General features: G+C 45.5%; 1 protein-coding gene across 2 annotated transcripts; it reads left to right on the forward strand.

The window, feature by feature from the left end:
* Window positions 1-9,566: 9,566 nt before the first annotated feature.
* On the forward strand, window positions 9,567-47,694 carry CACUL1 (CDK2 associated cullin domain 1). 2 transcript variants are annotated; one of them, XM_054071618.1, is made up of 9 exons: window positions 9,568-9,959; window positions 16,741-16,867; window positions 21,531-21,633; window positions 29,785-29,880; window positions 33,533-33,635; window positions 40,513-40,602; window positions 42,184-42,322; window positions 43,174-43,217; window positions 44,536-47,694. In XM_054071618.1, the coding sequence occupies exons 1-9, from the start codon at window positions 9,674-9,676 to the stop codon at window positions 44,574-44,576; spliced, it is 1,029 nt and encodes a 342-aa protein (XP_053927593.1). In that variant the 5' UTR covers window positions 9,568-9,673; the 3' UTR covers window positions 44,577-47,694. The 2 variants fall into 2 exon arrangements, with proteins under 2 accessions (XP_053927594.1, XP_053927593.1); XM_054071619.1 differs by lacking the exon at window positions 29,785-29,880 and having other exon boundaries at window positions 9,567-9,959.
* The last annotated feature ends 23,470 nt before the right edge of the window (window positions 47,695-71,164 follow it).

Consider the following 71,164-nt stretch of genomic DNA (forward strand, 5'->3'; position numbering starts at 1 on the left):
TGTCCTTCAGAGCCTGAGATTTTGCTATCGAACAAGAACTAATGAATGGATCCAGACAGGCAGGGAGGCAAAAAGAAATATGAGCCACTGTTAGAGGGTTTCTGCACACCGGCAGCCGAACACTTAAGGATTTTATTGACGTAATGTCACAGGAGAATTTTAAGGATAATGAGGATACTTTCTCAGATACTTAGAGCTGCCTGGGAAAAAAGCACAAAGGTGCCTGAGTGAGTGTTTTAACAAGTGGGAGATAAGGGCTTTTATCCTCAATGGATTGGAGGGCAGAGTTGGTTTCCTGATAGTTAATGAAAGACATTAGATGTCTTTCAAAAGATGTGGATCACAAAGGACCTTGAAAGCGAAGCTTCTGCTTGATCTTCAGCCTGGAGAAGAGAAGGCTCTGAGGACACCTTATAGCAACCTTCCAGTACCTGAAAGGGGCTGCAAGAAAGCTGGGGAGGGATTTTTTACAAAGACTTTTAGTGATAGGATAAGGGGGAATGGCTTTAAATTGGAATATTTAGACTAGACATAAGGAGGAATTTCTTCACAATGAGGGTGGTGGTTCCCTGGCCCAGGTTGCCCAGAGCAGTGGTGGCTGCCCCATCCCTGGAGGGGTTCCAGGCCAGGTTGGATGGGGCTTGGAGCCCCTGAGCCAGTGGGAGGTGTCCCTGCCCATGGCAGGGGGTGGAACTGGATGATCTTTAAGGTTCCTTCCAACACAAACTATTCTATGATTCTATGATACGATGGAGAAGGGGATTCAGAAACTCAAGAGAGACCTGAGGTGTTTTTGTAGCGTGGTTCATTTGATGGTTAAGGGGAAAACATGACTGCACTGAGTGAGAGGAAGGGGAAAAAAAGGTCACTGTAACTGAGGAAAGGAGAGAATCTGCTCGAGAGACTCACACCTTTGGGTAGGAGAGGCTGTGTGCCAAAATGTTACTTGTACCAACTTCTAGGAATGGCACAGCGTAGGACACGGAGGAGCAGCACCCAGGTGGGATGATGGGACTGTGCCTAAGAGAAGAGGAAAGGGAAGGAGATAAGGTACGGAGTCTAGAGGGAAATTAAAAGCTCTCTTTGAAGTTGAGCTTATAGGTTTTGATATGTTGAGATTGTATTACTGCCAGATAGGAAGGGAGGAGGAAAGAAAGTGAAGCCAGAGACAAAAACACAACCTGGGTGGGGGAAGAAAGGCTGAAGGGAAGAGATAACTGAAGAAGTAGGAAGAAAATTGAAGAGTGCTAAGCAAATAAGCCAGGCAAGACAAGATTTTGAGTGATGCCAAAGCTCTGAGTGGATGGAGGAGGATGAGGCTGGAGTGCTGACTGTGAAGTTTAAGATAAGGCCACTTGCGCTGGTAGGAATCACGAGAGCTAGAGGCTGGCGTCTCTTTGGTTTTGGTCCTTGGCTAAGAATACTTAAACATTTCTTGCATTTGTTATTTCTGTGTTTAAATTTACTTGTAAAACCTCTTGTGTTTGTGCAATTCCTTTCACTCTGAAGTATTTTACACAGGGAGCATTAGTTCGGGCAGCTGAGATTTCGGAGCAGATCAGAGCAGGGATCAGCTTCTGAACATGGACAATGCAGAATGGAAAGTGGGAAACGGCACCAGGTCTGACAGAATACATGGGTGGACCTTCCTTCAAGCACCAAATGAAAAGCAGACCAAGAAACCGGCACAATACCTATGATAACCACAGACAGATTGCCATTAGAGCCTTCGCCACCGTGGCAGCTTATTGGCAGAACATGTTTTAATGGACCAGTACTTCCTGTCTTGTAGTTATGGAAAGATAGTTTAAAACTTAGACACGGTGAATTCATGCATTATCTTCCAGCAGGAGGAACCATGGATGCTATTTTTCCATTGTCTGAGGAATATGAGGAAGAAGCTGATATGAGGAAGCTGATAGCCAGTATCTGACAAAAACCAAAGGCTGGGCACCAGTTCTTCTGCCCCGCGTGCTGGTAGCTCTTGCCAGCCTGATACGTGGTGCACAAATGATTTTCTAGAATGTCTTCTGTGTGAAACCAAACAAAAGATGTGATGCAGAAAACTTTCCTACTGATTAAACTGTCCTAGAAAAGCCTATTTTTTGACACAGTGAGAGAAGTGCTGCCTAATGCCTAAAAGCATTGGGCGAGGCAGTAATCATCTCTGTTGGTAGGGCAGCAATTACTCTGTAAGGGAGGTGCTATGTAGAATCATAGAATGGTTTGGGTTGGAAGGGACCTTAAAGCCCATCCAGTCCCATCTCTGCCATGGGCAGAGACGCTTCCGACTGGATCAAGTTGCTCCAAGCCCCATCCAACCTGGCCTGGAACCCCTCCAGGGATTCTCTTCCCCTTTATATATTGTTTTTTCCTTGCACAGTCGTTCTTCTTCCCTCCAGATTTTCCCCTGACAGATTCTCTTGTATCACCCATGGATTCTAAACCTCACAGGAATTACTGCTCACTGATGCACCAATGTATAGCCATAATTCAAGCAAATCTATGACTTACTTTTTCTTTTCCTTTGCTTTTCCTGCATTATTGCTCAGAAACTGTTGTTCCTCTGTGTTCAGCCCTGCAGACGACTGGCTCCACCTCTAGGCGAATTCCAGCTGGCTCTACAGGGTGAGCTGCCCATCGCTCTTCATCCTGGTGCCTTTAATTTTCATTTAGAAAACCAAACCAGAATGTTTGGTTACACTGATGGCTCTCAGTAACCGGCACAATCCTGCCGTTACCTGCGGAACGTCTAGGAGAAAGGAAAATAGTGCCTAAATTTTACACCTAAATGCATTGGTGTTCCTTTTACATTGGTAATGTCCCTGTTAAAAGCAGTCCTCACTACTGAGAAAATCCTGTTGGCATCAGTTAATTCCAAAATCCTTTTCACTTTTCTTATTGAAAAGACTAAAATTATTGTGCTTTTATACCCAACAAATCTCCGTATCCGAATAAGAAGTAGAAAAGGGGAAAATTAATCAAAGATTAAAGCACAAAAGCTTTGGCAGGTTCTCCAAAAGCGTTGCTTAATGTATTCTATTATTTACCCTTATTTTACTGGAACTAAAGTTTTCACGGACTCATGTGTAGTCTTTGAATGCATTGTGAGAAAGAAATTAAATACTTAATGATACAATAAACAAAATCTGCTCTGAGAGGTCTAGAGTTTCCTGTTTGCTTTTAGTCAAGAAGCACTTGTTTGATAAATGGGGCGCTTTTAGAGAGCTTACAAAAGGTTGCACCACTGTGAGGAGGTAGAAGCATGGCAGGAGATTACCGGGAGATAATGGAGCAAGTAAAATGAGAAAAGATGATGAAACAGCTGAAAACTTACGTGCTGTTTTGCTTCTTCCTTTTGCATTAATAAAACTGGGGCCTTTGTGCTTATTGCAAATCCTGCCGTATAAGCACATGTCGCTGGATGTGCTGGTGTGGCTGGTGACCTCAGCTCTGCGGTCCCAGGGGAGAGGGCTGACATCTAATGCCAGGTTGTGAAAACAGCATCAGCGAAACATCCTTTTTACTGTGTTAAATGCATCAGGCTTGGTCACCGGCCCAGGGTGCCCAGGGAAGTGGTGGCTGCCCCATCCCTGGAGATGTTCAAACCAGGTTGGATGGAGCTTGGACGCCCTGATCCAGTGGGAGGCGTCCCTGCCATGGGGTGGAAGTGGATGGGCTTTGAGGTCCCTTCCAACCCAAACCATTCTATGATTCTATGAAGAACCTAAATCCATCGGGGAGCCAGGATGATGCACCTATCCGCTTTGGCCCCAGTGAGAACACACCAGTGCTGGCTCAGCTGCTGAGTGTGCGTGGTGCAGAGCTTGTCATGGTGGGGAACATCAGTGGGGTACTCGCGTGACAAACACTGAGCACAACAATCAGCAGCCATGGATCTGAAGAAAGCTGCGTGAAAGTGGCATCATGTCCCCTTTGAGGACCACAGTGTGTGAGGAGCAGCACAACCAGACCTGGACATATGGTGGTGGCTCAGCCTGCCTGGTGGGAATATTGCCTTCATGTGTCAGCCAAAGAGTCATGACCTACGGCCAAAACCTCACCTTTTGTGTAACTGCACACAAGAGGTGCTTCACACTCCGGGCAAGCGCGTGGTTGGCAAGAGCGTGGTTGGCGCATCCTGGACTATCAGATGCTCGAAGCTTCCCCTGGTGGTTGAGAATTGTTTTCAGCTGTCTTCATTTTGTGATGCACGAGCACTGGTAGATGGCACTCCAGCTTTCTCACTTGTGCTGGAGGCAGGCAGCTGGTTCTCTAAAGGGCTGGTTTTGGAGTCCTTTACACTGCTCACACTGGCCCAGTGTAGTCCAGACACCTTAGACTGGCTGACCAAGAAACAACCAAAACAAGGTTATTAATGAATAGCAGCCAATGCATTTGATTATTTAAACGTGAGTTCCTTTTGATATTGGCTGATGGGACAGACTGGTCTGGTCGTGCCTGTAGTTGGAAGGATTAACCGGTATCACACACCACGAAATTGCTTGGAGTGTAATTTCGCTAAAAGCCTTGTGCTTTGTATTGGTTCTGTAAAACCAAACCCCAAACCATACGAGGGAAATATGTGTGCTGTAAAATTATAGGATGCAGGTGCCACCCGCCCTGCTGTGCTCAGGGCTCGGGTTAGGGCATTGCCTTACGTGCCTGCCCGACACAACGGAGCATCCCGCGAACGTTCAGCTGAGGCTCTGGACCAGGGAACACGGTGGTGTAGGGCTCTCTCCTGCCTGTTGCCATGGGCCAGACACTGATTTATCCTCAAATCCAGGAACCGAGTGACACAGACCTTGAAATAATCCTGTTTAATAATTTATGAGAGGAACGTGCAAGGAACTGGCAGAGGAAGGTACCGACGTACACAGCATCACAGAGGCAAGGAGTGAAACTCGAGCTCTGCGGGAAATGGAGCTCCTGGATAAAAGGGAAGAAGGGTAATGGGTGGAGGTCCAAGGTGAGGCTAATGTGCTAATTGCAGCCAATTAGTGCTCTCACATCAGGCACAGATGATGACCGGAACGTGACCGCTAGTGGGGAGGATCTGGAGAACTACGGGGTGGTTGGTCTCCTCTCTATGGGAAGATCACAGAGCGGATCCTCTTGGAAGTTCTGCTGAGGCACATGGAAAATAAGGAGGTGGTTGGTGGCAGCCAGCATGGCTTCCCTAAGGGCAAATCGTGCCTGACAAGCTTTAATGGTCTTCTGCGATGGGGCTATGGTGGATAAGGGAAGAGCGAGTGACATCATCCACCTGGATGAGGGGGAATGAGCTGCAAGAGGGGAGATTGAGATGAGATCTTAGGGAGAAATGTTTTCTGGTGATGGTGGTGAGGCCCTGGCCCAGGTTGCCCAGAGCGGTGGTGGCTGCCCCATCCCTGGAGGGGTTCCAGGCCAGGTTGGATGGGGCTTGGAGCCCCTGATCCAGTGGGAGGTGTCCCTGCCCATGGCAGGGGTGGGACTGGATGGGCTTTGAGGTACCTTCCGACCCAAACAATTCTATGATTCTAAGTTGGAAAAAATTCTATGGATACACTACTGTAGTCGTGCTCTTGCTATCTTGCTGATGGTATATATTTTTACTACGAACAGCTTTACAGAGCTCAGGGTCCTGGTCTCTCTGTAAGGCTGGAGAGGAGGAACACGGCCCGGTTTGCTAAAGGACAGACGCAGGTATGCACTTGAACCTAATGTAAAACTTTCTCATTAAATGCAAATCGTCTGGCTGAGTTTTTGCATATGCACCCAGGGCGAACAGAACAGACAATAGCATGTTTCTTACAACTCTTTTGTTAGTTTCAGGAGAATACGATGTGATTTGACTATGTATTTTTCTTGTGCCTCGCACTGCAAGAGCAGACTTGAATGTCTGGTGCAGAACAAGAGAAAGGGCAAACATCTGAGGAGCTCTTGTGTTTGGTTTTGAGCAGCAGCTTACATTGACTCTGCTGTGTGACCCTGACTGGGGACTTCAAAGCCCACCCAGTTCCAACTCCACTGCCATGGGCAGGGACACCTCCCACTGGATCAAAGCCCCATCCAACCTGGGCTTGAACACCTCCAGGGATGGGGCAGACATGAATTCTCTGGGCAACCTGGGCCAGGGCCTCGCTATCCTCATGGGAAAACATTTCTTCCCAAGATCTCATCTCAATCTCCACTCTTTCAGCATAAAGCCATTCCCCCTCATCCTATCGCTGCACTCCATGATCAAGTGCCCCTCCTCAGCTTTCCTGGAGCCCCTTTCAGTCCTAGAAAGCTGCTCTAAGGTCTCCTGGGAGTATTGTCAACTAATATTAGAAATAATTATTGTTGTGGTATCACAAAATGCGATTTTGCCAAGACGGTATTTAAAGCCTGACTCAAACTTTCACATGCTGACGAGGAAAAAAGGAAACGATGCAAAGTCTCTGAAGCGCATGCAAAAACAGGCACCGCTTTAATGATGAGGTAGTTGATAGTGCTTTTATCAGTGTGCAGTCATGTGTTTAAATAGCATGAGCCATCGATGACTGTTGCAGCTTGTCATTTGCCTTATGGGAGGCAAGAAAGAGCTTCTTGTTTGATTTGTAAGGTGAGCTTGTTGCACAAGGCAACAGAGGAAGCTCTGTAGAGCTCCACGGTGAAGTATTGCCCAAGCCTTTTTGGATCTCTGCCACAGGGAAGTGCGAGGAGAGCAGTCACAGTGCAAGGAACAATGTGAAAGGGATTAGAATAGAAACATACCTTTAAAGATCATGGCAAAAAATGCCTCTCGAAAGACAATAAATCACAGAGATGGTAACAAAAATTGATGTATGAAAGAAGAGAGTGTGAAACGGAAAATAGAAAATGCTAGAGCTGAAAAATGCTGCGTTCATCTTACTTTTCAACCACTCCTAGATGTTAACACAAGCACTTTCAGAATTAATAAGACCAAGATTAAGCTATACTGATAAGGAGAAGTTCCTGGTTTCTCCTCGGGTCACAGTGTTTTTAAATCCTGGCAAACCACCTGAGACCCGCTCGTGGGATCAATGGAAGCAGAGGAGGAGGAGGAGGAGGGAATGACGGAGTTGCTCTGCAGGTTGAAAACACGAACGTGTCTTCCTTGAAGTAGCAAAGATATGCAAACTTCACTTCTGTTTCTTTGTGATTACCAGAAAATTGCAACACTTACCTAAGCTAACAATGATTTGCAGCTGTAGCTTTCCAACTTTAATACCCAGTATAAGTAATTCTACTAATATTTACATTCTGTTATGCATCCCACTCAGTAAAGGCAAAATGCAGCAGAAGTGAACAAAAATGGCCTTTCTGTCCTTTCTCCCACTGGGATTAAGGTGCAGATAGAAACAAATCAGCAGCCCAAGGAGGGGTGTGACTATGCTGAATCCAGAATCTGAGATCAATACATGATTCCACCAGGTCAGCTTTCGGTCTCCGAGACAAACTGTGACTTGCTGGCGTTGATCGGGACAGAAAATGGGGAGGACTCTGTATTGGTTTGAACAAACCATTGATGTTTGATCTTCATATCTAAGAAAGCCGCTATTAGTTCAAATATATGAGGAAAAAAAAAAAGCAATAGGGACAAGTTTCACCACTTGCCTTTATCAAAGCAATTTGAGACAGAGCTGTTCCCCAGTGCAGTGAGATCAGTAACATCCTCAGTTGGACTCGATGACCTGAAAGGTATTTTCCAAACAAACAATTCAATGATCTTTAAGGCCCCTTTCAAACCAAACCATTCTGTGATTTTATGGTTTTTAAGAATATAAAAGGGGTTTATGTACTGTTTGTGCAGGCTTTGCCTCAGTAACCGGGGAAAGGCATCCCCGTAGAACAGCAAGGCATGGTAAAGATTGCAAACCAACAGTGGGAGGGTGGTGTAACACCTGCAGCCACGCTGAAGCATGTCTCTGCTGGGGCATGTAATGATAGGATGAAAGGGAATGGTTTAGGATGGAAGGGAGAAGATTTAGACTAGACATTAGGAAGAAATTCTTCATGATGAGGGTGGGGAGGCCCTGGCCCAGGTTGTCAAGAAAAGTCCTGGCTGCCCCATCCTTGGAGGGGTTCCAGGCCAGGTTGGATGGGGCTTGGAGCCCCTGAGCCAGCGGGAGGTGTCCCTGCCCATGGCAGGGCTGGAACTGGATGGGCTTTAAGGACCCTTTCAACAGAAAACCATTCCATGATTCAATTATCCTAAATAATTACATGCAAATGCAGACATTGGATTTCTTGGTTTGGAGGAAAGACTCAGGACAGGAGGGACCTATCTGGATGTCAGCGGTGCTCCAATTTATCACACATTGTGGGAAACCACACGTCACCCACAGTATAAAGTCACCTCCACAATAACCTCTCTAAGCCTGAGCCTCTGCAGCACGAAGCGAGGAAGGCACAAGCCCTTCCTCATCCAACTGCAGGAAGCTCCTGCAGCAGAGAGCAGAGCTTTCCTGCCAAGCTCAGGACTGACAATCAGCTCCTGCACGTTCTGCCAGCGCTCAGGCAAAGCACGCAGGAGAGGATCCAGCACACACCAGCTCCGTTTTCATTGTGCGTTTACACCAAAAGCGACCTTTCCCCCTTGTTCCAGATGTGAAAATTGAACAGAGGAGGAGCCAGGATTAGAAGAGGGTCCCAACTCAGCTCCTGGACTTCCTCGGACCACACTGCTTCACTGGACTTGTTCTGTTCATAAACACACAGCACCCACAGCACAAAGGTACAGGACAGTTCTAACGCACTGAACTCTGAGAGTTTTGTGCTGTACAGGAACTTTAATATTCTGTAAAACAACACTGAACATCGGTGAGACGGATATTGTGCTGGGACACCAACGCTGGAGAAGTGAAAACGAGAACTCAAAAACCTAAGCAAAATCACGTGCAGCAACTTCTTCTCCCCCTTAGACCCAAACCGTCCATCAGCTGGAAAGTCTCCTTCCCGTTTGGTGAAGATCCAGACTGAAAACCATTCATTCCGAAAGAGAAGGAAAAACTAAGACTCTACACTTCCTCGTTGGCAATTCAAGAGCTGAGTTTTGCAAGGCCAAAATACATTTCATTTTGACTGTCTCCAGTGTTTGTGAGCCACCCCAAGGTACCTGGAGCCCTGACAGGCAAGGCGGGCTGAGTGCTCATCGGCTTAACTTGGAGAGTTTGGTATTGTAAAGGAACTTAAAATTTAACTTTAAGTTCTTATAATAATTCTTAATTTCTTCTTTAATTTTCTCTAAAGCAACACTTAAAATCTCTGCGATGGATACTAAGCTGGGATATCAGTGCTGGAGAAGTGAAAACAAGAGCTCAAAACCCACAAGAACCTCCAGCCCAGAGATTCTGTGATTCTATGACTTCTCTGCCTCGCCCCCATCCCCGAAGTCCCAAATGGGTGGACTACATTTCCCACTATGCCCCGCGGCGGGGCCGCCTCTTCCGGCTCTCCCGCCGGCATCCGCCTGTCGCAAAGTGTCGCGCTGCAACGCTTCTCTATGTTTTCCCATCGGGTTGGACTACATTTCCCTGCGTGCCGCGCGGCGGGGAGCTGCCGTTTTCCGGCCCGCCCGCCGGCTTCCGTCTGCCGTAAAGTGTCGCGCTGCGCTGCCGTGAGCCCCCGCCATGGGCGGCGGGCGGTGATTCCCCGCTCGGTCCCCGCCGCGCCGGCAGCCGCCATGGACGAGGAGAGTATGGAGGAGGAGGGCGGCGGCGGCGAGGCCATGATGGACGACCAGAACCACAACAACTGGGGCGGCGGGTACGGGCGGCAGCTGCTGGGCCCCCCCGCGCCGCTCGGGGACCGGCTGCTTCGCGGCGCCGCCACCGGGTCCCAGGTCGGGCCGAGCCTCCCCGCGCTGCCCGAGGCCAACGGCGTCCTGCGGGGCTGTGACACGGCGGGCAAGGGGGGAGCCGGGGCCATCGCCACCGCCATCAACATCAACGCCTCCACCTCCAAGTTCCGTGAGTGCGCGACCCTGCCCAAACCCCCTCCTCGACCTCCCCTCCTAACCCCTCTTCCTAAACTTACTCCTAAATCCCCCTCTCCTAACTCCTCTTCCTAAACCTACTCCCAAATCTCCCCTCCTAATCCCTCCTTCTTAAACCTACCCTTAGCCAGACTGCCCCCCCAACCCCTCTTCCTAAACCTACCCCCAACCCCCCCCTCCACACCCTCTGCTTACCGCCTCCCGGCCTCCCCTCCTAACCCCCCTTCCTAAACCCACCCCTACCCCCAACCGCTCCTCCTCACCCCCTCCTTAGCCCCAAACACCCCTTCCTAACGCCTCACAGCCGTCTTAACTTCCTCCTAACCTCTCCCCCAAGACTCCCCCCAACCCCTCCCCGCTCCTGCCCCTCTAACCACCCTACCCAATTCCCTCCTAACCCCCCACTACCCTTCTTAAGCCACTCCTAACACCTTCTTCTAAACTACCTGGACTCCCCCACCCGCCTTCCTAATCCCTCCAACCGCTCCTGCCCACTCTCTCCTCACCTCTCTCACCCACCTCCTGCCCCGGTCCTAACCCGTCCCACTCCTCCTCCTAACTCCCTCCTAAATCCCCCCTACTCCCAGCCACCCATCCCAACTCCCTCCTAACCTCTCTTCACTCCTTCTGACCCCGCCATCTACCCTTCTGAAGTCCTTCCTAACTCTCTCTTCTAAACTGCCCAGACTCGCTACCTCCCTCCTAACCTCTCCCAATCCTCCCTCCCCACCCCCCATCCTAAACTCCCCTTGAGTCTCCCAACTCCCTATCCTAAGCCTCCTGCCCCCTCCCCCCCCTTTGGCGTCCCCCTCCTTGGCTGCTTCCCCCCCTCCTTCAGCCCTGCTTTCCTCCCCTCCTTCATCTCCCCATCCTAAGCCATCCCTTCTGCGTTTCCACCTTCCCCCCCCCCTCCCCCCGCCCCGAACGTGTCCTGCCACCTTCTTGCTCCCCCTTGATGGTCCTCCCTCCCCTTTCCTTGGCCTCCCCAGCTGTCCCTTCCTCTGTGCAGGACTTGCCCCCAATCCATCTTGCTGCAATTCCTTGTGTGGGGCTTGGCCCAGGAGGTGTCCCAAAGCAAAATCCAACGTGTCCAAGCTCCTTGGGAGCAGGGAATGCCATATTTCTTGTGCACAGCACAACTTTTGCGGTTGTTGCCCCAACCCAGTGCCAGGGTGGGTCTGACTGCAGGACGAGGAGAGCCAGCCCGGGCAGGGCTCTGGGTTCTGACATTCCTAAAGCTTTCAGGCCTTGTTTTCCTAAGGGCGTTTTCTTCCTGAAAATCCCAAAGATGCATCTGAAACCTGCTTTTGATTGTTGAGGGCAAACGGCAGTATGTGCAGGCCCCCGGGAAGGGTGTACGTCTGCAAAGGCTGGTTGAGGGCGACTGAAGATGAATTTATTTCCCATGAAAATAGTTCCAAAACATCTTTTCCCTGTAGCTTTTTAAATGAGATAGCAAATCTTACTGCTGTTTTGCTGAGCTGAGGTTGAAGGAGGGAAAGATCTTTGTGCTGTTTGATTCAACTCTACTTTACTTTTCTTCCCTGAAGTGACACCTCTGGGCAAAATATGCCCTTTTTTCTGATGGCTGTAGGAAAACTCAGTTTTGGGTAGTTAAAACCATTCCTGGAAATGTAACTGATTGCCATGATGAGATTTTGATGGGAAACACACCTTTTTTTTTTCTCTTTCGCCCCTTCTCTCCAGTGCTGGCCCACCTGTTCAGCTCCAGAGCTGATCAGAAGCTTGAAGTTCAGGCTTCTGGGTGCTGCCTTCTCTGGTAGCCTGGGTTTCGTGGCTCTAGGCGCGTTGCCAGGGCTTTGAAGCTGAGGCTCCCAGACTCCAAGAGCTTTCTGGCCCTTGGCCTGCCTTGCTTGTCAGGGCTCCAGGTACCTTGGGGTGGCTCACAAACACTGGAGACAGTCAAAATGAAATGTATTTTGGCCTTGCAAAACTCAGCTCTTGAATTGCCAACGAGGAAGTGTAGAGTCTTAGTTTTTCCTTCTCTTTCGGAATGAATGGTTTTCAATCTGGATCTTCACCAAACGGGAAGGTGACTCTCCAGCTGATGGATGGTTTGGGTCTAAGGGGGAGAAGAAGTTGCTGCACGTGATTTTGCTTAGGTTTTTGAGTTCTCGTTTTCACTTCTCCAGCGTTGGTGTCCCAGCACAATATCCGTCTCACCGATGTTCAGTGTTGTTTTACAGAATATTAAAGTTCCTGTACAGCACAAAACTCTCAGAGTTCAGTGCGTTAGAACTGTCCTGTACCTTTGTGCTGTGGGTACTGTGTGTTTATGAACAGAACAAGTCCAGTGAAGCAGTATGGTCCGAGGAAGTCCAGGAGCTGAGTTGGGACCCTCTTTTAATCCTGGCTCCTCCTCTGTTCAATTGTCACATCTAGAACAAGGGGGAAAGGTCGCTTTTGGTGTAAATGCACAATGAAAACGGAGCTGGTGTGTGCTGGATCCTCTCCTGCGTGCTTTGCCTGAGCGCTGGCAGAACGTGCAGGAGCTGATTGTCAGTCCTGAGCTTGGCAGGAAAGCTCTGCTCTCTGCTGCAGGAGCTTCCTGCAGTTGGATGAGGAAGAGCTTGTGCCTTCCTCGCTTGATGATGCAGAGGCTCGGTCTTAGAGAGGTTATTGTGGAGGTGACTTTATACTGTGGGTGACGTGTGGTTTCCCACAATGTGTGATAAATTGGAGCACCGCTGACATCCAGATCGGTCCCTCCTGTCCTGAGTCTTTCCTCCAAACCAAGAAATCCAATGTCTGCATTTGCATGTAATTATTTAGGATAATTGAATCATGGAATGGTTTTCTGTTGAAAGGGTCCTCAAAGCCCATCCAGTTCCAGCCCTGCCATGGGCAGGGACACCTCCCGCTGGCTCAGGAGCTCCAAGCCCCATCCAACCTGGCCTTGAACACCTCCAGGAATGGGGCAGCCAGAACTTTTCTTGGCAGCCTGGGCCAGGGCCTCCCCACCCTCACAGCAGAACTTTTCGCCCTAAAATCTCATGTCATTCTCCCTCCTTTCAGCTTAAAACCATTCCCTTTTATCCTATCCCTGCCATCCCTGATCCAGAGCCCCTCCCCAGCTTTCCTGGGGCCACTTTCAGCACTGAAAGCTGCTCTAAGGTCTCCCTCGAGTCTTCCCTTCTCCAGGCTGAACAACCCCAACTCTCTCATAGCATTTTATTATTCTGTTCTTCACAGCTAGTTCCTATTTCTGTTCCAGCACCTTTTTTTTGAGCTATATCTGTAAGTTTTTCTTCTCAGTTTCATGGAGGATGAATGTTACTCTTGGACTTCAGTTCTATTTTTTTTCAAATCTTAAGTGGGTTTTGCTGTGCTTCTGATTGAAGTAGATATCAAAGTATTTGGTAGCTTGGAGTTGGCTGCGTCTCAGGGCTGCGATATTGAAATATCTGGGTTATGATATGAAGCTCATGCATATTCTGTTTCGCTGCTGCATTTGACTTAAATGATTTTCCTTTTGAACTTACCTGGATATAGAAATGCTGCAGCTGCTTCTCAATCTTTACTTGTGAAGTCGTTTATAATTTGCTGGAAAATACTGATTTCCTTTCTATTGGATCAGCCTGATTTCTGCCCCAGCCCCACCCCACCCTTTTGCTGTCCTTGGATTAAAATCTTGCGTCCTAGCCTGCTTTGTTACAAAATGTCCCTATCACTTCCCAGAAACTTGATATATCTGGAGGAGAGGAAAGTCATCACTGAGTATTCCCCTTTCCTTGCGATTTGGCAGTGGAGGTTGTTGGATAAATCCTTCTAAATCTTGAATATTTAGTGGAGGGATGAACATTTAAGAATGAAATGCTAAGAAAAGGAAAAGTACAGTAAATTGATTTCTAGTAGGGCAGTGTCCTTTGGCTTTCAAAGGATTTGTGTGTGGGACTCCTTTCTTTTCTGCTCTTGAGGTTGTTCTTGCAGAGTTCGCAATTTGAGGTGCTGCTTTAAGTCATCCTTTGCTTTTTTTGTGTGTGTGTGTAAGCTCTGCCAGAAAAAAAGGACGTTACTGATTTGTGACAGCAATTAAAGGTAATTTGTTCTTTGGATTAGAAGAACAAAAATAGCAATTGTTCTGTGTGTAGTTTTTGGATTCTTAACTACATAAATATTATGGTTGGCTTAGTTTCAGAACTGAAGTGTGGAAATGAAATAATACTTGTAAGAGGCTTTTGAATAAAAAACTGAAGTTTTCTAGAGTGTCACTTCGAACTCGCCAGTGTTTGCTGTGCGAGTCCTGCAGAGCCGTCTGTAAAAGCACTTTGTCCTTTACCTGTGCAGCACTTCCAAGGGCCAAGCCTTCCTCTCTGCTACTTCTCTCTTTTTCTGCATTGTAAAATGAAATAAATATACATCTCGGCAGCCTGTTAAACAATTATTTGGCCGTGTTGTCAATTCTTACTTGACTGCCTTGTTTCAAATGCAGAGAGCTCATTTAATATGTTGAATCACGTGGGTGTGATTATACATTGGAATCTTAAAATCAAGGCTTGGTCTAATATTCATGCTGACTTCATTTAATGTTTTCTGTGGACACACACCTTTTTGAGGGTAAAAAAGTGAAATGCAAACGCTCGAATTTTGCTGCTGAGTGTGTGAATAATAAAGCTGCTGGGTGGAAACTGCTCCTGAGAACATCTGCCCAGAGCCTGGGCTCTGCTAGGGACTTAAACTGAGTCATTGCAAGACGGATGGATAAGTGTTGGTGCTGTGCTGTTCCCAGCTGCGTGGATGCTTTTCCGTCGTGGGGCTTATGTGCTGGACGTGTTAACTTCTGTCATGGTCATCGTGCATCCAAGCCCTTAACCTTTACCAACTTGTTAGCAAAGGGTGTTGTAGTTTTGGAGCGCAGGCTGGAGTGCTGGGGCAGTGTCCTGTGGCACTGGATAGCAGTGGTCCGTTCACTAATCAGACACGTTCTAGGTTAACAAGATCTGTTACTGTAATGAGTATGAAGCAGGAGTGAACCTGTGGCTGGCTGGTTGAAGAGGGGACAGGAGTACAGCACTAACATCCCTCCCCTAAGCAAGGTTTCTGGCTGAAATACCCTAAAAAAAAAAAGCACATCTGCAATACCCACTCCTACCATTTCAAGATAGGGTTGAAATCATAGGATCACTAGGTTGGAAAAGACCTTTAGGATCAAGTCCAGCCGTACCAGTCTACTACTAAATCATGTCCCCAAGCACCTCATCTACCCGTCTTTTAAATACTTCCAGGGATGGTGACTCAGTCATCTCCCTGGGCAGCCTCTGCCAGTGCTTGATAACCCTTTTGGTGAAGAAGTTTTTCCCAGTGTCCAATCTGAACCTCCCCTGGTGCAGCTGGAAGCAATTTCCTCTTGCCCTATCACTTGGGCAAAAAGACGGACACCCATCTCTCCACAACCTCCTTTCAGGCAGTTGTAGACAGTGATAAGGTCTCCCCTCAGTCTTCTCCAGGCTAAACAACCCCAGTTCCCTCAGCCGCTCCTCATCATACTTGTTCTCCAGCCCCTTCACCAGCTTCATTGCCTTTCTCTGGATACGCTCCAGAACCTCGATGTCTGTCTTATAGTAAGAGTACTTTATCTCATGCCTCTCTTTATTCCACGTTCTCTTTTTCTCATGATGCTGTTAGCTCTTATGCCTGTATTTCCCTAGGATGGTTCATAATGCTGCCCGAAGTGACTTACCCAGTGCCTTTCAACCCCTTGTGAAAATATGCTTTAGAAATTGTGCTCTTTAGTCCCAGCAGTGAATCCACTTTTACGCTTGTATTTAAAATGCAGCCCTGTTCAAAACATTGCTTTTCAGAGCAGTGTCTGAACTGGATTGTTCGGGGTGGGAGCTATCTTTACTCTCGGTTCCATTAGCCCAGACCCAGGTGTGGATTTCCTGGCCTGGATAGTTTGATATGAATTGTACCTGGTGTGATTAAGTACCGAGGATTTGTTTTGAGTGGCTGCTGTCGTGCTGTGATGGTGTTACAAGGTGCTAACCTTCCTGCCAGGGCTGCCATTGGAACTCAGCTGTGAGTGCTTAGTTCAAAAATCCTCCTGAAAAGCAAGGGATTAAAACTCTTCTGTCTGTGAGGGCACAGGGAGCGGCTTGTGCAAGAAGGTGCAGTTGGAAAGCTCAGAAGGAAAATCAGTGCGCTGAGGAATGCCAATTTAAATGCCTCCTATTCCTCCCTGTGTTGATTCTTACCTGGAAAAGTTAAGAATATTATTGTGTGTGCTAGAGGGGGATCCTAAAATGTTGTCCAGGTGCCAAACTACAGTTGAAGGCAGAGGGAATTGCATCAGTATTTTGACCAAGGAAGTTGCTGGTCCCACTTGAGACTTTGTAAGATTTATTTATTTATTCTCCTGCACATGAGGACCTGGTGTTATTAATTCTGGACTCCCACAAAGCTGTGTAAATTACTGATCTAAGCGACCTCCCCAGCTCCTCTTTTGTAACTATTATATTGTCATGCTAGAACTCCCAGGAGTTTGTTTTTCCCTGCTTCTTGGGCCATTAAGGAATATCCAAGCATTGATTTGGCAGGGCTTCTGAATTTTGTCTTTGTAAATAAAAAGGTACAAATCTAAGCCTGGGCTTTAGTTTTACATCAGGTTATCTTAAAAGTGAACTGCTCCCAGTTTTTTGGCATTCTTATTGGTGTGACCTGGAATTGCGGAGCATTCACTTGGGTCGAATCTTTTAGCTAAAGTTACTAAATGTCGCTTTGTCTTTTTCTTGTAGTAATGAATGTTATAACAATTGAAGACTATAAGAGCACATATTGGCCAAAGTTGGACAGTGCCATAGATCAGCTTTTAACTCAGAGTCCTGGTGACTACATCCCTATCTCCTATGAACAAATATACAGGTAAGGACACTTTTTTTTGCTTTTTGTTTTGTTTCTTTAAAGGTAAATGTTTGTTTTGTCTTGCAGCCTATGCTTATGTCATATTTTGTGTATGTAAGGAGGAAAGTGAAGTACAGTACTGCTTAAATGGTTGGAATGAGTCAATAATAGATACGTATCTTGACATCCTGTGTTAACAGAAATAGATACTGAGGAAGAAAAACACATAAGTACTGGAAACTTTAACATTAAAGTCAGCTGCACTGCAGTTGCTTTGTGTAACAAAGAAATGTTTTAGAAGTCTCAACATCCCTTCCTTTGAAGAAGAAGAGACTGGTGTGGTAGGCATTTGACTTAATGTTTCAGAAGGCTTCTTTGTCCGATCGAATAGGAGCCAGTTTGGTTCAGTAGAGGTGCAGGAGCACATAGAAGCAGTTGGAGCCGAGGTCAACCCATATGAACTGTCACCTGTGTATTTTGGATCAGGGAGATTTGCTCTGATTTCCTCCTTGCCCGACTATCCCACTGCGTTTGCAGGTAGAGGCTGTCTGGAGGACCAGCATGAGGTTCACTCCTTTACATCTCCATTCCTATCTGGAGAACATTTGATGTGTACCTGGCGTGGAGCTGCAGTTTAATTCCCTTTAGAAGGGATCTAGTCACTCCCCAGAGCTGCTCTGCAGACTGAGATAGGGCACAGGGGTAGGGATGGTAAGGGATTTGTTTCAAAATCATATTCTTGCTCCAAACCAAAATGCGAAATGCTTTGAAGACTTGTCGGTTCCCTCAGATTGACTGAAAGGGAGATGTTTATAGGTGACAGTGCAGGGTGTTGGTAAACAGGATGGGAACTGGGTGGCTGCTGCTGCATTTGCCAGCCAAGATGCCGTTAAAACTACTGGCCCTTGCCAGCGACGCAACGGTAGCGCTGCTATCTTGGGTTTCTATGTCAGAGCATTGCACTTTGAATTAACACTGGCAGCTCAGTCACTGATTGCTCCTTCTAGAGGCTTCAGCTCTGCTGTCTCCTGCTCACTTGCTCTTAGCAGCTTTCTCTCTCCAGTTTAAAGCTTTGGATTAGGGGACCAGCACCAGGAATGGCAGGTGTTTAGTCTTCCTCTTAAATCCAGTTAAAATCTTTAATCGGTTGCCTCTTGCCTCTCTAAACTTCTGGAATGGCTGTTATCAGGGCTCAGATGTCAGTGTGTGTATCAATAATTGAGGTGGTAAATTTGAATTGAGAGTCATTTTGCACCTTTATAGTATAAATGATCACAATCCTTTTCCAAGCTTGAAATCTCCAGTATGCAAACAGTGGTCACTGCAAGCTGAGCCAACGTCATCTCTGATTAAAAAATAGGTGTTCGGAATTAATGCTTTAATACCTTGAGCAGATCAGTACCCAGTTAAGGTTTTCAGATAACTGAAATTTATCTTTGCTGTCTTTCTACTGCTCCAAAGTTTTATTTATTAAAGGAATTGGGGGTTTAAGTTTCTTATAGCTAACCCTTGCGCATCAGGGTGACACTTGATGCAGTATCGTAATTATAGAATTATTGAGGTTGGAAAAGATCTCTGAGCTCATCCAGTCCAACCATCAGCCCAGCATTGTGCCTGCTAAACAATGTCCCGAAGTGCCACGTCTGCCTGTTTTTTGAACCCCTCCAAGGATGGAGACTCCACCACTGCCCTGAGCAGCCTGTTCTGATGTTTCACCACTCTTTCAGTGAATAATTTTTTCCTAAATCCAATCTGAACCTCTCCTGGGGCATCTTGAGACCATTTCATCTCGTCCCATCGCTTCTTACTTAGGAGAAGAGACCAACACCTGCCTCACTACAACCTCCTTTCAGGGATCTGTGGGGAGTGATGAGGTCTGCCCTCTTGCATGGAGGGGAGGGGGTTTTATGGGGTATCATAGAATCATAGCATGGTTTGGAGCGGAGGGGGGACCATAAAGCCCATCCAGTTCCACCCCTCTGCTGTAGGCCGGGACACTTCACTAGAGCAGACATACCCCTTTGCTTGAGTTACAATGTGGGCAACTGAGATTGAGGGTGGAAGAAAGACTGCTATTTTAATTGGATGATGACGCTTGCTTGTAGCATTACAGAAAGTCCATAGCAGAGTTGAGGTTTAGATCCTTTCTGCTTCCCTAGGCTAGAGCTTCAGCCTGAAAATGAGGTGAGTTTTGAAATGTTTCAGGCAGCTACGTATCTTCTACACTGTTTTTAATTTTTTTACAGTGAAATACAGCAGTCTGCTGACTAAAGGAATCGAGGTTTCTGTAGTGCCAACTCAAGATATGTTGTTAAATACTCAGACTATGATCTTTGACAGGATCAGTGGTATCTGCTCCCTGGCAGTGAAAGCTGGGAGAGAACTTCAGAGCTGTGCACGCAGAGATTTACTGCTACCACTACACGCTATCAATGTGTGATTAGTGCCTGTTTTCATCCTTGAGTGCAAAGCCTGCCTGTGGATAGACACTTCCTTTTAAACGGGTTAAATACATTGGGAGATGTGAAGGAAACTTTGAGATGAGGGAAGTCTGAACAGCTAAGCTGTACGTTTTGCTGCCTCTCTGGTTTGATGCAATTAGGTCTCACTACTCTTCCAGACAGCTCCTGTCTTCATCCCTCTCACTAAATCCTTACCTCTGGTTGTTCTGCTTGGGTCTTCCTTTCCCTAAGGTGTTTGGTGATGCTGAACGACTAACGAGCTGCTCACTTCTTTTGGGTAGCAGTAGGGCAAGGATGATTCACCAAACCAGCCCACGATCAGGAAATGGAAACAGGATCTGAAAATGGGGAAGGAACCTCTAAATAGAAGCGTTCAAATACAATGTAAACGTGCTCTGCACGTACATTGACTGCTGTTTGACTACAGGATGTGCTGCAGAAGTAGGTATAGCAGTAAAACGCTAAGCAGACGTGTCCTTTGAAATTCAATTTAGTTCCATCCTTGCAAATGAAGTGGTCAGCTTGTGGAAGTGGCTGTTTATGGGTTAGTTATAGAGCGAACAAACATATGACCATTTGCTGTTGTCACCGAGCTGGCTGGTTTGTAAGACATACAAAAATCAGCCTGGCTTTACCTATAAGTGTTGTTCTCTTTGATCCAAATTAAATTGATATTTTTGCTGCTACTGCCTTGTACCATGTTGTCTTCTACACTTGCATGTTCTGAAATAGAATCTGTTATTGGTAGAGTTGATGTGAAAGAAACAGGATTACTTTGACTGCTAAATAATGTCAAACTGTGGAAACTCAGCTATCTTAAAAGCATAATAGGAGAAGCGTGGACTGTCTTTTGTTTTTTAAGAAATTGCATAGTTTGCTGGTTGAGCAGATTTTGCCTAGGGGTGACTTTTGGGGCTTTTGAAGTCGTCAAAGGGAATAAATAGAAATGTCACTTGTGAAACCTTCCTCCAGAAGACTTTGAGGTTGATAGTGAAAAAGAGGGCTGTCGTGACTCTTGAAGGCTTGGGGTTGGTGCCTAACCTCTCACTTGCATTAGAACGTTCCAGTAGCCTGTAGTCTACAACTGGCTGAATCCCACCTTTGCAGTTTGGTTGTCACTGTACCACCTTCACAGCAGAGGATTGGAATGTCACAATTCCCCTACAGAGACGGTGTTGCTGTGCCTCAGCTTTAGGCTTTCAGTGCTGTTAGACCCTGCAGAATTCAAGCCTGGAGTCTGGACCCTGGTGGAAATAAGTTTGTTTGTGTGTGTTGTAAGGAACGGTCTCTGGCCTAAATTGCTCACTGTCCCAGCACTGTGTATAGAGGGATGGAGGGAAAGCAGAGCGGAACAGAGGCACAGGGAGGAGATTGGGCTTGCCCAGGGTATCAGGTGAAGCCTTCCTTGTGCCTCGATTTTTAGCAGCTAGCTTCCAAAAAGCCGACTTCAAGGAGTGAAAGTACTCAAGAGAAGTAAAATCTGCTTGGTACAGATTGTGTTGGTGTTAGTCCTGACGATGGTGATCACCTTAATGCAAACCCTTGCTGAAAAATGTATTTGTTTTACAGCTGTTTTCAATACAGAGCTTGATTTTGCAGATACATTGAATTGCAGTGTGGAGCAATAAAATGTTCTTTAATAACAAAAGTAACACTGCGGACCGGAGCTAATACAGCCAAGCCATGGAATGTAGGGTTAAAGTTCAGTTGCTCTTTCTCTGCATCTTTATTTTGAAAATGCAGGGGTTTTTTAGAGTTTAATTAACAAAAGATGGGGTAACATGCTTGGGTCTGTAGCTTTGGAACTTTTGCCCTTTCTTTTTAAAACCCTTTGTGCAACTTGGATTGCTGCTTGTCGGTGTTGCCCCTCTTTTAATAAGAGTTTTGCCTTAGAATATGCATATAATCATTAAACTTGTGTATTTTGATGGAGGCTTCATTCACATAGGAGAGGCAAAAACCACAATCGGGAGCGTGTTAGCTGTTTTGACATGCAATGTTAAGAGAACTTGGGGAGTGGGAGTGGAATGGGGGCCTCCAGAGGAGACTTCAGAGTCTGCCGGAGCTCATTCCAAGCTTCGGGCGGTTTTTAAAGTTCAGCAATCGTTCGATTAACTCTCTTATCCTATAAATTGAGACTTAAACAAAATGTTTTGAAGTTTGTTACTCTTCATTGCAAACTGTTGTGAGTTCATTGTTTGTTCCTGTATTTGTTTCTGCAGTTGTGTGTATAAGTGTGTATGCCAGCAACATTCGGAACAGATGTATAGTGACCTAATAAAAAAGATAACTAACCACTTAGAGAGAGTCTCAAAGGAGCTGCAGGTAAGAAACTGCGCAATCTAATTCTGTCTTTCCTGGGATCTGTGATTATATCGGAACAGTGTGTGGATGGCCCATGGAGGGCGTTGCCTTGAAGACTGATTTACGCTAGCTTACTAAATTGTGGACTATTTCATTCACTAACTGGCTGTGAGACAGAATACTGACTGCTAGATCCAATTGTGTGGCACTAATCAGCCTTAGATCTAAACCATGTGGAGAGCAGTGGCTAAACTTACATAGTATGGAATCAAAGACTAGAGAATGGGAAGTCTGCAATATAATCTGGGATGTAAATGATTTAATTAAACACCATCTGAGCACACGATCTGGATGTCTGCCGTTGCTGTGTTAACCTGTATAAACCGGTTGTGGTCCTAGTGCATCATGACCAGCACAAAAAGAAAAATCTAAAGGAAAAATTTGAAGCGAATTAAACACGAATTGTGAAGTATAAATTAGGATTTATCACATATGAAAGTTTTCTGCTGTAGTTTATTCTGCATTTTCCTTGCCTATCTCTAGATGTCAGTGGTTTACAGCAGTCCTGATACAGTTTGTACATCCTTATCCATCTCTGCACCTTATTTGTGGATCTCTGTTTGTTTTCATGTGTGTTCCTTGTTGAAAATTCCTTTTAGGCTGAGATCTCCAGATGTGTTATTCAAATTGCCACTGCTGTATCAGCAACACTGTTTTCCTTTCCTAAAGCTTTTGTCACTTCCAGAGACGGTGCCCGAGTTCTGCACTGACTTGCAGAGCATCAGAGATGCCAATACAAAGGAACTTTAAGCTGCAGCAGCACCTTTCAGTGCTTCTGACAATTGATAACTGATTTCTGTCAGGCAGCAGCAGTCTTACTACTTCTGATTGCATCAGGGACTTCTGGCTAAGCGTGCTTTCCCATCCAAACACTGAGATTGCTCTAATGTCCTCCTTGTTTCACTCTTACTCTTGTTGCTTTCCTTACAAAGAAAATTAACTACTCTGTGTTTAACGAGCACAATCTATGGGCAGTCTTTGACTGCAAAATATCCAGGTTGTCTTGAGTGAGGTTCTTTGCTCCTTTTCTCTTTCATTTTCTTTATTCCTTGTGGAATGACAGCCTCACTGTGTTGTAAAGATTTGTTGGAGTAGGTGGATATCCTATGTAAAATAAAGCCTTCCCTTGGCTTTGCGGAGCTGGTGCAGCCCGTATACTTTTGTTCTGATTGTGGGAACTACAAATCATTGCAGCTGTACAGGTTTGGCCAGTTCTTCCGATACATCCCATGGCAGCGTAGTGCATTCCTTGCTTTTGAATTTTGGAATATACCGAACTTTACCCTGTGGTAGCCCTTGATTGTTTCCTTTAAAGCTCCAAAACTGAGTGAGGCAGCTGCTTTTAAGTTGGCTTTGACGCATAAATGCTTCTGCCTGAGAACAAGGCTGCCTTTTGAATGTCAGCTGTTGAAAGAATACTTGAGACAACTGTTTAATGCAATCTTTGTCTTGCAAAAGCTCCCTTACGTAGGTTAGACAGACACACCTTGTGGCAGGTAGCAAGAGGGTTGTAATACAGCATGATATCATCTTGGAGTGTATTACGTGAGTTTTGTCTTGGATTTTAAGTAGTAAATTCCATCTTTGTGAGCTGCTCGAAGTAAAACTCATGTGCCTTAGAACATTGTTCTGTAAAGAAACCGACTGTGGAATGTGAGATTTACTCTTGAGAAATTACTTTATTATGCTATATTTTATTATTGTGACGCTTCTTTGATCTTATTAGGTTTTGGTGACACTAGGTCACTTGGGTTTGTTGGAAATGTGGCTCTAGATCTTCACCATAATAACAACAAATTACTTTGTAAATGTTGGTCACTTGGCAGTTTCTGGTTGGAACTGGGTGATCTTTAAGGTCTCTTCCAACCCGAACCATTCTATGATTCTATGATATGTGAATCGTTCTAATGCACAACATGTGGTGTTTTGCTTCCTCTGACACAAATTCATTCCACCTGCCAACAATATTTAATTGCAGAGTTCTGTTTAATTGGCAAGGTGTGACTTTTGATCCAAGATAATTTGTTTTTGACATGCAGAGAATGCAGATGTAGCCCAATATAAGCAGGAACGTTGGTTTCCATGAGAAGACAGATGGCCATGAAAGCTGACACAGCAGGCAAATGCAGTGTCTCGTTCTGGACAAGCCAAACAACTTCTTTGTACAGAAGTGGAACAGTTTGGCAGGTGGATTGCAGGCTATCTGCATGTAACCAACATGCTGGAGCAAGCTGGTTCCTACAAGAACCACTTGGCAACAGCAGTAAAACTGTCGGATTCTGAATAGTACAAATGGGAGCCTCTAAGGGGACCTGTCAGACTTGATTATTAACTTTGTTTGTCTTTTTTCTGCGTGGTATTTACCTCAGAAGCTACCTTTTGCTTTTGATTTCTGTCCTGGCTGTGCAGCTGGCCTCAGCAGAGCAGTGGGCACGGGGGTGTCCTGAACTGGGTGTCCTGGGCGCTGCTACTGGGGCCCTATGGTCACACAGGGACACGCACTCCCTCGTCAGCCCCCGTGTGAATTCCGCCTTTCAGACTGCAAGACACCTTGTTGTGCTGTTGGCGTGTGTTGCCACATGCATTCCTGAGCTCCTGCTTCACAAGTTTTCACCTCGCAAAAATTGCTTTTCAGTGGTGGCAGGGACATCGTGAAAATGCAGGTGTGTTCTCTGCGTGTTGGGCACTGGCTGAGAAGCAACAAATGTTGCCTGCAGAGAAGTTCATTTAGATGAGATGAATTGCTTGTCATCGGACCATTACCTCTTTTATATGGAGCTTCCCATATCCCAAGACATTTCTAGTTCCCTCCTCACTCTGTGTTTGAGTAAATGATCCTGTCTTCAGGCTGTTTGATTTGTGCAGAATATCCGAGTAAATGTTGCCTTCCATTCTTACAAGTGATGTCCGACCAGCTCCTCTGCAAAAGACTGAGATTTGCTGTGTGGAGCTTCCAGTAATAGAGAGTTAAATTTCCCCAATTCTTAAGTTGATCAGAATTCTGGATTCTGTGTGCTTAAAAAAATGAGAGTGGCTTAAAAAAAAAGCTGAAGTTGGTGAGGCCCTGGTCCAGATTGCCCAGAGCAGTGGTGGCTGCCCCATCCCTGGGGGTGTTCCAGGCCAGGTTGGATGGGGCTTGGAGCAACCTGATCCAGTGGGAAGTGTCCCTGCCCATGGCAGGGGATGGGAATGGATGAGTTTTGATGTTCCTTCCAACCCAAACCATTTAATGATTCTATGATCCCTGGAGGTGTTCCAAGCCAGGTTGGATGGGGCTTGGAGCCCCTGATCCAGTGGGAGGTGTCCCTGCCCATGGCACGGGGTGCAACTGGATGAGTTTTAATGTTCCTTCCAACCCAAACCATTTCATGATTCTATGATCTCTGGAGGTGTTCAAGGCCAGGTTGGATGGGGCTTGGAGCCCCTGATCCAGTGGGAGGTGTCCCTGCCCGTGTCACGGGGTGCAACTGGATGAGTTTTAATGTTCCTTCCAACCCAAACCATTTCATGATTCTATGATCTCTGGAGGTGTTCAAAGCCAGGTTGGATCATGGGGCCTTGAGCACCCTCGTGCTGTGGAAGGTGTTCCTACAAATGGCAGGGGGTTGGAACTGGATGGCCTTTAAAGTCCTTTCCGACTCAAACCGTTCTATGAAAGCATAAATGAACACATTTCCTATTATCTTGAGTTTTGTGAAGCCTGCATTATGCAGATGATTTTTCCAAGATGCTTTATTTGGAAACATTTTGTTGGTAATGGACACGGCCCATTATGTTGTGGTTGGAAATAATGCCCGCTGTGTTTGAGGGCCAGTGCTGAGTCATTGAGATGTGTGAGGTAGGGTGGGTACACCAGCGTATGCTTTCAAATTAAATACACTTCTTTTAAATGAATAAAACTCTTACTTGTTTTAGAGACCAGTATTTCTGGCTTAGCTTACTTTTATGCACTCTGATAAAGTAATTACTCTTCCCATTACATCTCTTCACTAAAAGACAGTGGAAAGCAGTTAAGCATTGACAGTCAGAGTGCACTGAGCTGGCCTGTGGCAGAAGTAGCTTTTTTTGTGTAAATGCAGTGAAATATTTTCATTTTAGATTGGATAATCTTAGTAATTCCTTTAGCAAATGGCTGAGAGCTGAAAAGCAGCTCTTTTTTGTGTTGCACCCTCTTTTTATTTAGACAAAAGGGGATCTATTATTTTTCGTGGTGTTTTTTTTTAATTGACCAGAAACAGTTGAGTTCAGTAACTATGTAATTCTGGGTTCCTTGAAGTTAATGAGTGAGAATCAGGCTTTCTCTGACTTAAACACTGCTTTGTTTGCATTGTTTGTAGTTTAAATCAAACAGAAGTGGCAGAACTACAACACCAGAATTCCTTCCTCAAATTCCATCTATCTGAAAGCCTTGGATTAAATTTGGAGCCACTTGCCAGTAGCGTACTGAGGCTCTTGAACACTCCAGGCAGCTTGGGCGGCTTCTCCTCTATTATTATGTCTCATGATACGTGTTTGTGTGTGTGTGTGTGTGTGTGTACTCTTTTTAATTATGAATGATGTATTTTATAATGAATGTGACTGTACGGAGCAGTCACTGCTGTTGGTAGATAACTTCCATGGTTGCTGTGTGGCCACAGGAACGGCAGATTTAGGGTCTTCACTGTGCAATGCCAGCAAGCTTTCTGCCTCATATTAATCCTTACAACTTCCCAGCCTTCTGCCTTGTCAGCTCTCAAAACAGCATATGAAAATACCTTCTTCCCTGTTTACTTGGAAGAACATGCATTGCAGTCAGGTCACTGTAAGAGACGTTTTGCTATTTTGAGGGCTGCCAAAGCTCTGGGAGCAGGGGGCCTTGTATCACATCACTGTTGGTTGCCATCTGCTCCTAAAAATGTCAGCAATATCCATTTTAGACAACTCATTCCCTCCTTGCCTTTTCCCTCCTTTTCTGTCTCACGTTTACCTTCTACTTGTGCCTTGTGATTGTATGGAGCTTGGCCACCCAGTGGAGAGGAGCCGGTCATCTCCTGCCCCACTATTAATCTGATAAGTACCGATGCATTACTCCAGATTAGGTTCTGAACTCCTTATTTGTCTTTTAGCAGCAGTTGTGTAACGTCCAGTATTGCTCCTCATTACAGGAGTACAAGCATGATGAAGCTCAAATGGTTTGTCATGTTTACCTTGTGAGCTTTTAGTATGGTCAGGGTGGTATGAAAAGGCATCCAAGTAGTGCCTTGAAGGGGCCCAGAAAACTGAGCATCTGACTATGGGCAGAGTTACCTTCTGAGCACCATCTCACCACAGTTCTTGGTTGTTTAAGGGAATTGTTTTGTTGATGTATTTTGCTTTCCTCCCAAGGTGTATCGATGATTACATTATATTTATATAGCGCTATGTTATGTTTGCACAGTTATGCCAGCTTGTCAAATAGAACTGTTGACAACATAATCCGTGGCTGGGTTTTTATGTAAACTTAATAAATCAGATTGCCTAACCATAACTTCATTGGCATGAGTAATGTACCTACGGGAGGCCAAGCTTGGTACTCCATCCGCATGAAGAAGCCCATTGTTATTACCCAGTCTGTGTGGGTATTGCCGGACTTGGTAGGCAAATGAGAAGTAGTGAGCCTTCTTCAGGATTCCTGTCTCATCTCTTGTAGATAACACTCAAATTAGCTTTTGTTAATCAGAAATCAGTTGGTACCCTGAAATAATTTCCATAGTTGCAACAGTTTCGCAAACATTTATGTAGAAAACAAATTTGCCTTCTCTGGGTTCTACCGATAGAAACGATCAGAAATAGAGGGGGAAAATGAATTTGAGAACTTATTTCCCAACTCTTTTCTTACTTAGTATGTTAAATCACTTCATAGAATCACAGAATGCCAGGTTGGAAGGGGCCTCAAGGATCACCTGGTCCGACCCTTTAGGTGGTCTGTAGTTTAATTGAGGTGGCCCAGAACCCTATCAAGCTGAGACATCTCTTCACAGAGATGTCTGCCATGTTGTGTAAGGAGATCAACTGATGTCCTTAACACTGACTTTTAACAGCAGCCGTAGCATTTTATACAAAGAAGTAGTTGGCTCAAAACCAAGCTGAAGGTGTTAAGCAAGCGCAGTTGCCTCAGTTTGAGAAGCCTGACCAAACATTCGGTACTGTCATGAAGCGGGGACACGCGCTACAGAGCTGCTACTGGAGAACCTTTCTTAAACTGATGAGTGGTAAGTGAGAGGAACTCAGAAGAAGATTTAAGCTGTCTCCCTATATAGAGTGTCTGAAGGGACAGAAAACCCCAAAACTCAGTTGATGGTGAGATAACGTTCGGAATGGGGGGTGAATCATAGAGTCATGAAATGGTTTGGGTTGGAAGGGGCCTCATAGCCCATCCAGTTCCACCCCCTGCCATGGGCAGGGATGCCTCCCACTGGATCAGATTGCTCAACATCTCGAGGGATGGGGCAGCCACCACTGCTCTGGGCAACTTGGGCCAGGGCCTCCCCACCCTCATTGTGAAGAATTTCTTCCTACTGTCTAATCTAAATCTGCCCTCTTTCAGTTTAAAGCCGTTCCCCCTTATCGCTACATGTTCTTATAAGGAGCCTCTCCCCGGTTTTCCTGGTGCCCCTTTCAGTACTGGAAGCTGCTCTAAGCTCTCCACGGAGCCTCTCCAGGGATGGTGACTCCACCACCTCCTTGGGCAGCCTCTGCCAGTGCTCGACTACCCTTTCAGTAAAGAAATTCCTTCGAATATCCAATCTAAACCTCCCCTGATGTTGCTTGAGGCCATTTCTCTCTGTCCTGTTACCAGCTCCCAACTTGCTACAACCTCCTTTCAGGCAGTTGTAGACTGGGTGAGTTCTCCCCTCAGCCTCCTCTTCTCCAAACTGAACAAACCCAATTCTCTCGTCCACTCCTCAATGACTTGTTCTCCAGCCCCTTCCCCAGCTCTATTCCCTTCTCCAGACACGCTCCAGCCCCTCAATGTCCTTCTTGTAGTGAGGGGACAAAACCTGAGCCCAGGATTCGAGGTGTGGCCTCACCATCACCGAGTCCAGGAGGACAATCCCTTCCCTGCTTCTGTTGGCCACACCATGGGTCATCCAAGCCAGGATGCTATTGGCTTTCTTGGCCACCTGGGCCACTGCTGGCTTATGTTCATCTGCTGTTGACCAGCACGCTCAGGGCCTTTTCACCAGGCAGCTTTCCAGCCATTCTTCCCGAAGCCTGGAGCGTTGCATGGGGTTGTTGTGGCCCAAGTGCAGGATCCAGCACTCGGCCTTGTTGAACCGCATAAAGGACTTTTATGGTTGTTCTCAGGAGGCAGCTGGGTGTGCAGTTGTTCCATCTTAAGATGTGTGTCTCAGTGTGACAAGACTGTGTGAGCTGAGCTAGCGGAGAGGTTTTATCTTCAGCAGAGGGAAAAAGAGATCAGTCCTTACTGTCCCCTGTGGAGAGGGAGGCAGGCTGGCGGTGTGCCATTGCCTGCAGCCCGTCAGTGGCATTACATCACGGACTGTCCGGATGATTTCTGTCTCTGTTGCCTTTCTTTAATGAAGAGTGGATTCTGTCAGTGAGAGCAGAGAGGTGCCCGGTGTCAGGCTGTGGTCTTCCTTTGTCTCATATGTTCTTTGAAGTAGAACTTTCCTTTTTCTTTCATCTTAGAAGCTGTCTACCAAGTCTTCGTAAATTGGAGAGCGTAACCGCATTTAAAGCTGAGGTTAAAGAGGAGTGAGGCAGGAATCCACGCCGCTTAGAAATGCGCATTTCACTGCATGTTATTTGCAACAAATTGTATATGTAACTTTATCAAAGGGAATCCTTGGAGTTCAGAGCCACTTTTATACCTCACTGGCATTTTGAACTGAAATTTGGCTGCCTCTGATAACCGCATCTGCAATGAGATTAAGAACTTGTGATCAAGATGAGAAATAACCATATACAACCTGTGGCAATAGCGTATGGGATAATGTTCTTCCTTCCTGTGCTAGTTCTGTTTTCCTTTCTGAAACGCCTGCTCTCTATCGGTGTTTGCTGTGAGAAGCCATGCTGTTCCAGATCTTTCTCTTGTTCAAATCCGAACCTGACTTTTACGGTTTCTTGCAGGCCAGCCCTCCAGATCTCTATATTGAAAGATTTAACGTAGCTCTTGGACAATATATGGGAGCATTGCAGAGCATTGTGCCTCTTTTCATATATATGGTAAGTGTTAGAAAACTCTTTTTGAATAAAATATAACCCTACACGAGATACTGACTGAAAGTGAAATGATTAAAATTTAATTATAATTATTTTTAACTTGTAGAGCTTACAATTCATACCTGGCTTTGCTACCTGCGTAAGTCCTGATCAAGTTGTGTGGGGAGAATGAGGGGAAACTACGCTTTTAAATGTAGAGTTTTCCACTTGGTTTCTGCCCTAATATTTCTTTCCTAGGAGTAGGAGGAAATGGTTTTTATTTTGATTGGAAAACAAGCCTTCCCAAATAGGTCATTGTTTTTATCTTCTTGAACAGGGAGAGTTTATTGGCTTGCTATGTGTTGGCTTGATAGGTTGGGCAAGTTATGAAGATGATTGTTTCTTGCCTTTAAATTGCACAGATTCAGAAGAGATAAAGAAATGTCTCTGGACAAGGGCTGTCTTGCTTGATATTGCAATGTAGACCGTTGACTGGCTAAAGACGAACTTACGTTCATAAATTTGTTTGTTTGGGAAAGATCTTTGAGACAGTTGAGTCCAACCATCTCTGTCCACTACTAGACCAGATCCCTGAGTACCTCATCTGCCCATCTTTTAAATACCTCCAGGAATGGGGACTCCACCACCTCCCTGGGCAGCCTGTGCCAGGGCCTGAGAACCCTTTTGATGAAGAAATTTTTCCTGATGGTCCAATCTAAACCTCCCCTGGTGCAGCTTGAGGCCATTCTCTCTCATCCTGTCACTTGGGAGAAGAGACCAACACTCACCTTGCTACAACCTCCTTTCTGTGAGAGGCAGACAGTGGTGAGGTCTCCCCTTGGCCTCCTCTTCTCCAGGCTAAACAACCTGAGGTCCCTCAGCTGCTCCTCATAAGGTTTGTGCTCTCAACCCTTCCCCAGCTCCGTTCCCTTTCTCTGGATGCACTCCAGCTCCTCAATGTCTTTCTTGTAGTGAGGGGCCCAAAACTGAACTTGGCATTCAAGAAATCAGGATAAAAAATGCTTTCCTCTCCTGGTATTTTCTGTATGTGTTTAGGAGCAATTTTCTGTCCAGACACTGTTGCAGTTATACATTGTAGGGTCTAATCCAGTTTTCTCTCATGCAGCAGCAGCAGCAGTTTCCTTTATTTAGACAAGAAAATACAATTAAACAGTTGGGAGAAGTGAAAGCCTAACTATTCTACAGTATAAATTACAGCTTTTCTGGTACCTTTCAATGTATTGTTAAGGGAAGCGGACTGAGTTGTTGACCTTTTTATCATTCATTCTTTTGGCAGTGATGGCATTCCTTTAATCAGGAGTTTCCAGGGCTGTTGAGTTGCATCAATAAACATTTTTCTGAAAGGATAATTACATTGGTGCTAAGGAAAGCTTTTAACATGCATTTAAATATTAAAAAATCTAGGAAGCTAAAGATGACCTGAAGGTTTTTTGTCCAACTGAAATGTGGTTTTATCCCCTGGTGACCAAAAAAGGCATCACCTTAGGTTTAGATCTGTATGTTTTGATACCACAAGCACCACTTTTCTTTCTTTTTCCTGATACGAAACAAACCATATTCTCCTGTGTTAATGTTGGAGTGCAGGAAAGAGGGTTTTCTTAAGCTGCTTTGTATACAGTGACTGAGGTGTTCCAGAGCTTATCGTGAGTGATGGACGAGAGGGCTGACTTGGTGGTGGAGTTTTCTTTCTCCTTTTGTTAGTACCACTATTGGTTTACTTTTTCACACACTGATTGGTTTTTTTTCAGTCTTGCACTATTACAGTGGACTCTCTAAGAACGTGTGGAAGCCCGAAATGCTTCTGCCCCTTCAAAATCCTTCAGAAGTTCCAGGATATAACCACAGATAAAGCAAATTTAACTGAAAGTTGGCTTAGCACACAGTGCTTCATTCCTAAGAATGATTCCTAGGGATTAACTGCTTTGTAAATCTAACCGAGGTTATTCTGGATGATTACAGATTGTATGCATTGCAGTGTGCTGCACACAACCATGAGGAAAAATCACATTTCCACTTCAAGAAAAATTAAAATCAGCATTTAGATGATATGCTTTTATATAATAGGTTCTCAATTGTTAATTATACATAGAGATGTAGCTGATAATCTGTTATCTTCTGGCATGGAATGAGCCTAAGATTTGTGAGCACTGTGGTTTTAGAGTAGTTAAGAGTGTTTCCATTGCCTCTAAAATATTACTGCTCTTACAGGGTGATATGTGGGATGTTGATTGACAGTTGGCTGAATAAGATTCTGCAGCGGCCCAAGAGGCCACAAAGTCCAACGGCATCCTGGCTTGGATCAGCCATGGTGTGGCCAGCGGGACCAGGGAAGTTATTCTTCCCCTGTACTTGGTGCTGGTGAGGCTGCACCTCGAATCCTGGGTTCAGCTTTGGGTCTGTCACTACAAGAAGGACATCAAGATGCTGAAGCGCATCCAGAGAATGGGAATGGAGTTGGTGAAGAGGCTGGAGCCCAGGGATTAAGAGCGGCTGAGGGAGTTGGGGCTGTTTAGATCGGGGAGACTGAGGGAAGACCTTATCACTGGCTACAACTCCCTGAAAGGAGATTGTAGCGAAGTAGGTGTGACAGGACACGGGGAAATGGCCTCAGGATGCAACAGGGGAAATTTAGGTTGGATATTGGGAGGAATTTCTTTACTGAAGGGGCTGTCAAGCACTGGCAGCAGCTGCCCAGGGAAGTGGCTGAGTCCCCATCCCTGAAGGGGTTTAAAAGATGAGTAGATGTTGTACTTGGGGACACGGTCTGGTGATGGGCTTAGCAGGGCTGAATTGATGGTTGGGCACGATGATCTTACAGGTCTTTTCCAACCGGAATCATGCTACAGCTCTGTATTGCACTTTGGTGCTTATCAGCTAGAGGGCATTTTGTGTGTGTGTACACAAACACGTGTGTGTGTATGTGCAGGTAGATGAGATAAGCACTCTATTTCTCTTTCAAGTATTGTTTTGCTCTTTATCGTTAACACCATTATGTCTTTTAACGTTTACCAGACTGCTTTATAATAGAGTGGGTTGTGAAAGGAATGCTTATCCTATCTGACTTTCTCAGATATTGCTGTCTGCTCTCCTTTTACCTCTCAGTCAGACTGTTAGGTGACTTGATAGACATTTCAACAAACACTGGTACAGCCTGGGGAAAGGCATCTTATGCAGAAAATCTGCCAGTTGTTCCTCTAACAAGAATGGGGAAGGTGGTAGCGCTTCTGTCATCTCCTTTCAGCTGTGGATTGGGAATGAAATACTTCCTGTTAGATGATTTTTCACTAAGTTCATGCAAATATAACATCATTTTGGAAGGGTGTTTCCAAGTGAGATTATCTATGAGCCACAGAAGCAGATAGCTGATGATTTATTATTGTAACTTACCTATTTTAATGGCTTCATCACTTGTAGACATTGCCTGTAGATGTGTTACCAATTGAACCACATGCTGCATTCTTAATTATAAATATATGGGGGTTTTGTTGTACAGGGTTGTTCTCTGTCCTATCAGTGCAGTCACCGAGGAAGCACTTTACATATCAAATATTCAACAGTTTCAAAACTTTGAACTACTTTTATTCGGGGAAGAAGTGAGTTTACTTTATTTGCTCTTATGAAAAACCAACTTGAAAACTTCTGTCTTATTTTCCAGAATAAATTTTACATAGAAACCAAGCTTAACAGAGACTTAAAAGATGACCTTATAAAGCTGTTTACGGAACATGTTGCAGAAAAGCACATTTACAACCTAATGCGTAAGTAAATCTATTCAGTTTTTCTGTATGACTCTCTGTATGAGAGTCTGTAAAGCTGCAGTGCTTTTGGGTACTGCAGAAATCCACAGCAAATGGGGGAAATGGCAAATGTGAACTTACAGACAAATTCCTTTTTAAGGCATCCACATCAAGAAATGTGGCACACATCAACGTATTGTCTCAAAAATCTGGTTTTGTATGAAGTCATGGTTTCCTTGTGTATCTGGGAGAACCAATATGTGTTTTTCTTTATGACATAATGAATGTTTTATTATTCCCCTGCTCATGCAGTTACTCTTTAAGTTCATTATCTAAGTATTCACAGGTATCATTAAGAATGTGGTGTGGTCAAAGAATTGTGATGCCGCTGGGGTTGTTGTCATGATGTACTCGAGTGCTCCCTGCTATGCATGAAGCCGACAGCAGCGGCTCTTATAAGCTCATGGGTGAATGCAAATTGAATTTGCTTCAAGCGATGGGCTTCCCGCGAAGCGTGTGACTTGTGGTTAGACACTAGTTTGAAAAGAAAGGAGCTTCATTATGGTTTTTAGGGTCACTGAGCTGCGATCCTGGGAGAAGGATGTTCACCTGAGTGAACAAGTTGACTACCCCGAAGCCAGGGAGCCTGGTACCCTAGAAAGGTGGGAGGTCGTCTGTTGTGATGTAGTCTTGTTCTTGCCATCTGGAAGAGTGTCCTGAAGAAGAGCTTTTATCAGACTGCGTTGGAAATAGCAGGACAGGGAGGAAGGCCCACCATGGGCCTGATGTTTTATTGTATGACGAAGAATTAAGAGTTATTGTGAAACCTGGTAGGATGATTGCTGCAATCAGGGAAAATTAAGCTGTAATTGCCTTAAAATTCAATACATTTAAGGGTATGCATTTTTTTTCAGGCAATGAAAACATTTTTTTTCTTTCAATGACAAAGCAAAGGCAACACTGGTCAAGTTTTTAGGACATAAGTAATGTTGAATGTGTGTTGCTAGGTAATTAGTTTTCTGTGGATAATAATAGGACAAGCAAATAGAAATTGCAGATGAACTGCTGAAAGGAAAAGACCTGTGGTTGTGTGTGTGAAAATTGAAATATTTTTCTCAGTTTTGTTAGCTGCAGAGGTAAAATTAAAAGAAAACAGTGAAAGATAAAATAAACTGTCACCTACTGTGTTGTTGAATATGGGGTTTGCTGTTTAATGTGCAACTTCCTTGGATCGCTTTTCAGTCTTCCAGCAGTTTATTAAAATTAAGTGATCTAGTTTTTCCTCTTACTCTTAAGTAAGATTACCTGCACTGACACATGAACTCCTAACTGTGATCTGACTTGGTTAATCTTGGATAAAAAGATCTTTAAATTGAGTTAAATTATAAACTGGCTAAGAGATTCCTGGGAGATAACTGAAGACGTTTAAGAATAGAGGATAGAGGACTGTAGAGATGTTGAAGTTCTGTTGTGTTACTTTATGCCATTCTCAGCTATTCTTTCCAGCTTGCTGAAGTGCAGACCATAATAGATGAGCCTTGAGCCCCCTGATCACTGGAGGTGTCCCTGTCCATGGCACGAGGTTGGAACTGGATGGGCTTTAAGGTCCCTTCCAACCCAAGCCCTTTCATGATTCTATGGTTATCTTGATTTTTTTGGAAGTGTAAGGGCTCTATGAAAATAGGAGATTAGTCTGTGTTGTTTAATTATTATACTTCCTTATGTCATTGCCACTGTGTGGTACTGTTTCCTGATATCAGATATAGACTTGGTTCGACAGAAAAGTGCTTTCGTATTATGAGGGGGAAATGATTTCCAAAGTGTACCCCCTCAAAGCCTCAAAGTCAATGACATCCTGGTCTGAGCAGAGGAATGGAATCCTTGGGCTAGGTTTTAAAGAGATGCTGGAGCTGCCTGTGCAGTGGGAAGCAGCACACCATGCCTCTGTCTAATCAGTTTGTCATCTGGACCCGGAGAACAGAACAACATCTGCTCTTGCTCCTGTTGCTGTGTTCTTTTGTGCAAAGGGGGTTTCTGTTTGTGGTGTCATCTTGTTTTGTCAGGGGCTGGGAGCTGGCATTTCTGTTTGAAGTCATGATCAGGAAGGACTGTAAGTACATTTTGGCTTCATTTGATTAAGAAGAAGTTCCTGCTTTGCTTCAAAAGATGGGGTAGAAAATTACCAGCAAAGCAGCGCAGTGCAGATCTCTTCCTTGGCGTTTGATCTTGCTCAGGCTTCTGCTGGTTGGGTCAGCCCAACCAGCCCTGTGTGGTTGGAGGCAGGAAGATGGAAATGAACTCCTGGTACAATGGTCTGTTGGGGGAGTACTTATCTGAGCACTTGATTGCAGAAAATGGGGTGGTTTCAATACAGTCTGGGGGACGATGTGATTGAGAGCAGCCCTGCAGAGGACTTGGTGCTGATGGATGAGAAGCTCAATGTGAGCCAACAAAGTGTGCTCGCAGCATCCAAAAAGCCAACTGTGACCTGGGCTGCACCAGGTACCAGTTTGGAGCACATCTGGTTTAGTTTTGCCCAAAATGGAATTAAGTTATATGCTCCGAGGCAGGTCTGTCATATGAACCAAGGAGCAGTAAGTGGGGATGATCAGTGAATTTGCTTTGAAAGCACATTTCTAATCTGAACTAAAGCATTAATATCAAATCTGCCCTTAAGCATTTGAAATCTCTCTTCTTCTCCCTTTGATAGAGTGACTACTGTGATGGCAGAAGCAGTATGATGTTAAAAAAACCCATCCCATTTGGTTGCTGAGGCTTCTTCCTTCTCTAATATACTGGGTGTTGCTCAGCCCTCAGCCACTGCTTTGCTTACTGATTTTGCACGCTTTAAGGAAAGAAATACGGGAAGAAAACCTGCACAACCTTACTCTGCCACCTTCGTAAAGCTGTGTTCCTTGCTTTTTAAGTTTAAGATTGATACAACAAAATCAGACTGCAGAATTACTTGCCTGCGGAGTAACAGGAGCTTTCTGCATTTAAAATCGGCCTCTGTGTCTGGATAGGTAAAATGAAATCGGATGATTCCTTCCTGAGGGTCTTAAGTGAAGCGAGGTAGCACAGCTGTAGGAAAAAATACTGATTTATTTCAGTGTATATTTGTACCAGACTAAAATTGTGTGACTGTTAGAATCTCTCTATGAAAAAAAGCTAATTTATTATTTTTCCAGTTGAACTACTGGCTTTGGAGAGCAAAAGTATTGGAGGGCAAGAGGGTTCTATAGGACAAAGGGTCTTTTTTGAGATGTAGGGAAGGGTTGTGTTTATTACCAAGATCTGTAAATAATTTTTATGCATCCTTACAGGATTGTGAAATCTAGTCAGTGTTTAATTTCTGGCTTATTCTACTTAGGCAAATGGATTAACTCCATTACTTCCACTTAAAAATTCTCATTCTAGCCTTAAAACGATATTTTCTTCCTTTCCTTCCTTTCTTCCTGTCTCCATTCCAAATATTGGTGGATGCTGATAAGTAATAGAGGAAATGAACAATTAAACTGCTTTATTTTGGAGGTGCTGCAACTTAATCAATGTGAGACAAGAAAAATGAGAAACACAGTTGCAACTTTTTAAGACCACCAAGTTCTCAGATGAATAGTTTAGTTTGGTGACAACATTTGTGTGTAGATTGTGTTCTTTAAGGAATGTGAGTCCTGGAGGTGTTCAAGACCAGGTTAGATGGGGCTTTGAGCACCTTGGTCCAGTGGGAGGTGTCCCTGCCTATGGCAGGGGGTGGGACTGGACGGATTTAAGGTTCCTGCCAGCCCAAACCATTCTGTGATTCTATAAAATATCCTACTTTGAAGTTCTATTAAGTTTCTGCAAAGGGAGGAAAAAAGTCTGGTGCACAAACGTGCAGAATCTTCACTGTTCTGCCAGGAAAATCACATCTTGGCCAAGCAAAACAAATCTATTTTGAAAGGAATGTTGAAGGATAGGAACCAAAAAAAAAATTAGAATAGGTAGCTGGTTTTGCAAGTGAATCTTGAGTTCTGAAAAAGATGAGACTGAAGTTTTGAAGGTATCATCTGCTACTCCTGGAATTACCAAGGTGCTGGATCCTGCCCTGTAATTAGGAAGTAGCTTAAACCTCCATCGTGGGACAAGGTTCTTCAGTGTTCCTGAGCAATGATGGAGTTGCTTGGTTCCTGCAGAGCACCTGAAGGTTTGTACCTCGCTTACTCCAACGGAGTTCACCCACTGGTGCCTCAAAAACATCCTGAGGCCATTCTGGGTGTTGTGTCTTACCTTGGTTCAACAAGGTTTCAAAGCGTCTTGTATCTTTCTGCAATTAAAGCATTTCATCATGGGAGCCCACACTTCTCTTTGATTCTGCCATGAGTGATTTTCAAGGCTGTTTTGCAGGTTAATGAACTTCTTGGCGTATTGGTTACCAAGTCTGGAAAATGCAGTATTAGTTCGTAAACACTGTGGAGGTGGTCAGATGGTATCATAGCGTCATTATTGCTGTCATTCAGCTGAGGGTTAGTTTTGTCCTGCCTCACCCTGCTCTGTCTCTGTAAATGCCGCGGGTGGGGCTTCTGGGAGCGAGTAGGAGTTGTCTGTACAGCTTCTATGTGGTAGAGTCTCATTAATTATTCTAATGAAGCAAGAGCCAAAGCCTTAATATGTGGAGGTCTTTTCTGGAGTTGTAAGGTACCATCAGATAGAAGTTAGCACGGCTGGCACAGCTGCTCTGAGTGACCCTCTCTTAAGAAGGAAAATAGGATTGAAGATGTTCCAGGCCAGCTTGGATGGGGCTTGGAGCAGCCTGATCCAGTGGGAGGTATCCTTGCCTATGGGAGGGGGGTTGAAACTGGATGGGCTTTAAGGTCCCTTCCAACCCAAACCATTCTATGATTCTGCCCTTTTTAATTCCGCGATTTGCAACTTTCTTGGCTTCCACGAGGCTGTTTGGAAAATCTTTAGGAAAGAGGGTATAAATCTGTCATTACAAACCAAATCACTGGCTGTCACCCCCTCAAGGCTTCAGCTGAAAGTAGCAAGTGCTTTTAAAATGGTTATTTGTAAAAGAAATTCACCTGTAATGCTTAATATTACAACTTTGATTGCTTGGAGGTTAGGAAAAAGCCTTTTCTTTTTTAATCTCCGTATCTGTGAGCCACTGAAAGAGTTTCAGAAAGAGAAGAACATGCTGCTTTTTATGGCAAGTGCTTCAGTGGCAGATGGTGAAGCTTAAACTGGAGATTCTCTGAAGCTTAAAAAGCAGAGTCTCTCTACAATGTAGGCATAAGAGCTGTGCCCTTTAGGTAGAATTGTAAGAGTCATTCCTCCTCTGTGTAAGAGGTATAGAAAGGCAACTCTCCTTGTATTCCTCAGCTCTTTTATAAAGGAATAAAAACAAGAGAGGCAGCAGTTATTGATTTGTTCTTTTGTGGTGTTTCTGTAATTCAAGTGTATGTATGAACCTCAAATAAATACAAGGCAGAGTAAAGGCTTGGATATCACAATATAAGCAACAACTGTGCTATTGCCACATCTTTCCACCAGAGGAAGATGCAATTATTGCAATGTTTACTACAGGAGATACCAAGAATGAAATGAAAACCATAAAATGGTTTGCATTGGAAGGGATCTTAAAGCCCAGCTATGGGCAGGGACACCTCCCACTGGCTCACGGGCTCCAAGCCCCATCCAACCTGGCCTGGAACCCCTCCAGGGATGCTGCACCACTGCTCTCATCGTGCAGAATTTCTCCCTAATGTCTAATCTGAATCTTCCCCTCTCCAATTTAAAGCCATTCCCCCTCGTCCTATCGCTCCAGGTCCTTGTAAAAAAATCCCTCCCCAGTTTCTCGTAGGCCCTTTGTTTTAAAGAATAACTTTTCTTACTTGATTTTTACTTTTTCCACACTATTTGTGCTTCATTCGTAGACTTCCAATCCGTGCTTAGTTTTGTGTACACGATGACAAATGCTGTGAAGTGTGGGTTTGTGGATCTCCAGGTGCTCTGCACTCTCAGTGTGAGAGTGCTGCTAAAAATAGATTGTTTACTGCAGTTCTGCATCTGAATACTTAAAGCCATCGCTGGCTCTGGCTTGTTTTTTTCCTCACCTCCTGCTGCCTGTCTGAAAATGGGTAAAAAATAAATGATTTCACCTTTTCATCATACATAATTTGAACAGAATGCTTCTATTGAAAAGTTATGTTTTATAACTTGTGAGAATTAAGTTGTCGATCAGGTACCCGCCTGTTTCCATCATGAGGACATCAGATAACAAAAAAGCACAACTAGTTTATTTCTTTGATACATCCTGGGCCACATAAAAAACAGTGTGGCCAGCAGGGCAAGGGAGGCAATTCTGCCCCTCTACACTGCTCTTGTGAGACCGCTCCTGGAGACCCGTGTCCAGTTCTGGAGTCCCTAAAATAAGAAGGGTGTGGAATTGTTAGAGTCTGGAGGAGGCTGCAAAGATGATCTGAGGGCTGCAGCATCTCTGCTTAGATGACAGGCTGAGAGAGAGCTTGGAGAAGACTCCAGGGAGACCTTAGAGCAGCTTCCAGTGCTGAAAGGGGCTCCAGGAAAGCTGGGGAGGGTCTTTTTACAAGGGCCTGGAGTGACAAGATGAGGGGGAATGACTCTAAATTGGAAGGGGAAAGATTTAGAGTAGACATTAGGAAGAAATTCTTCACGCTGAGGGTGGGGAGGCCCTGGCCCAGGTTGCCCAGAGAAGGTGTGGCCGCCTCATGCCTGGAGGTGTTTGAGGCCAGGTTGGATCCAGTGGGAGGTGTCCCTGCCCATGGCAGAGGGTGGAACTGGATGGGCTTCGATGCTCCTTCTAACACAAACCATTCTATCATTTATAAAAGCCAATATTTCTTGAATAGAAAAACTTCTAATTCTCTTAATTTTATTTCAGCTTTACTTTTGGAAGCTCAGTCGACGCCGTTTCAAATAACTCCTTCAACCATGGCAAATATTGTGAAAGGCCTATATACACTACGACCAGGTAAAGCCAAAGATTTCCCTGAGTCTCTCATACTGTGGTTGTGAATTGTTTTCTTAAACACATATGTGGTCAAATGCATGTTGTTTTCTGTCCGTCATAAGGCTTAGTTCTGCTGTGCAGTGGCCCTGGTTCTTCTTGTTGCCCACCTCTGTGACCTGTGCGAGGTACCATGTGAATAGTAAATTTGTTTTAAAGAAGCAACCCAACCCTCTATTCTGGAGACGAAGGGAAGACTGCTTTCTCTTGCTCTCTTGAAAGAAAGAGTAGCTCGTTTAATGAGTCAGTCATGGCAGAAGTTTAAGTACTGAAGTAAAAGAATCATACAATCATTAAGGTTGGAAAAGATCTCGAAGCTCATCCAGTCCAACCGTTAGCCCAGCACCACCGTGCCTACCAAACCGTGTCCCAAAGTGCCACATCTACATATTTTTTGAAGCCCTCCCAGGGTGGAGACTCCACCACTGCCCAGGGCAGTGTCTCCCAGTGCTTCATCACTCTTTCAGTAAAGAAATTTTTCCTGATATCCAACCTAATCCCCCTGGTGCAACTTGAGGCCATTTCTTCTCGTTCTATCGCTTGTTACGCCCTGGAGGATGCGTAGATGTGGCACTTTGGGACATGGTTTAGTGATGGACTTGGAAGTGTTATGTTTGTGGTTTGACTCAATGATCTTCAAGGTCTTTTCCAACCTAAGTGATTCTGTGATGAGGGAGGTTAGTGTGTTGGGTTTTGTTTAAACCACCTACATACTAGTAATAGTTATTTAGTGAGTTCAACGATTTAAGACTGAAGCTTGGCATTGGTCAAGTATACACCTGGCAATTGGATACAAACTTAGGATGTACCTTAGTGAGTGAATTTAAATGCATCCCTTCTTTCCAAGTAAAGATAAAGTTTAAGATAGATAACCTGTAGAAAGTCTGGCTTCAGAAATACTTGGAGTATTTATTTCTCCCACAACTTCCTACCCAGTTGCTATAAACCAAATTTTCATCCTTTACTCATTCTACGTTTCTTATAATCAGTCTTGAAGCAGCTTTAAGGGAAAGTGTCATATTCTTGTAAGGCAATGTTCAGTGCAGTGAAAATAAATCACATTTATTCTCTGCATCTGAGCTAATACAGGTTAAAATTAGAGAATGAACATTAAAAAAGTCTTTGTCTAAGCTCTGGAAGATTAGTAAGAGAATTGTGTTAATGATCTGATTGTCAAGGTGAGTTTACTGATCATCAGTGCCTGTCCTTGCGAGTGTCCAGAGGCTCAGCAGGCCCTGTGAGATGCTGCAAGAACTGAATTTCAATTTGATGATGAAGCTGATGAGCAAACAAAATAGCAAGTCCTACCTGTGAACATCTGATTTGAAAAGTGATTATTCTGCTTTCTGTGCGTTAGGGGGGTAGGTTTGGGGGTTTTGTTTCTTTTTGGTTTTGTTGGGCTGTTTTTTTGATATTTGTTCTTGTTTTTAAACTGAAGATGCTACAATATGTTTAAAATAGAACAAAGTTACGTTTGTCAAAGAGAAAAACTTACACCAAAGACCTCTTCCATGTGTTTTGTTGTTGCTTTCCCTTCTCTCACAGAATGGGTACAGATGGCACCAGCTTTATTTTCTAAATTCATCCCAAATATTCTGCCTCCTGCTGTGGAGTCTGAGCTTCAGGAATATGCTGCTCAAGACCAGAAACTTCAAAGAGAGCTTATGCAGAATGGATTTACTAGGTAATAATTATTAAAATGCAGTAGTAATTGTGCTGGACAGGGCTGAACTGGTAAAAATGGAAGAAATTTTTTAAGTGTTAATATCCTTCATGAATCGGTATCTGAAACACGGCCTTATTCCCACATGTTTTGAGCATCAAGAACCCTGCAGATGATGCCAAAAAGGAGATGAGCAGAAGTCTTGAAATAGTTTCATGAAACAGATTGGTTACAATTCATGCCCCCTTGTGTTTTGATTGTGCTTCTAATTCGTTATCGTTTGGGTGGTGCCGTAAGGAGGACACTTGTGTAAAAGACTGGAAGGATGCTGACCGTCACGGAGGTTGGATGCCTCTGTGGTGTTCTCCTCTGCGCAGAATTGGTGGGACCCTCAAGATATATTTTAACAACTCCTGTTTTATGCAGCAAAATAACTCCCTAGCACTGGAACAAGGCGGATCCATAGGAAACTGTTCAGCGTGATGGGGGTGGAGGGGAGCAAAGAAGATGTTAGGGTTTGAGGGTAGTTGTAAAGGGGAGAACTAAGAAAAGGCTTGTGTCACACATTGCCACGATGATGGTGGGGAGGCCGTGGCCCAGGTTGCCCAGAGCAGTGGTGGCTGCCCCATCCCTGGAGGGGTTCCAGGCCAGGTTGGATGGGGCTTGGAGCCCCTGATCCAGTGGGAGGTGTCCCTGCCCATGGCAGGGGGTGGGACTGGATGGGCTTTGAGGTCCCTTCCAGCCCAAACCATTCTATGATTCTATGGTCACATTTTGGTTTTAAGGTCTGTAAAAGCTGATGATTGTGCTGACATATTTCACTATTGTTTTCCTCTTCTTAAAATGCAAATACTTTTCTTCTTCTTTCCTAGAGGTGATCAGTCACGCAAGAGAGCTGGAGAAGAGTTAGCTTACAGTAAGTATGCATCTAACCCTGCCCTCCAGTGTGCTGCAGTCCCTGGCAGGTTGGGTGTAGAGGTAGCAGTGGGTTCTGGGTTCTCAGGGGCATGGTGGGGTGTCACAGGCAGCATCTCCGTGCTGTAGGTCACTCTCTGCTAGTGGAATTTTTACCATTCTTAGTAATGATATAAACTTCTTGGACCCAGAGGTTGGTTAACTGTGAAGTAGTAAGGTATCCTAGCTGCTGAGGGCAAGATACTTCCATTTCATGTGAGTGCACAGCTGAAGTCTTAAGGATGAAGAACTTAGTTGTCCCAAGTCTCCACCTGGTCAGGATATACTTAACAGCAGTTAAATAACAACACAGGCCACCTCTGATATAAATCACCCACTGGTCAAGTGTGTTTCTGTCTTTTGCTGGAACAAAGGATTTGGAAGGGTTGTGCTTTTCAATGTGGAACCCTCAGTTATGTGTCTGATACAACACAGGATCCACTTGCGTTGAGATATTAAAGGTAGCATTGGGGAAGTTCTCTTCCATTGGTAGATGAAGCTTGACTTGCTGCTTGTCTAACTATGAGAATCTTCACTTTGTAACTCCCTTGATTTTCCCCAACAGAGATTAAGGCATGGGGGGGGAAAAGCATAGGGAGGTATTATACTTCCATTGTCAACATTGCTGTACTCCAGACAGCCTTAATTTTGGTGCAGTCAGTCAAAGATTTAATCATCTTCTGATGGTTAAATATTTGGCCAGGAGAGAATCTAGTCCCATACCTTCCAGGTTAGGATTTAAATTCTGATTACAGAATCACAGAAAGGTTTTGGTTGGAAAAGACGTTTAAGATCATTGAGTCTAGCCATCAATCCAGCCACTGGACCATGTCCCCAAGAATGACCTCTGCTTGGCTTTTAAACCCTTCCAGGGATGGGGACTCAACCACCTCCCTGGGCAGCCTCTTCCAGTGCTCGACAACCAAATTGCTGGTCATTAAAATAGCCTTGGGTATTGGGAAGTAGTATCTGTTCTGGTGCTGCTGTTAACTTCAGTTTGTTTTATTGTACTCTTCCTATAAACCTCCTTCCTATGCTTGCTTTATTTCCTGCCATTAAATGTTAGGAAGCCTTATACTGTACTCTTATTACAACCTGAAATGAATGAGTAGCTGTTGGTCTATCAGCTTTAGCTGTTGGCTTGGTCCGTCAGCTTTGGTTTGCACTGTTAATGTCTTGCAGACAGTGCTGATTTTCTGGCTGTTGGGGGAAGGAAGGCAAAGGACGCCAGGTGAAAGCTTAATCTGAGAGTATTTGTTGAACCTTTTATATCATTTCAGATGGCTCATCAGCTTGTACAAGCTCCAGGGGGTACAGATAATGAACATACCGGATCCGCTTCTATTCCTAGCCAGAACAGACAGTGGAGGAGTGCAGGTGGTATCCGGAGCCTCCTTTGGCAGTTGCTGATACTCCAGCTCTGACACGAACTATGCCTCAAAGAAGAGATTTGGACTTTCTTCTTTATATAATAAAATGTCAGTTGCTGCTACGATTGAGATGACTTTGAAAGACATGATTCCTTGGTCTGGCTTCTCGACAAGCTTATGGTTTGCGATCTTTGTGAGGAATGCACCTTGAAAAACCAATCCTTTCAAAGTGGAAAGAAACAGGCAGCCGAAATCAACAGCTTCCAAAAGCGATAGAATGGAAGAACCTTTTTTGCACTCTTTTCTTAAAATTAAGGACATTCTTGAAACTAGGTAACGAGTCGGTGTATTAGTTTTTAAACTTCAAGGTATTTTCTGGAGCTTTTACTTAAAGAATAAGAATAAAGTTTTGTTATTTTGCAGTATTTGTTCCTTAGTTTAAAACCTGTCACCTTTGAAGAGTTGGTCCCATATCAATGTAGCTTCTGTCAGGGAGTTTGAAATTTGAGATTTTTTTCTTTTCTCTCTTTTATTTTGTATTTTGAAATCTGTTTTCTTGTGTGTTTGTACTCTGTGCCTTCAGCTTGTGCACTTTGCAACTTTAGAGACCATATTTTGTGACTGCAAAATGTGCTCTCGAGGTAAAACTTGATGTGAACGAACATGCTGCAAAGTTGCACTTTTCTCTTGCATTAATGGGAGGTGAATTTAAGAAGGAAGAAAAATCAAACCTATCACCGTCATCACTAATAATGACTTGGAAGTTTGTCCCCTTTTTATTTTTTGTGTGTAATAGTGTTTAATGCTGGGACCAGCTCTTGTAGAGCCCCTCTCACTGACTTTTTATTGGCTTCCATAATTGCAATATTGATTGAGATGTGAATTCCAGACTGAATGAAACGTTTAAGATATATTTTTTGCTGTCCTATGTAGGAACATCTTAAAATTCTGCAGCCTGGTAGGTCTGCAAAGTGCATCTTTGTCAGCCCAAAACAGATCTGCGCCTGGTGGATCAGCGAGTGATGGTACCTGTCTTGGATCACTGTGTGGCTCCTGTTTTTGTTTCTCCTGTATCTGGGATGCGGTGGAGGGGGGCGCGATAGTGGATGCTGTTGGAATCTGGGAGTTGAGGAGTGGTGTAATGCGTGGATGTGTGCCCATCAGCCTCCTGTTTCCAGCTGGAGGTCCAGCTGAGCCCCATTCCAGGAGATCTGTACCTTTGGTCTGAATCCTAAGGGTGCTGACGTTGGGTTTAATCCATAATGGCTAATGCAATTCCTTCATGAGGGGAGAAACATACTTGAAAAAGCAGTTTGGTAACAGGGTTTTTATCATTATTATGGATTTTTTTTCTCTCACCTTTAGTTATGAAGAGAAGTGAGTTGGTTATATAAAATCTTTCTTAAGTGAAACAAAACATTGTTCAGTTTTGTCTTGCACAGCTCTTACGCCTGTTAAAAGCAACATGGAAAAAAACTACCACAACCTCCTTGATGCTTGCATGAGCTCATTACAAAATGCAAGAAAAAGATGAAAACCAGATGCGGCAGGGACAAAGGTTCTTTTTCTTGTTTTGTTGTCAGATTTCATGTAAATGAATTTAATTCTCTTAGTCTCACATCAGGCACTTTGGCAACACTGTTAGTATGTGTGTGGGGTGGAAGAATGAGGAGGACACTGCTGTGATAGATAGACTCAAATCTAATTTACCCATATATTACTTTGTGTATTTACAAAGGATGTTTAATTTTGAGGAAGTTATCCTTCTAAACTTCAAAGCCAGTGCATCAGTGTTTTGTTTTTGATGCAGAACAATGCTGGCAGTCGCATCTCATCCCAACAATGGAAAACTGAACCACTCTGAGTACGAATTTTAGAATCGGAATAGTTAGGGTTGGAAGGGACCTTAAAGCCCATCCAGTTCCACCCCCTGCCATGGGCAGGGACACCTCCCACTGGATCAGGGGCTCCAAGCCCCATCCAACCTGGCCTGGAACACCTCCAGTGATGGGGTAGCCACAACTTCCATGGGCAACCTGTTCCAGCGCCTCACTTATGTGAGGTACTTATTATCATCAGATATTGATAATATTTGCTGTTTATTTTGAAGCAGAATTGGGCAAAACCAAGATCTTTGACATTTTTGCTGAAGTAGGTGATGGGAGGAGTCAATGTGGGCTAACAGGGAACAAAAATGATTTGCCAGGTTCCAAGTTTTTGTCAGTTTTGGCTTTAAACAAAAGTAAAACCTCTATTAATAGAGTCCTTAGCTTTAAAGAACACTTTGCTGAAATGACAACGTTAAGTTAAGAATAGATGTGTTAACTTAATTTGTTTACAGCTTCGTTACCATTCTAGTTCACATAAGTCAGTGATCAAGCTGTGTCATCTCTGTCAAGTGATTGCAATGTTTTTCTGTACGTAAAGTGGTTTAACTGGTTCAAGTTTGTAAATAATGTGTAGTCCTTTTGCTTCACGTTCGAGGCAAGGCTTCAACATTCCTTTTATGTTGTGTTATGTTTGGGACACAAACTTCCAGAACATTAATTCCATCTAAAGGTAAAGCGTTTCTGTCAGCGTGGTTCACTTCGTACGCACTGGGTGGTGCTTGGATGCCTCTTGGTTGTGTGTAGCATTCTCACTTGGCCTCCCTACCGGAGAAATCTTTAAGCACTGTATTATGTTGTAAATTTGACATTAAGATCCCTGTATGTTTTGGCATTATTACCATAATGCTGAAATATTGTTTATCTGTCAAAGACGTTATCCTTGTGACTGAGCATGAAGCAGAATACAGCGTACTCTACTAAATTATTTTGTTTCTCTGTGAACTTGCATTTTACTGACGGGAAAACTAACTTGGCCAACTTGAGCATTGGTTCTGTAAAGCCACAACTACCAACAGCATGATCCTAACTGCGGTATCTAATTTAACTTGTGGTAACGCCGTTGCATCTGTAGCTTACTCTGTTAAGGTTAAGCAGTAAAGTTGGTTACACAATGGGTGTCCTCTTGATGTTGCACTGGTTCTATAGCCAAACTTGCTACATTAAACTATTTTTAGATTAATTTCCTTTCTTGCTTTGGGAAGTTGAAATCTTTCGGAGGCGCTTGTCTCTCTATGGTCACAGTAGTCTTTGATACAAATGATGAAGGGGGGAGCTGTCTGGGTAAGTACTCAACTCTTCTACTCTTGGATCTCCTTGGTGCCCTTCTGCAGTGGTTGGGGAACTGTTTGGGGATGAATCATAGAATGGTTTGGGTTGGAAAGGACCTTTTAAGCCCATCCAGTCCCACCCCCTACCATAGGCAGGGACACCTCCTGCTGGATCAGGTTGCTCAAAGCCCCATCCAACCTTGTCCAACTTCTCTGGACAGCCTGGGCCAATGCCTCACCACATTCATTGTGAAGAATTTCTTCCTAATGTCCAATTTAAATCTTCCCCCCTGCCCATTTAAAGCTATTTCCCCTCATCCTATCCAGGCCCTTGTAAAAATCCCCTTCCCAGCTTTCCTGGAGCCCCTTTCAAGTGCTGGAACTTGCTCTAAGGTCTCCTCGGAGCCTTCTCTTCTCCAGGCTGAACAACCCCAACTCTCTCAGCCTAGTTTTTGGTACAAATGGTGGAGAGGGGTCTAACTTGGTAAGTACTCAAGTCTTCTGCAATTGGATCTCCTTGGTGCGCTTCTGCAGTTGTTGAAGTGTTTGTGGATGAATGCTTTGAAGCAGAAGTCTTCAATTTCTGTTGTTTGGTAGAAATATGTTCAGCCAGATTCACCCCTTTTAATTTTTCCCTAATGTGATTTAGTTTCCATAAGTTTTAAAAACCCCGTAGAAACCAACCACAAAGGCCATGTTGTGCCTTAAAGAAAAGCATTTTCAGTGTATGTTACAACAACCCCAGTGAATGGATTGTTCTGTAGAACTACAGGGTAAAAACCGGCTGCTTGAATTTGGCTCCTGTCTTCAACCCAGCTCCAGTTGAGAGAAAATGAAGATGTTTTGGTGCCTTGGCACACACCAGATAACACTGAGATAACCAGAGAGCACTCGGTGCAGCTCCACTGTGCGAGTTATGGTACCTGTAGGATCAATGCAGTTCGTGACCGCAATGAAAAGGTCCTGCTGGGGTGGAGTTGTCGCTGCATGGGTTAGTGTGCTTCTCTTTCTGCTCTGCTGATGCTGACTGATAGTTTGTGTCCCACCATGCCTGTTCTCAGCACAGAGCCTGACCTCGGTCCGTAACTTACGTGAGAGGAAACACAGGTCTTGTTTCTATTCAGTCTTTTATTTCTAGGTGACCTACAGGCAGGTTTGCAGGTGGAGTGTGACCTTTCCTTCTGGAGCTTCCTTGGGAAATATGCTCTAGCTGCTACAGGAAAGGGACCTTTCCTCCAAGGAGGAGGACTGTGGGTTATCTGTCTCTGATTTCCAAGGTGATGTAGTGCACGACAGTCAATTGTATCGAGTGCCCTGTGCTTATAGCACTTGATTCTCGGTTTAATCTGGGATAAATGATGTTTTTGGTAGGTTTACAAACTGCAGAGAGTGGTAATCACGGAAGGTGTGAACCAGGGATGGGCTTAATCTGGCAGGTGTCGTTCTAGCAATTACAGGACAGAGGAAGTTATTTCGTCCCGGAGAACGTTACTTTTTATAACTGCAAATTGGTGTGATGCTGGCCCTACGAGGTATTTTTATACCCATGGTGCCTGCTAACAGGGAAAGGACGGAGAATCTATATTTCATCTTTATCAGCTTTGAATGGGGAGCAGAGTCCCGTGCAAGGGGCAGCCTTTCCTTCTGGCAGGAGGCACACGAGATCGGCCGTTGCTGCATTAGCAGAACAGACCATTTTGCTGAGTTGCCCTCAGCTGAAAGCTCCTCGACAAAGCGCTTCGTACTTTGCTAGAGGGGAGCAGAAGGATTAAACTCGTCTGTTTTTGCCCCAACCTGAATGACTGGTTTAAGGGGTTTCCGAAATTTCATAGGCAATGAGTACTCTGAAATCCCTTCTGGCTGTATCTGTCTGCCCCTGGGATGCTCCAGGTACGCTTTGGTTAATGTTCCTCTTTCGGAGCTTCTGTTAACTGATCTAATTAGCACAGAACAGGAAAGTTGGCTCCTCTAATGATGACAGCAGAATGAATTTAGTAATAGCACTCATTGCCTCTTTAAGACTGTTCTTTAACTAATCATTCCTTAAATAAAAACCTGTTGCAGTTTGTGAGATGACCCAAGTCATCACCCGTTTCTGTTCCCAGGCAGCAGGGAATTTATTTGTTACCATTATTTGCCATCTGTCAGCAAACCGGACAGTGCTGTACAGGGAGCGGTTCATGGGGGGACCTCATCACTGTCTACAGCTGCTCAAAAGGAGGTCGTAGCGAGGCAGGTGTTGGTCTCTTCTCCCAAGTAAGAAGTGATGGGATGAGAGAGAATGGCCTCAAGTTGCACCAGGGCTGGTTCAGATTAGACATCAGGAAGAATTTCTACCCCAAAAGGGTTCTCAGGCAGTGGCAGAGACTGCCCAGGAGGTGGTGGAGTCCCCATCCCTGGAGGGGTTTAAAAGATGGGCAGATGGGGCGCTCAGGGATCTGCTTCAGTAGTGGACAGGGACGGTTGGACTCGACCTCAAAGGTCTTTTCCAACCAAGCGATTCTATGATCAATGATCATTGGTAGGTGTTACCCTGAGGTCCACTGCTGGGACAAGAGCACCAGTTCATAGAAAGGATTGGTGGAGGACTGAATGTACTGCCAAGAGCTGAGGTGGTGCATCCAGGGAGGCTCCTGCTGCTCCGTAGGAGCTTGGAGCAGCTGGGAGCTCCCAAAGAGCCTGCAGAGTCAGTTACGGTGGGATAGCTGATGGACTCCCAAATCACATCTTTGTGGTAACCTGTTCTCGTGGCTGAGCAGGGACATTCGCCTCATATTAGAGACAGGCCAAGGCATCAAATCCGAAAATTACCTATTTTTGAAGGTGCCTGATTTAAATTCCCTACACAGTCACTCTGAAACAAAAGATTCCTCCAGCAGGAACCACACAGCACTAAATGGGCTTAAAGATTCCCGCTTTGAGGTCTGTGTTACTGGCCATGGCCTGCTGGTACTTGAACCCTTCTCATCAAAGCAGCTGGGAGCAAAACTTGCCAGGCAGGAGCCGATTTCATCTGAGCTATAGAGACATTTCCCTTAAAACACAGACCTGCATCATACCTGGTGATTATTTACTTGTAATCTAAACAATCTCATTATCCTCTTTGTTCCCTCAGTTACAGCTGCTGAAAGCACGTTTGAGTGATGATGTGCTTTCCAGTTATGGCTCCAGTGTTCTGCTTCAGAGAACGTTGGAGCTATTGAGTGTAGATAATGCAGGAGAGAGACTGATCCATGCAGGAAAACGAATTCTCCATCCATGCTTCTCTTTCGTGTTGGTAGTGAAGCCCTGGCCCAGGTGTCCCAGAGCGGTGGTGGTGCCCCCATCCCTGGAGGGGTTCCAGGCCAGGTTGGATGGGGCTTGGAGCCCCTGAGCCAGTGGGAGGTGTCCCTGCCCATGGCAGGGGGTGGGACTGGATGGGCTTTAAGGTCTATTCCAACCCAAACCATTTTATCATCCAGGGATGTGTTGTGAATTGAAAAACTGCGTACACAGCCATGGATATAAATCCTTCACCTCATTCATGTTTTGCCATAATGATGTTTTGTTCTTTCTTTTCTAGTAGTTACCAGCATTGAGGTTGTCTTTTCTTAATAACGAGTGCACAGCGAGCGAGTGCTTCTTAGATCTATCCGTTACAGTCCCACGATGTCATTTGTAGGTAACAGTAGATCCTCCCTGTGAAAATAAAATCAGGATTGTTTATTCCCAATGTGTCATCTTGTCAGTCAATGTACACATGAGTAACCTGGATCTCTCGCCCCATTGCTTAATGAAATGAAGTCCTGCAGCTCCTTGTAGCCCATCCTCCTTCCTTTCCTGGATGATAGTGTGCGAACCTTGTGTTTCACTGTTCACCTCCTTTTCAGCTCTTTATGGAAACAGCAATTAGCTGTGCAATTCTGCTCGTCGCCTCTCTCTGTTGTGGGAACAGTCATTTCTCGCTCCGTAGATTTCCACAGGCAATTTAGTCATGTGGAAAAGTAGCTGCGTTATCTCGTGGTAGCTTTGTAAAGAGTGTTTGATAAGAGAGCTTACCAAAAACCCTGTGGAAATCTGTATCAAAGGATCTCGCTTGCTGCACAGAATCAGAGTCGTGGAATGGTTTCAGTTGGAATGGGCCTCAAAATTCCCCCAGTTCCACCCCCTGCCACGAGCAGGGACACCTCCCACTGGATCAGGGGCTCCAAGCCCCATCCAACCTGGCCTGGAACCCCTCCAGGGATGGGGCAGCCACCACTGCTCTGGGCACCCTGGGCCAGGGCCTCAACACCCTGATGGTGAAGGACGCTTGTTGAGTGATCTGGAACTCAGCTATGTTTGTTGTTTGAAGCTGTGTATCCATGCTGGAAACTGCCGAATCAAGCCCTCATCATTCATGTTTTATAGCTCACCATTTGGGTACACCGGTATTGTTGGACAGACTCAGGTATCCAAACCCCGATATCACCGATGTCAAGAGTTCAGGTGGGAATTTGTGATGAGATGTTCATCTCTGGAGGCGTTCAAAGCAATGATGGATGGGGCTTTGAACACCCTGATCCAGTGAGAAGTGTCCTTGCCCATGGCAGGGAGGTTGGAACTCAATGCGCTTTAAGGTCCCTGACAACACAAACCATTCCATGTTCTGATCCTGCTGATGAATTTGGAATTATGAAGATTATTTCCTATGGTAAAATGAACAAGAAGAACTTTTGGCATGAGAATATTTAATTCACTTTATTCAGCAAAGAGTTTCTACAGCTCTATTTGCAGATTCACTGAACTCAAACTAAGTGGTCATCGGCCACTTCGTGATTTGCTGATATAGGACAAAAAAAGCAAACAAGCTTCTAATTTGCCACCTCCCCTTCGCTGTTTTGGTGAGCAGACACTCATCTGCTAAACCTACTTCCATCCCAAGGTCTGAATTGAGCAAAGGAGTCAGAGCAGAGCAGTTTGACAGCAATACAGCTGCCGCGGCTGAGGTTTAATGTGATCTGGTCCTTTAATGGTTCTTCTTGCTACAGAAGGACCTCTTTCATCTTCAGGGCACTCTAATGCCTTCTTGTTGAAATTGCCCATCATCAGACAGCCAATGGTGTCCTGGGCTGCGTCCACAGCAGTGGGACCCGCAGGGAGGGAGGGGATTCTGCCCCTCTGCTCCGCTCTGGTGAGACCCCACCTGGAACCCTGAGTTCAGTTCTGGAGTCCTCAGCACAGGAAGGATGTGGAGCCATTGGAGCAAGTCCAGAGGAGGCCACGGAGATGCTCTGAGGGCTGGAGCACCTCTGCTGTGAGGCCAGGCTGAGAGAGGTGGGGTTGTTCATCCTGGAGAGGAGAAGGCTGTGGGGAGACCTTAGAGCACCTTCCAGTGCTGAAAGGGGCTCCAGGAAAGCTGGGGAGGGGCTCTGGATCAGGGAGTGCAGGGATAGGATGAGAAGGAATGGCTTTAAACTGAGGATAGTTCCCTATGAGGGGATATTTCCCTAATAAACAGGGAAACAAAAAAATTGTGCTTTACTCTGGATTTACTTAAGTGAGTAGAAAAGTCATTTTTCCCTTTGGATTCTGGGAAGAACGGAGCAGAAAGTTGAATCATGCAGGGCAAACCGCAAACCCAATCTCCTGCAAGAGCCGCTGTGACTGTTCTTTTAGCTGACAGAGGGCACTTTTCCACCTGCTCCATGCTGCAAAAAAGGGGTACTGAGGAGAGCAGGATTCCCTGGCGCTCGCATCGTTACTGGTGGAGGGAAGAGCTGCACTGGGGACGATGCTCTTTGTGCCACCAAATGGTGTTTGTGTCTCTATTTAGCAATTCCCAGAGCTGAACAGTTCTCCACTCGTAAATCGATTTAGCTGCTTTGCAGCCGATCTTTGGTTGGATTTAAAATATTTCAAGAGCTTTATTGATTTCTTTTTTTGAGAGCATCCTGAAAAATAACATCTGTAAAGTTCATTCCCGATGGAGCTCATTTAGTTCTGTGTTGCTCCGCATCCTCAGAGTGTGATTTAGTTTAAGTTTACTTTAGTCTCATGAATTCCTCTTGGGCTGAATACAAAGAAAATGCTTTGGCCACTATTAAATGATTCTCTCTTCTTCCATGGGCTACGTGTGCACAGGAAAAACCCCACAGTGTATGTGGCTCTTTTAATTGGGCCATTGTGACTTAATTTGATTGCTATGAAAATAAGGTAGGGCTAATAAACTGAATTTAAAGTGAAAGAGTGAGGTACAGAAGAAATAATTATTCTCTTGACTGGGTAAATTCCAGCCCCAGCTACCAATCCCATCTCTGAGAAGTTTCAGGATCCTGGAGAGCTGAGAATACAGCTCCTGGGTTGTGTAGAACATGACGGCTCACAGAGAGAAAGGAGGGAGCGCTTCCCTGCTTGGAAGAGGCAATTTTGATCTCGCGCTGAGGTTGTGTAAAATTCCTCTGTGCCTTTCTAGGTGTGATTTTAGCATCTTTTGGCTTCTCCAATGTATTCCTGTGACTGGGTCTGAAATTTGTAGTTTTCCATCTGAATGTTAAATATTCTTTCTATTTTGACTCTCCAGCGTCTTCTGACTCGCAGATGCTGAACCCGACTTCTCCCGCAGCCCTGGGGCACAGCCTTTGGGCTGCTCTGTGCATCCCTATGAGCAGGAAGAGGAGGAGAGGGGACGGAACAGGAGGAGACTGCTCAGTTAAGGAAGGGCAACAGTACCCGTAGGTCTCTTTGTCCATTTCTAAGGAGAAATAGCATGATCTGAATTCCCTTGGGTTAAATAATCCTGTTTTAACCACTTGGCAATGTGCGCTTTGGCTGTTCAGATGCACTCTGAAGAGCCTTTAGGCTGTGTTAAAGCTGTCCGTACTCTTTCCCTTCCAAGCTGCTGTCCTTGAGTGCTGCTCAAGTGTCAGCCGTTTACCATAAGCAATGTTCTCCCGCAGCGCGGTGAGGCTGCGGTTGGCAAACCAGCTTTAATCTCTCTCTGTCTCTCCTGCGTCGGGTGATGCACTGGCAATCATTTGGCAATGCTGCATCTTAATTCTCCTTAATGGTCGTATGGCAGAAAAGATGATAATATTGGCAGCTCGATGTTTCAAAACAGATTGAAATCTTAGGTACTGCCACTGTCAACTTAATCTCTTTATAGGGAAAGAGGGAATTGATTTAAATACATTTAAATGTTCTCCCAGCAGTTCTAGTCTGTTATCCTGTAGGTGTTACTATGCTGTCAATCAAGTTCTCCTGAATTCTGGGTTCCTACAATGTATGATTTCTTCTTCTACTGTCACTTTTTTATCGTCTGCCTCCATATGTATGAAGCTGATGTCATTTGCAGGTGTTTTCTCTGCTTTTATTCTCCCAAAACCAAACCCACCAAACCCATCACTTCTTTGGCCTTTTGCTCTGAGCCGGAGCTGTCAGAAAGGTTTATTCCTACTTAGGCGAAAACTCTATGAAGTCGAAGAGATGTAAACCACCCAACTTTAATCTGACCGCTTGTTGGAACGTACTGGGGGGGATTCCTTGGGCACGTCTATGCGCTTGAAGACTGGTTGGATGTATCCAGCCATTGGGCAGCACCGGCTATTATTTTGTTAAGCAAGAGCTCTGTTTCACTGCAGAGTAATGGTTTTTTTGTGTCTGTGTGTAATAAGAAAATGTATTTTAAGGTTTTTTTTAAATCATAGCTCTGCAAAAAATCCCTCACACCACAAAATGAAGCAGCAGTTGTGAGACAAACAGGGAGGCACACGCAGAGGATGGAGAAGGATGCTGGTGGTACGGAGGTAGACTGAAGTTCTGCCCCTGATGAACCCCCGGTAGGGGTTTCCCTTGCAAAATATTAAATGCTGTGGGTTTGTTTGTGCAGTGAAGCTCTCAGATGTGCAGCTGCAGCCTCTCCTGCGCAAGGAAGGAAATGGCATTCAACTGTTCCTTCAGTTATACACAAATCAAATAGGGATGTTGGGTTAAACTGTGCCTTGAATGAAGGATCCAGGCGCACAGAAACTGGTTAGGTAATACGTTAGGCAAGGTATTGGAGTCTACTGGGATCAGAGAGGTCATGGCAGATCATATCCTTTACCAAAAAATGGTGAAAGAGGTGATGTGGGCTCAGTTTGCTTACGGTTTTCTGAGCATTGGTGATGGAGGGGCGGAAAAGCTCACCCAAAACACGATGGCCCTGCTCACAGCTCTTGAGGGATGGCAGGAACCGAAAAGGATGAAGAAAGTACGTTGTGTGGTAATGCAAGTGCTCAGTCTGCAATATCTGCCAAAGGCAGCGTGTTTGATTTCTAGGTGCTCTTTGGGCTATTGCCTCTCCCCAACAGCAAATACGGCGCTGCTGAGGAGCACAAGGGGTAAATGCCCGATTGCCTGGGGCAGAAGAGGCGAACTTTAGCAAATTTTGTCAAGATTCCGCGTGTACGGATAGATGGAGTTGTCCATGAGGTGGCCTCTGGGGAAAGGCAGAGAAACTTCTGGGTTTGAGTAGTGACGTGATAGAACCATCATAGAACGGTTTGGGTTGGAAGGAATATTTACAGGTCATCCAATCCAAGCAGCCTGCAGGAACAGGGACACCTTTAACCAGATCAGGCTGCTCAAAGCCCCATCCAACCTGACCCTGAACATCTCCAGGGATGGGGCTTTCACTCCCTGCCTGGGCACCGCGGGCCAGTGTTTCACCACCCGCACTGTAAAAAAATTCTTCCTTATATCCAGCCTACATCTCCCCTCCCTTTAGTTTAAAAGCATTACTCTCTGTCCAGTCATATCAAGCCTTGGTAAAGTCTATTCCCAGCTTTCTTGTAGCCACTTTTAGTACTGGAAGGCTGCTATAAGGTCTCGTGCTAAGCGTCCATTCCTTGCCCATGAAGAGCACGTAATTGCTTTTTCTCCTCTCAGTTTTGGATATTTCACAGAGAGGGTACCTGCGTCTCTCTTCCTACCAGCCCTGCTGGCTCTGTTTCCCTACGGATGATGCTTCCTAGAGTGCAGATACAGGAATTTCTTGCTTCATTAAACAATTCACAAGCTTGAGGAAGTCTTTGCCAGATGTTGGTGTCCTCCCTGCCTTGCTATTCATCCCGTTGTCTGGTTTAGGCTGTGTTCCCCAAAGCCCAGCAGGGTTTTGATGGATATCGCACCTCCTAAATACTGCAGCAGCTACAGTGGTGGTTGGTGCACCTCTAGAAATGCTATTTTTGCTAACGAGGAACCTATTGCCTTCAGGAGAGCAGTTGTGTAGCACAACCGGCCGTGTTCGATAGAGCGTGTTCACCTGCTGGAACTGCCTTTCTCAAAACAGGTTTCCTCTGTGTTCTGCCTCGCGGAGGGATGTGGAGCTGGTAACTGCTGCCGGATCACAGAATCACCAGGTTGGAAAGGACCCATTGGATCATCGAGTCCAACCATTCCTAACACTCCCTAAACCATGTCCCTCAGCACTTCATCCACCCTTTCCTTAAACACCTCCAGGGAAGGCGACTCGACCCCCTCCCTGGGCAGCTGTTCCAGTGCCCGATGACTCTTACTGTGAAGAATTTTTTTCTGATATCCAACCTGACCCTCCCCTGACGGAGCTTCAGGCCATTCCCTCTTGTCCTGTCCCCTGTCACTTGGGAGAAGAGCCCAGCTCCCTCCTCTCCACAACCTCCTTTCAGGTAGTTGTAGAGAGCAATAAGGTCTCCCCTCAGCCTCCTCTTCTCCAGGCTAAACACCCCCAGCTCTCTCAGCCGCTCCTCGTCAGATGTTCTCCAGCCCCTCACCAGCTTCGTTGCTCTTCTCTGGACACACTCCAGAGCCTCAACATCCTTCTTGTGGTGAGATCCTGTCCTGACTCTGGTGTTCCTTTCTCCGCCGTGCTGCCCAGCTGGTTCGGCTGCTGCCTGAAGGTGTCATGCCAATGAGACACAACCCGCTCACCTGGCAGCAGGAGGAGGTATAAAGCCATGCAAACTGATCCCTGTTCTATGCGATGCAGGAAATTGAGAGGATGTGATAAAACTCCACAAAAGTATGTGTTACGTGTGCACATGAGTGCAAGAGAGGCTGGCACTGCCTGATGGGCACATGGCACCTCCTGATCACCTCCAGACCAGTGCAGCCTCTTGCTCCGTAGCTGGAGGAAGGCACTGCATGCTAAGCTCCCCCTTTCCCACCTGGGATGAGGTGCGCGGCAGGTCCTGCCAGTGACCTCCAACACCCAGTGAAAGGCTTTTTAGGGGGGGGTCTCATCGCTCGATATTCCACCCCTGGTGGCTTGGCAGCCTTCCTGGGTAGTGTGCCCCACCTGAGCGCTTTTTGAGTGCAGGTGGGAGTTTGAGGAGGTGGTTTGGGCAAAGAAGACACAGGTTTTTCTGTGGGAGGTACCCCTCTCTTTTCCTCTAAGGAGACAAACCTGCAGCTTTGTGCTCAGCTGTTGTGGCACTAAAACAAACGCAAAGTGGAGTGACCTTTGCATTTCTCTGCTATGAGGAGTTGGGAGTGGGGTCTGCAGCCAAAGGTGCTTTGGGAGAGCACTGCGGCTGAAGCAGTGCCACTGATGCACCCTTACACGCCCACAGCTGTTCTTTCCTGCTGAAGCCACCCCGGGGAGTTACAGGGGCTCCAGGAAAGCTGGGGAGGGGGCTTTTTATCAGGGAGTGCAGGGACAGGACAAGGGGGGATGGTTTTAAACTGGCAGTGGCAATATTGAGATTAAATGTTATATGGTACAAAGCAATAGCAGCAGCACAGCTTCCTCGCAGCGCGGCTCTTTGTTCCTCTTCTGCATTAAGGCCCTGTGTGACATTCCTGTTTAGTCTCCTGTACTGGTTTTGGGCTTTAAAGGGGTCTCTGTGTGTATTATCATCTTTAAGTTGGTTTGTTTATTCCCTTTCAACTCCGCAAGCACGTGATTGATGTTCAAAGTGATGATATTTGTTCTCCTTTTATTTTATTTCTCTTTTTTCTTGATCCTGAGGTGAGCTGGTTCAGGGAACTAAACAAACAAAGCCAGGCAAGTGAATGTTTTTCTGCTGTGTGCCCTCTCCGAACCAGCTCCGTGCAGAATCTCATGGATACCAGCACGTAAGCAGGAGAACGGCTCTTGGGAGCACTTGTGTTAAGGGGTCTTATTTATGAAGATGACTTTAACTGCTGGAAAAAATCATGTTTTCAGCCTCCTGAGGGATTTCTCCATTGTCGGTGGCCAAGAGCATTGCTGCTTTTCTTAAGTCACGTCGCAGCTGCTGAGCGAGAAGGGCGATCCGTGTGGGATGTGATCCACAACTGCTGCTCCAAGGCATCGGTGCAGCTGCACCCTCAAATCATTCACAAAGGTAACTGCACACTTTGCTCTCTGGTAAGTCATTGCATTTTTTGACTGAAGGGCAGTCTATATAAAGATTTGCACTGCAGGCATCTTTTTGTCACAAAAAACTCAATGGTTAATCCATTCTAACGCTATGAACTTGAGGAGAAGATGGTTAATCCATTCTAACGCTATGAACTTTCAGTTCTCTTCTGGACAAGACGTTTTGGGTGCCTGGGACTTAGTCATTTGCAGGAAATTAAAAATTTTATGGTTGGAATAACAGAAATCAATCCTAGAACTGTCCTTTTTAGTAGTGTTTTGGCTTTGCTGGAGTCATTAAAATATTTATTTCCAATGAGACAAATATTTTTAATTTATTCGAACAGCTCTCTGCTCACATCACTTCCTTGTGGTGAAAAGATGAGGTAGAAACATGGAATAGCTTGGATTGGAAGGGACTTCAAAGCCCATCCAGTCCTACTCCTGCCACGGGCAGGGACACCTCCCACTGGATCAGGGGCTCCAAGCCCCGTCCAACCTGGCCTGGAACCCCTCCAGGGATGGGGCAGCCACCACTGCTCTGGGCACCCTGAGCCAGGGCCTCCCCACCCTCACAGCAAAACATTTCTGCCCAAGATCTCATCTCAATCTCCCCTCTTCCAGCTCAAAACCATTCCCCTTCATCCTATCCCTGCACTCCTTGATCCAGAGGCTCTCCCCAGCTTTCCTGGAGCCCCTTTCAGCTCTGGAAGCTGCTCTAAGATCTCCTGACAACCTTCGCGTCTCCAGGTTGAACAACCCCAACTCTTGGCCTGAACTCATATAGGAGGTGCTCCAGATCATCATTGTGGTGTGCTCTTGGATCCAACAGCTCCGTGTCCTTCCTGTGCTGAGGACTCCAGAGCTGGACACAGGGCTCCAAGTAGGGTCTTACCAGAGCAGAGCAGAGGGGTAGAATCCGTTCCGTTGCCCTGCTGCTCCCACGGCTTTGGATGCAGCCCAGAGTGACTTGCTGTAAAGTCCTGGCTTCACTAAACTTAATGTTCTTGACTGAAAGAAAACGAGCGATAGAGACTAGAGGCCTCACTTTCTTGATATGCACTCAGAAATACTTAATTGATTGGCAGCTAGAGGATTGCCTGGCATGAGATGGCATCTGTACCTCGATTTTGTTCGTGAAACGGTCTAGCTTTTTCTCTAGAGTCATGAAATCAAAAGAAAAATGTTCTATTAATATCATTGCAATTATACTCTTAATAAATGCACAGTTTTATGTTGGACCTGTAGCCGTGATCTTGTAGAAACAGATGAGAATCACGAGACAGACTTTTGTTTAATCAAAGGCGAGTTGAACACTGCAGTGGAAATCCAGCGTGATTTCACCTGCTATTGAGCAGTGCCCAAGTGTGTACCTGAAGTGACAGCTTAACTAAACATGATGGGTAACCAGAGGCCATTAAGTTCTTGGTGGCTCAGAAACCCTCTGGTCTGCTTTAGAGATTTAACAATGAGCAGTCATTACTGATTTCCATCAACTGTCTTTAGAGCAAACATCCTTCCAGTCCAACGTTCCTGATTTTGTAGTGCTTACTACGAATTCTTCCTTTCTATTTTTGGCATTTATTGGGTATTAACAAACTTCCCAGTCCCATGCCTTTTACTAAAGGCGTTCTTAAAAAGAGTGACACAAATTACTGTTGGTTTCCCATTGGCTCTGAATTCATTTTTCATTAGGACCTGCCACAAAGAGCAGTGCTTGCTTTAATCGCCTCCAGTCTCGTTGTTTGGAAAGGCTTGCAAGGCTGACTGCCTTTCTCAGCTTGATCTGTGCCTCACAGTAATGAGGCATCAAGCTAATGAGACCATTGCCATTACAATTACCAGCTTATTAAATCCTAATTAGGGACCCGATTCGGCTAGGTGCTGAGGACTGGTTGTGAGTAGCTGAATACCTTCATGTGCCCATTTTTGATCTCTAATTGAAAGCGGTACTTGAAGGGCATTGAAGCTCTTGTTCACGTACGAGGTCTGTTTCAGTGCTAATAGGGTAATTGACCCTAATGATGTTGGCTGGTGTGTAATGGTCAGAGCTGCCTTTCCTTCCTCTGAGAAGCCCAGCATCAATGGCGATGTTCAATGGGCTGTGATTCACATGGCAGAAGGCTGCACGATGCTGAAGGACAATATTTCCTATATAATGTTCTGTGACAGATTGTTTTCTGCACATTCATGCACCGGCGAATGGAGTTTGCAACTTTATTGTTCATCAGTGCCAATTAAATGCAAACTCAACATTAGCCAGCCATGCTTCCTCCTGAATAAACAGCTCGATTCTGTCCTCCCAAGGCTGGAAAATCTTAAATGTCTGTTGTCTCTTTTAGAATTTAATTTCCAGATGACCTTCCCACTGCCTGCTTTCTGTTCTGTAGAAGTTATTGAGCCGAGCAGGTAATATTGGTACAATAAGGAGCATCTCTCCTGCCTGCCACGGGCTGGTTGTTTTGCTTTTTTGTTGTATCGTTGTTTCTGTCGGGAAAAGGTTCTATGAACCCTTCTTGATTTTCATCTTGTAGCAGTGAAGTTTTAGGCTCACCTTTGCTGTCCTGTGGGGTTCTGCTCTTCGTGGCAAATGTGTCTTTGCAGGACTCGAACCCTTTCAGCTCAGCGTGCCAGCAGCGGCTGGAGAGGAAAGGTGACACTAACTCCCTCCTCACCCATCAACCCACAAAGCCTGAGCTCAGGGAGAGCCTTCTGGGGTAGCCCCCAAAAGAAAAGGGACCCAGTTTTGTATATGCACATCCACGTCCTCACACACATGTGTGAAACGGCTTCTTTCCACTGCAGAGCCTCTCCTCTATCAAGGGAGCAGCCGTGACTCCGTGTATTGATGTGCAGGTGAGGTGTTCTCCACACATGCTTGGTAAAACTAACATCACAGCAGTCTGGTCATGGAATCATAGAATCCCTAGGTTGGAAAAGACCTTTGAGATCATGAGGTTCAACCATACTGGTCCACTATTAAATCGTGTCCCGAAGCATTTCATCTGTGCATCTTCTAAGCACCTCCAGGGATGGTGACTCCACCACCTCCCTGGGCAGCCTCTGCCAGCACTTGAGAACCCTTTTGGTGAAGAAGTTTTTCCTAATGTCCAACCTGAACCTCCACTGGCACAGCTTAAGGCTGTTCTCTCTTGTCCTATCATCTATCACTTGGGAGAAGAGACCAACACCCACCTCTCTACAACCTCCAGTTTCAAACACTGATGATGTCTCCCCTCAGCCTCCTCTTCTCGAGGCTAAACAACCCCAGTTCCCTCAGCCGCTCCTCATCACCCTTGTTCTCCAGCCTCTTCAGCAGTTTCGTTGCTCTTCTCTGGATGTGCTCCAGCCCCTCAATGTCTTTCTTGTAGTGAGAGACCCAAACCTGAACCCAGGATTCGAGGTGCAGCCTCCCCAGTGCAAGGTATAGGGGCAGAATCACCTCTCTGGTCCTGCTGGCCGCAGCGTTTCCGATACAAGGCAAATGCTATTGGCGTTCTTGGCCACCTGGGCCTCTTGCTGGCTCATGTTCCATCAGTGCCTTAGTCCTTCTCACACTTTTATTTTTATGCTGTGCTGTTCCTATCCAGCAATCTCTGCAGAATCGTTTTTCTTCTTCACGTGTTATATAGAGGTGGTGCTGTTCCTGGTGATGCTGCGTGAGCGTACGATGCCGTGGCTGCTGTAGAGAGAAGGGACTGACTTCCCACCCGCGTAGCTTTTCATGGCATATCTCTCCGTGGGTCACTATGGAACTTGGAGGGTCTGCAGGAGGAACAAAAGTAAAGCTCTTAACACAATGGCCCCAGCAAAGAAGATTCCAATGTGTGTATCTGGAGTGCTGTTATTCATCGAAGAGCTGTAAAGGAATGGCGACAGTCTTCCAGACACAGCCCTGGGTTTAGTAATTGGACCCAGCAGAAATGATCTGTTGCGTTTTGAAGCGTTCAGCCTCACAGGGACATGTATTTATTTGTATTGTTTTGTACTGTTCTCCTGAGCAAAACTGAAGCATCAGGGTCAGGCGCTGTTCTCTGCGAGATGTGAATCCGTGATATCAACCTCTTATCTGCTGCTGTTTTATTTCCCGAAACCTTTATTTTCTGGCATAACATCATTGCATGTTCTTGGTTGCAGTTAAGCTTTAAATGCTTAAACAGTTGTAAGGAAGACAGTTGTGAGGACTGCTGAGTCCCTTAAGGCATGAGGGAATTAAGGATGCCTTTTGATGGTGGGAATTCAGCTTCTGGGCTGTCTGGGCTGGGTCATTTCCATTGTCTCTCGCCTATTTAGATTTTGTGCTGTTTGCAGCTCCTCAGTACTCCTTCTCTCCAGGTGTCCACTGCCACAGCTTCATCCATGCCCTTGGGCTTGTTGCTGCAGCCAAGGGAAAACTATTCCAAGTCGTGCTGTGCAGGACATGCTTCAAGAAAATCCATGGGCTTTGTTTTTATTGTGTTTCTCTGCAAGGACAAACCCATGGAGTCCCAGGTAAGGCACTGAACTGGGCTCCCCTGAATGTGCTGCACCCCTTTCTATTCCCCCTGTAAGCAAGGCAGGCTGCAAACCACACCTTCACCATGGTCATAAGTGCAAAAAAGACTCCACTTATTGCTTCAAACAAGACTATTTACGCTCTGGTCCGGTAACCATTCAGGGATACAACCCACTAAAATAAATATTCCTAATGATCTTCAGTTTTCCAGCAATTTGACTGCAGCAAATCTTCATGTCACACGTTTCTTCCTGAACAGGAGCGTCTTGAGCCAGTCATTCAAGTCAGGAGCCCTTAGATGGATCTGTTGCTGTGCGAGTTCCATGCTCTGACTTTTACACCTCTTTGTGCATCCATTAAAGTGGAAAACAATAACTTTCACTCTCTTGCATGCAAGCTGTGAGGTTTAATTTGTCACTGGTGATAGCTTAACTGCTCTAAAGTGATTCAGCCCTCATGAAAATGTGTGGTTTCACTGCTAAATAGGTCGCTCTGGTACGGCTTTGGAGCAGTCTCATTGAATAGAGGAGGACTTTGCGTGTTGGTGGTGGAGATGCCTCTGGCAGCAGATCAGAGAGAAGGAAGGCTAATGAGAACACGTAACCATTGATAACTGCAGGAATTTTGATCTGACGGATTAAGGCAATTACTGATGGAAAAGCGCTCATTAGTATATTTATATTTTTTAATATGGAGATGAACTGCTAAAAAGGAGAGAAATGTGCTGAGATGAATGGAAATCTTTCATACAGTGCTTATTTTTTTTGCTGGTGTCTTTTTTTTTTTCTTCCTTGCTCACCATGAGGCAATATTGAATGAGGCTGGTATTGAATCAGGTCGTTGATCCTTTAAGATGAGTTTGCTCTTTATGATGTTGATGCTGATATATTTTTTAAAGGAGAGGAGACAAGCATGAGACCAACCTCCGCTGGGAACGGTTTCGGAGAGGGAGGATGAGTTGCACTGACATTTACATTGTCAATGCTCAGTTTGGATGTGTACAAAGCCAGGACAGTGGTATTGATGAAGTCTAGCTCTGGGACAACACACTTCAAACTAAATAGCTTAAGGCACAAAGTCCGTTATGGCACATCCCCTGTGGTGGGGAATGGGGAGATGATGGGCAGTCCCTGTGCTGAGAATGGGGTAGATATGAAGTCCTGTGCCCCGGCAAGGATTCATCTCCTGCTTTGAGGAGTTTCTCCAGGGTGTGGGACTTGGAGACAAATTGTAAAATCTGCCCTCTCTCCTTTAAACAGGAAACCCTCTGCACTCTGTGAAGTATCATAGAATCCCTAGGTTGGAAAAGACCTTTGTAAACAAGTCCAACTGTACCTGCCCACCACTAAACCATATCTCAAAGCACTTCACCTGCCTGTCTCTTGCGTACCTCCAGGGATGGGGACTCCACCAGCTCCCTGCGCAGCCTCTACCAGTGCTTGAGAACCTTTGGGTGAAGAAATTTTTCCTAATGTCCAAGCTGAACCTCCCTTGGTGCATCTTGAAGCCATAAGTCCGCACTTCCCTGAGGTGGCAAAGAAGCAGGGGTGCTGCCCATGCTGCTTTGAAATTGAGAAGATCATCTCCTCGCTCTTAACATAAGAACACCAGCTTGAGCCAAACAGGTGTAACATCTCAAAAATCAAAGAGCAGCCCAATACCGATATCGTGCACTTCTCCCTAGTAAGGGAAGACAAGAAAAGTTGGAGGACACCCTTAGTGTCCTCTACTACTTTGATTCGACTGGTGCCCTTCTCGTCTGAGGGGGTGTTTTCAAGCGAGGAAACATTAGCTACTGAGCTGCTCCCTGATTTGGAAGTGACGGGCCAAGTTCAGAATGTCCAGGGAAAATATCTCCCTTGAAAGTTAAACACTTCACATAAATGTATGTCCGGGTATGCAGGCACCATAAAAACCCTGTAGCCTTATTGAAAAGCAAACAAATGAGGAGAAGCCACAGCCTTTGGCAATAAGGAATATTTCAGAGTCAGAAAGCAAGTCAAACCTGGCGTCTCTGGAAGTCCCACTAGGAGAAGTCATGCAGGTTTATTCTTTTGCTTTGCCTCTCATTTCAGTCTCTTAATCCTTCTGGATGTTCTGTGCAGTGTTCCAGTTGCTCGACTGCCCTGGGTGCTCTCCTCTCTCGCTCGCGCACACAGCCTGGGGAACCTGGTATGCAAAGAGCCATTTTCCTTAATTTGATCCCACAGCCATGATAAGTTTATGCAAATAAAGTGGTGCAACGGTGCATGAATAATCACCACGGTTTTCCCTATAATGCGCAGGTGGATGGTTGTGGGTGTTGCCCCTGTGTCCCTGCTTGGAGCATCTGATGGTGGCATCCAACTCTGGAGAGCTCAAAGAGGAGCAGTTCCACCACGGCCTGGGGTGGGGGGATGAATGGGACTCTCCACCCGAGCAGGAGTTTATGCACAATCCCTCCCTGTGGGTGTGCTGAGAGGAACCCTGAGCATTGTCTCCTGCAGGAGGAATAACACAGCAGCTTGGAGAGAAGCTCCAAGGAACGATGTTCTGCTGCCTCTCCCTCTTGCATCTTTTTATCTTATTGAAACAGACACCTCCTCCTCTTCTCGACTCGTGTAAGACGATGTTGCGCTGTGAGGCTTGGCTACCACCACCACCGCTACTCTTGGTCTGGTTTGGGCTGTTGTTCCCTGGCTGTGCGTTGGCTTTTGTGGTGAAGCGTGCAAGACTTTCCCCTTGGCAGTGGGTGCAGAGAGCAGACCCGGTCTGAAGACCGCAGTTAGTTCCCAAAAAGGGGATGAACAACAGAAGACCGGGAGGTTTCTGTGCAGTTTGCTTGTGCCTGAGGGCCCGTGGAGTCAGAAAACAGCTCACCTTCGTGACAGCAGCTCCTCCTGCACAGGGTTGTTTCTGGGTGGGCCGCACAGGGCAGTGGTGGAGTCTTCAGCCCTGGATGAGTTCAAAAGGTGTACAGATGTGGCACTTTATATATAGTTTAGTAGGCACAGTGGGGTTGGATTGATGGTTGGACTGGATGATCTTGGAGGTCTTTTCCAGCCTGAGTGGTTCTATGACCTTGTGCACATAGTCCTCTCTTTAACATTAGGCAGCTTCAACGTTCTTCTGTTCAAGGGGGGAAGTCAGGTAGATGATTCAAGGATGATAAAGGGCTTTTGCATGCTGGTTGTGACCGGCTTCTGCCTGGGCAGCAGGTAAGGCTTGCGATTCGGAAATAGCCAGACATCTGAATGTTAGCATGGAATGCTGATGGATAATGTTGCTTTACAGATATGATTTTGTTTCTAATCCTGCACGGCTTTTGGAGGGCACTGATGACGAGGGATCTTGTCTGAACTGGAGTTTATGAGGAATTTTCCTTCCTGGAACAGGCTGAAAATCCCCAAACTTACACAGATTCAGCGGAAGGTTTGTTTTATTTTTTCGCGTCTCCATCACTATTTGTAAATGGTCTTCTCTGACCTTGTGTTGTCACAAAATACATTTGCACCGGGTGTCTGGATATTGAGTCAATATTCACTGCAGCGGGAATCAAGCCAGGGCTCACCGAGCTGCTGGGAGCTGGCTTCCTCCAGACAAAGGAGAGAGTATTTCTGTTCATCAGGCCCAAAGTCAGGCACAAACCAATCCTTAGGATGCTGTACAGCTGCATTTAGTTTGACATCTGCACTCTGTATTATGCTTGGCTGACAAGAGCATTGGGAATGACAGGTTTCCCCAAGGGATCTCATCTCTGGTCTTGTCCAGTCTGGAATCAGAAGGTAATAAATTGAAGTACTAACCATTTAGGCCAAAAAACATGATCCCAGGAGATGTTTTCCTAAGTGCAGTCCCATTCCATGACAGCAGTGCACATTTCCTATACGTAATTAGAAAATAAATCTAAATACATTATTTTTATGAGCGCTTGTCATTACTTAAAGTACCACTAGTCGACAAAGCACCCCTGCTAGACTCTCTGCAGCAACCCCACCCAGCAGTAAGCAGCCTGATTTCTTTGTAGTCCAATTAATGACTGCAGGATATTCCACTGCCTTCTCTTGGGCTGTGGAGAAAAGCTTTCTGGCTAAGAGCCTGGGGCAGGGTAGAGCCCTGAGGGTCTCGGCTCTACCTTTGGTTCCCTCACCTCTGCTGCAGGCAACGTCCCAGGAGGTGTTCTGCCAAACCATTATGGAATCCTGGAGTCATAGAATGGTTTTTGTTGGAGGGGACCTCAAAGCCCATCCAGTCCCACCCCTGCCATGGGCAGGGACACCTCCCACTGGCTCAGGGGCTCCAAGCCCCATCCAACCTGGCCTGGAACCCCTCCAGGGATGGGGCAGTCACCACTGCTCTGGGCACCCTGGGCCAGGGCCTCCCCACCCTCACAGGAAAATATTTCTTTCTGAGATCTTGTCTCGATCTCCTCTCCTTCCACTGAAAACCATTTCCCCTGGTCCTGTCCCCACACTCCCTGCTCAAGAGCCCCTCCCCACCTTTCCTGGAGCCCCTTTCAGCACTGGAAGCTGCTCTAAGGTCTCCCCCAGCCTTCTCTTCTCCAAATCCAACTCTCTCAGCCTGTTCTCGTAGCAGAGGGGCTTCAGCCCTCGGATCATCTCTGTGGCCTCCTCTGGACTCGCTTCAACAAGTCCATGCCCTTCCTGAGTTGAGGACTCCAATATGAAAAAGAAACACTTTGCATTTATGTAGACACCTGTAGGCATCGTACTCATCTGATCCGTTCAATCTGTGTGATATTCAAGAAACACTTTCAGAGAACTGTGAGGAAACTCTTTGAAAGTCATTTTAGCTACATCTGTGTGAAGGTTTTTTTAGCAGAGGGCATCGACCCAAAAATATGGATGTGTGCTGTGGAAAAGGTTAGTGAGTTGTTTCAGTTGAGGGGAAAAAATAATCACTTTCTTATTTGGAAGCACTGAATTTTTATTTGAAACACCGACTTTTTATTGAACAGCTTCCCTTATTTAAAATTTGATCCAACAGCAAATGTTAGTAAGAGGATTTAAATGACCTTTTGAGTCAAGCAACTCTGCAGGCTGCCTCCAAGAGGAGTGCTCTTGTTTGCTTGTCTCGGTGACATCTCGAAAAGAAAAATTTCAAGTTGTATTTCTTTGGAGACAAACCATTTCCCAAAGTTCATCCCCCCCAACCTGAAAAATTAATTATTTATCAAATTTTAGTCACTAGTTGGAAAGCGACATTGTTTTACTTTGGCTAAAGCAAATTTATTGGAAGTGGGATTTAAAGAAAGAAGCATTTATTTTGCAATTAACCCTGGGTAATTTTTAAATTTCAACCTAATCTATAGTGATACTTTGATAAGGACATACAGTGAGGTTGCCTTAATTGCTGTGTGGAAATTGGAGTTATGTATCTTTTCTTTTTAGACTCTAATGCTAATTGATGAATTTGGCAATATTTTTCAATGACCTTTTGACTTGAATCTTTCCGAAACTGGCTTAATTAAAGATGAGATGGCATCAAAGTGATTTTTTTTACGAGTCTTGTTTATTATTCCCTATTAAATTCCTCCCGAATTACTCAGCTGTCAAAGATAGAATGGATTTTATAATTAAGTGTATTCCCTTAGATAATTAAATGAACCTGTAGCTTTGGTTGACATGGAAGTGCAAAAAGGCAGCGAGGGGCTACATGTGACAAGTTCGCTTCCTGACAGATTTGTGCTTATTTAATTGTCCGCTGATAGTTGAGGAGGGTCCGCTGAGTTTCTGCTTTTGGTATTGTACATCTATACCGGAGCCTGCAAGTAGCAGAACTCCCAGCAGTGTTCAGTTCGGCTCTTCTCTTTGTGTTGAGCCTGAAGGGCGTTACAAGAGCCCCCAATGCATCAGTTCGTTATTCCAAGTGCACCCTAAACCACCCTCTCCCGCCCTCCTCATCGAGTTGTAAACTAATTGCAGAGAAATGAAAGACTGTCTCACACAGTGCTGTTCTTTCCAGCCATTCTTAGGCATGGATGTGCCTTGATGTGCACCAAGGACACTGCTGACGAGGCTGCTCGCTCGGTTCCTGATGCTGTGCGTGGCGGTAGCTGTGCTGGAGGAGGGCTGGGATCAACGCCTGGCTCTTAGCGGAGCCCAATTGGTTGTATGAAGCCATATGCTATTTATAATTGTCTTCGCAACAACTGCTGGATTAATTTTAAAATAAATATCCTGAAATGTGAGGAAAGCCAAACCACACCCGGGGACGCGCTCTGGTGGTGGACTTAGCAGGGCTGGATTGATGGTTGGACTTGATCTTCCAACCAAAACCATGCTATGATTCTATGGTTCTACAGAAAATTTTAACAGGAGAAGGAGAAGCCTGGACCTAGGGATGTTTTTTTTCCATTTAGTAAGTTCTGTAAGAAGAGCATGGAGGCGGTAAAAAGGATGAATGCTGGAGGAACAATGATGGTGAAAGGTGAAAGCATTTGTTAAACTCCTAAACCTGCAGCACTCTGTGTTTCCTAATCCTCTGAGCTTGGATGTGATCTGTGTGGAGGCCAAGGGAAAACATCATCCGCGAGGGAGTGGACATGATGAGGAGGATGAAGCAGACCAAAAGCTGCCGATGAGAAACCCCATGTGTGTTGTCAGTGCCAATTTTGGAGAAGATTCAAACTGAATTTTTAGGAAGAGGCATGAAGCCACGCTCACTCCACAACAGAGCGATATTTAAACCTGTAGGTAAGTCTCAGCTGACTCCCCGTTTTCCCCCTTTTCCTCAGGAAGGACATCGCTTCACGCTGGTGTGTTCTGGGAAGCGAGTGCCTTGCCTCAGCTCTGCCGATGGATGTTTCCTGGCAGAGGGCAGGGCAGCACTCACTTCATCACCCACCTTTATCCGCTGGTCCCGGAGAGGATGCAGCAGCCTTCAGAGACTGCTGTTCCCCTTGAACCGTGCACAGATTGGACACTTTTCTCCCCAGTGTCAGAAAATATTCAAAGCTCTTTTAACCATAGGGGCTGCCTGGGGCTGGGCTCCCGATCCCACGAAGCTGCCCGGTTTTCTGCTGATTTTCTCTCTAATCTGCATGCTGCAGGCTCTAAAAGCAGCCTGGTCAGGGTCCGTGGGTTGGTGCCCCACCGGGAAGCCTGTTGGATGAGGTGGGAAAGGGCAAATGCCCAAGTGGTGTCTACATTTGCACAACGGTGAAAACACCTGCTGTTTCAAGGGTTAAATTTGATTTCTGGCTGGAGATGAGGGCACTAAAGGTGGAGAAGAGGAAGGTCCCTGAGTGCAGTGTGCTGTGCCACGCGGAACGTGACTACAAAAAAAAACTAGTGGCTGCCCCATCCCTGGAGGCGTTCCAGGCCAGGTTGGATGGGGCTTGGAGCCCCTGAGCCAGTGGGAGGTGTCCCTGCCCGTGGCAGGGGGTGGGACTGGATGGGCTTTGAGGTTCCCTCCGACCCAAAGCATTTAATGATTCTACGTATGCATCATGCATCCTCATGAATGCCTCATGAAGCCCTCTGGCAGTCACCCCTTCTGATTTGCTCAGTGAAGGAAGAAGGTACCTTTGCATTTCTGATGGTGATGGAGTGGTGGATACGGTTGAAAG

Source organism: Cuculus canorus, chromosome 7 (assembly GCF_017976375.1).
Source record: "Cuculus canorus isolate bCucCan1 chromosome 7, bCucCan1.pri, whole genome shotgun sequence".
NCBI classification, from domain to species: domain Eukaryota; kingdom Metazoa; phylum Chordata; class Aves; order Cuculiformes; family Cuculidae; genus Cuculus; species Cuculus canorus.

What these genes read in the sequence shown, in the direction of transcription:
- CACUL1 (XM_054071618.1), top strand. Translation starts at nt 9,674, where the DNA reads ATGGACGAGGAGAGTATGGAGGAGGAGGGCGGCGGCGGCGAGGCCATG. An exon ending in TGCCTCTTTTCATATATATG is followed by an intron (nt 29,881 to 33,532) that starts GTAAGTGTTAGA and finishes CTTATTTTCCAG; the next exon opens with AATAAATTTTACATAGAAAC. An exon ending in TGGAGAAGAGTTAGCTTACA is followed by an intron (nt 43,218 to 44,535) that starts GTAAGTATGCAT and finishes ATATCATTTCAG; the next exon opens with ATGGCTCATCAGCTTGTACA.